The sequence below is a fragment of the Gopherus evgoodei genome, chromosome 1 (genome assembly GCF_007399415.2).
Source record: "Gopherus evgoodei ecotype Sinaloan lineage chromosome 1, rGopEvg1_v1.p, whole genome shotgun sequence".
Lineage (NCBI taxonomy): Eukaryota > Metazoa > Chordata > Testudines > Testudinidae > Gopherus > Gopherus evgoodei.
The window spans coordinates 274,443,963-274,502,445 of record NC_044322.1 but is presented as its reverse complement, the minus strand read 5'-3'; the positions used below and the strand labels follow the sequence as shown (position 1 = coordinate 274,502,445).

The window sequence follows — 58,483 nt, the reverse complement described above, 5'->3', positions numbered from 1 at the left end:
AGCCCGGCATCGCTGGGGACCCCCTCCCTGCCCCTCTGATCTCCGCGCCTGGCCGTGAGGAGCACGCTCCTGACGGTTCAGCTCCTGCGGTCCCGGATCCCACCTCTGTCCCCATCCCTGACCTCGGCCCCGCCCTTGCCCTTGACCCCGTCCCTGTCCCCTCCACTGCCCCTGCTGTTGTTGCCGCCCCTGGGGCTGTCGCCTTCCCTTTTCCGGGGGGTGACCCCCAGAGGGCGGGCTTTACGTTTTGCTGTCCCAACCCCCTCGGGGCTGCACTCTTCCCTCCGCCGCCCCCCGTCGAGCCGGGCCCTGTGGCGGACCTTGTGGCTCCGGCCCATCGGACGCCACGTCGGGGGTCCGCCCCTTGCCTTCCCGTCCCCATGGGCCACGAGGTTGTCCCGGAAGCCCCACTAGTGGGTCACCAGGGGCCAGGGGCCCCACCCCCCCACGCGCTGCGAGAGGAGCTGCGGGAGTTCCTGGAAGACGTCAGGGGCTCCCGCAACAAGGTGGCGCTTGCTCTCCAGCGCTGGGGGGATTTCCATCAGATCCTCCGGGCCGCGAGGGCCCTCATGGGGGAGGGCAAGAGGACCGGGAAGCAGGGTGCCGCGACTTACCAGCGGGTCCGCGGCTTCCGTGACTCCTTGCTCACCTTCGGGGTGGGTCACGGTCTGCTGCGTGGCCCACTGGGGGCCGTGGGCGTCCCTGCCGGCGAGGATCCCCCCCAGCCCTCCTCATGGCGCCCATCATCTTTGCCTCATTGAACACCCGGAGCTGTAGGGTGGGTTTCCGCAGGAGCCAGGTGCTCTCCTTCCTTCGGGAGGGGGGGTACTCTGTGATTTTCCTGCAGGAGACCCACACGGATCCGGCCGCCGAAGCCAGCTGGCGGCTGGAATGGGGGGACGGGGTCTACTTCAGCCACCTTTCCACCCGTAGTGCTGGAGTGGCTACTCTGTTCTCCCCCGACCTACGGCCGGAGGTGCTGGGGGTTGCCGAGGCTGTGCCGGGCCGCCTGCTGCACCTCCGGGTCCGCTTGGAGGGGCTCGTGGTGAACCTCGTAAACGTCTATGCCCCGACATCGGCCCCGGAGCGGTTGCCGTTCTATCAGCAGGCGTCCGCCTTCCTCGGCTCCCTGGATCCTCGTGAGTGCCTGGTCCTGGGTGGGGACTTCAACATCATCCTGGAGGAGCGGGACCGCTCGGGGACCGAGCAGAGCCAGGCCGCCGCGGACGTCCTCCGGGAGATCGTCAACCATCACTCCCTGGTGGACGTCTGGCGCGACCACCACCCGGACGATGTCACCACGTTCACCTATGTCCGGGTAGGAGCCCATCGGTCGTGCCACTCCCGGTTGGACCGCATCTACATGTCGCGATTCCACCTTTCACGGGCCCTGTCCTCCAGCGTCCGGCCGGCCCCTTTTTCTGACCACCACCTCGTCACCGTGACGGCCTCCCTCAGTGCGGAGAGGCCGGGGCCGGCCTACTGGCACTTCGACAACAGCTTACTGGAGGATGCGGGCTTCGTGGCGTCCTTCCGGGAGTTCTGGCTGGCCTGGCGAGGGCAGCGGCGTGCCTTTCCCTCGGCACGGCGCTGGTGGGATGTGGGGAAGGTGCGCGCCCGGCTCTTCTGCCGCGACTACACCCGGGGCGTCAGCCGACGGAGGGATGCGGCGATAGAGCAGTTGGAACGGGAGGTCTTAGAGCTGGAGAGGCGTCTGGCCGCCAGCCCCGAGGATCCATCCCTGTGCGGAGCGTGCCAGGAGAAGCGGGAGGAGCTCCGGGTCCTCGAGGACCATCGGGCTCGGGGCGCCTTTGTTCGCTCCCGCATCCGCCTCCTTCGGGAGATGGATCGCGGCTCCCGCTTCTTCTACGCCCTGGAGAAACGGAGGGGGGCCCGGAAGCACGTCACCTGCCTCCTGGCGGAGGACGGCACCCCCCTCACGGATCCGGCGGAGCTGTGCCAGAGGGCCCGGACCTTCTACGCGCGCCTTTTCTCCCCGGATCCGACCGATCCCGCCGCTCGCAGAGTGCTTTGGGACGAGCTCCCTACGCTCAGCGCGGGCGCCCGGGACCGGCTAGAGCTGCCTCTCTCTCTGGCCGAGTTCTCGGACGCCCTCCGTCGCATGCCCACCAACAAGTCTCCGGGCATGGACGGGCTGACCGTGGAGTTCTACCGCGTGTTCTGGGACGTCCTCGGCCCAGACCTGGCCAGCGTCTGGGCCGAGTCCTTGCAGGGCGGGGTCCTCCCTCTCTCGTGCAGGCGAGCTGTGCTCGCCTTATTGCCGAAGAAGGGGGACCTCCGCGATTTACGGAATTGGCGTCCCGTCTCGCTCCTCAGCACGGACTACAAGATCATCGCCAAGGCCATCTCGCTGCGGCTGGGGTCCGTGCTGGCGGACGTGATCCACCCGGACCAGACCTGCACCGTCCCGGGCCGTAGCATCTTCGATAACCTCTATTTGGTCCGGGATCTCTTAGAGCTTGGGTGCAGGGATGGTCTGTCGTTCGCCCTCCTGTCCCTGGATCAGGAGAAGGCGTTCGACAGGGTGGACCACGGGTACCTCCTGGGCACTCTGCGAGCGTTGGGCTTCGGGTCCCAGTTTGTGGGTTTTCTCCAGGTGCTGTACGCTTCCGCAGAGTGTCTGGTCAGGCTCAACTGGACCCTGACCGAACCGGTCAGCTTCGGGCGGGGAGTGCGGCAGGGGTGCCCCCTCTCGGGCCAGCTGTACGCTCTGGCCATCGAGCCCTTCCTCTGTCTCCTCCGCAGGAGGTTGACGGGGTTGGTGCTTCAGGAGCCGGAGCTGCGGCTGGTCCTGTCGGCGTACGCCGACGATGTGCTCCTCGTGGTCCAGGACCCGGGCGACTTGGCGCGGGTGGAGGCCTGCCAGGCGGTGTACTCGGTGGCCTCCTCCGCCCGGGTCAACTGGGTCAAGAGCTCTGGCCTGGTGGTCGGGGACGGGTGGCAGGCAGGCTCCCTCCCACCCGCGCTCCAGGCCATCCGGTGGAGCGCGGGTCCGCTGCTCTATCTCGGCGTTTACCTTTCCGCCACGCACCCGTCTCCGCCGGAGAACTGGCTCGGTTTGCAGGTCAGGGTGACGGAGCGGCTCCGGAACTGGACAGGACTCCTCCGGTGCCTTTCCCTTCGAGGGAGGGCACTGGTGCTCAACCAACTGGTCCTGTCCATGCTCTGGTACCGACTCAACACCCTGGTCCCGGCCCCGGGTTTCCTGGCCAACCTCCGGACTGTGATTCTGGAGTTCTTTTGGCCAGGACTGCACTGGGTCCCTGCAGGTGTCCTCCACCTGCCCCTGGAGGAGGGGGGGCAGGGCCTGAAGTGCCTGCGCACTCAGGTCCACGTCTTCCGCCTCCAGGCCCTGCAGAGGCTCCTGTTTGGTGCGGGTAGTCCGGCGTGGAGCGTATTGGCGCACGCCTTCCTCCGCCGCTTTCGAGGGCTCCGATACGACCGGCAGCTCTTTTACCTCCATCCGAAAGGTCTTCCGCGAGACCTCTCCGGGCTGCCGGTCTTCTACCAGGACCTCCTCCGGACCTGGAAGCTATTCTCTGCGACCAGGTCCGTGGCGGCCACCGTGGGGGCCGACCTCCTCGCGGAGCCCCTGCTACACAATCCCCAGCTTCGTGTGCAGGTGGCGGAGTCCCCCGCGGTGCGCCGGAGGCTGGTCCTGGCGGGAGCCACCAGGGTCGGAGACCTCCTGGACTACGACCGGGGAGGCTGGCTGGATCCCCTGACGCTCGCTCACCGCATGGGGCTCTCCAGACCTTGCACTCCCCGGCGCGTACTCCAGGAGGTGGAGGCCGCTTTGCCGCCCGCTGCTCGGGCCTATCTCGACCGGGTCCTGCGGGAGGGCACGCCTCGCCCACCCCCCACCCCAAGCCCTCCGGACCTTTTCATCGGGCCCCTGCCCCGTAGGCCCGACCGCCCCCCCCGTCCCTTCTCCGCAAGCCGGCTGCACGACCTGCAGCCGGTACGTTTCCAAACCGCGCCGAGGAAACAGCTCTACGCGCTCGTGCTCCACACCCTTCACCTCCTCACCCTCGTGTCCCGCCCTGATACGAAGTGGCGGGACCTCCTGCCACCTCTGGAGGGTGAGGAGCCCCGGTGGGCCAGCCTCTACTCCACCCTGGTCCCACGGCCCACTGGGGATATCAGTTGGCGGCTCCTCCATGGGGCCGTGAGCACAGGCGTGTACTTGGCGCGGTTTACCCCTCTCCCGGATACCTGCCCCTTCTGCGGCGTGAGGGAGACCCTGGCGCACGTGTACTTAGAGTGCGCCAGGTTGCAGCCCCTACACCGGCTCCTCACAGCCATCCTCTTGCGTTTTTGGTTACACTTTTCCCCTCACCTCCTTCTGTATGCACTCCCTATCCGTGGCCCCACGAAGTCCCGGGACCTCCTGGTCAACCTCCTCCTCGCCCTGGCGAAAAAGGCCATCCACGCGACCAGGGAGGGGAGGTTGGCCGACGGAGACTCCGGTGACTGTGGGGCTTGCTTCCGCTCCATGGTCCGATCACGCATCCGGGCGGAGTTCCTCTGGGCGGCGTCCACTGGCTCCCTTGACGCCTTCGAGGAGCAGTGGGCGCTGTCCGGGGTTCTCTGCTCGGTGTCCCCGTTAGGTTCCCTCCTTCTGACCCTTTGACCTCACTCCTGTCCCTGTTCTTTTATTAGTTGTCCCCCGCACTCAGTGGGTTCTGTGGCCCTGTGGTTCCTCCCCTTAGGCTGGGGGAGGATCCTTTAGCAGTGGGCGGGCTTTGCCTGCCCACTTCCCAGACACCCAATAGATGGCTGGAGCGTTCCCCCGCCCTTCTCTAGCTGCCCTGCTGGCTGGAGCTCCTTCTCCCTTCCTGGGCTGCTGCTGTTGCTGCTGACTGGAGTGCTCCCCTCCTGGCCTGCTGCTACTGCTGCTGACCGAGGGGTGGGGGGGCCCTGTGGGCCAGCCCCCACTCCTCCACCTCCGGAGGGAGAAGCCAGGACCCCACCACCGCCACCACCACCGCTGCTACCACCTGCGTGGGGTCCTTCCTGCCTGGCCACCTGGGTTGTTGGAGGAGGAGCCGCTGCTGCTGGAGCTGTGTTTGCCTGGGGAGCTGCTGGAGCCTGGAGGCGCGTGAGGCCTGAGAGGACCACCGGCTGCTGGGGGAGCGCACAGGAAGACCCTGAAGACCACTGTGGAGGGAGCCCTCAGAAACGGAGTAACTCTTTGACTGTGCTCTAGTGGTGGGGGTGTAGACTGTGTTTGTGGGGGCACAGGGGGCGTGGCGTGGAGCCTGCCCCCTGGTCCATCTTTGCCCCCCCCAACCCCCACCACCACCGTTGCCCCCTCCACCACCCCCACGGACTGCTTACCATCTGCCTCGGTCCCCACCTCTGGGACTCAGCTGCTTGCCTGGCCATCCACGCCCTTTTTCCACCGTTTGGGCCTCCAGCAGCAGCCAGCCACACCTTTAGCCCCTGCACAAGTGCTCGTGGGTGCACGCACCCCCCCAGCCCCCTCCCCAAACTGACCCTTCCCCTCTGTGACAGGCCCCCCAGCCTTTCCCATTGTTGCCTGCCCCATTGCCCCTTGTAGCCTTTTGCCCACCCCCCCAGCTTCAGTTTGTTTGCCTGCCCCGCCCATCCCCCCTTGCAGCCTTGTTCGTCCTGCCTTAGCCCCGCGACCGGCCCCTTGGTCCCTCTGCCCCACTCCCAGCCTTGTTGAGCCCCTTCCCTACTGCCCCTTCGCCCTGTTCGGCCCCCCCCCTCGTGCGCCTGTACCCCTCTAGTGCGCTTGTGCCCCCCCATTTGAGTTTTCCCCTCTGGCACTGCACCCCCCAATTGCTTTTGTATCCCTTCCCTCCCCTAGTGCGGCTAGAGGAGCCGGTTTTCCCTCCCATGCCCGGTGACTGATCCCCGCCCCCGAGTCCTTGCTTGGCCCCTTATCTGCCTCCCCCCATTTTGGCACCCTCCTCCCCTGCCTGCAGCCTAGCGGAGAGGAGTGGTTGCCCTTCTTCCCCTCCCCTCCCCTTCTCCGGTGTTTCCGTCCCTCCCCACTTGCCATGGCGGGGGACGCAGCGGATGGGACCCCTGGGACGACCCCTATCCCCCCCGCCCACCCTGCTCCCTCAACGACCCCCCCACTCTCTACCACTGCCGCTGCTGCCGGACCGCCTGCCACCACTCTCGCTGCGGCGCCGGCGGCAGCGGGTGCAGGGGTGACCTCTGCTGCCGCCACGTCCCTCGCCCCCTCTGCTTCCGGGGGACCCCCTCCAGCTGGCGGGAAGGGCCAGGGCAAGAAGAAGGGAAAGGGCCCCGCTAGGAAACCTAAGCCCTCCATGGCGGAGCCTGTCGCCTCAGCCGCGGCCCCACCACCGGCCGCGGCGCCCCTCCCTGCTGTTCCCTCCACCAGCTCTGCGGGTGCCCCTCCCCCATCCCCCAGGGCATACGCCCAGGTGGCGGCGGCCCCCCCGCCTGCCGCTTCGTCATCTCCCCAGGCTGCCGCCTCCGCTACCATCTATAGCGGCCGGGGCCCCTTCCCCACCTTGACCAGGAAGCACGGCGTCCGTTGCCTCCTGGTGCCCGCCTCGCCCCACGTGGAGACCTACGTGCGGGCGTTGGCGAGGGTGGTGGGGCCCACGGCCATCGTGGCGGCCTCCAAGATGTATGGCAAGGTCGTCTTCTTCCTTGCCTCGGAGGCCGCCGCCCAGGAGGCGGTGGAGAAGGGCCTGGCGGTGGGGGGGGTGTTCGTCCCCCTGGAGCCGCTGGAGGACCTGGGGGTCCGTATTACCCTGACCTCTGTCCCCCCCTTCCTCCCCAGTGCCGCCCTATTGCCTGTCCTCTCAACTCTAGGGAAGCCCATTTCAGTGGTGAGCCCTCTCCCCTTGGGCTGCAAGGACCCCGCCCTCCGTCACGTCTTCTCGTTCCGCCGGCAGGTGCAGCTTCAACTGCCGCCGGCGGCACGTGGCGGAGAGGCGCTCGAGGGGTCCTTCCTGGTCCCCTATCAGGGGGCCCATTACCGGGTGCACTATTCCACGGGGGAGGCCCGGTGCTACCTCTGCCGGGCGACGGGGCACGTCTGGAGGGACTGCCCCTTGGCTCGGCTCGGAGGAGCGCCCGGGACCCCCGAGCCCCGGCAGGGTGCCGGCCCCATCATCGCCGGCACCCCTGACCGCCCGGTGCCCAGGGCCGCCCCTCCTCCTCCTCCATCCATCACTGCTCCCGCTCGGGCTGCAGGGGTACCTCCCTCGGCATGCCCAGACGAGCGGGTGGGCCCTGCCTCCGCTGCCTGCACTCTGGCGGGGCCTGTGGAGGAGGGTGTGGCGGGGGTATTGCCGGGCGTGGGAGAGGGCCCTCCCCAAGGGGTATCTTCCCTTCCTCCCGCTGTCTCACCAGTGCCCCTCCAGGTCCACGACCCACCAACCCTGCCCTCTGACCCGACCTCTGACACCCAGCCCGTGAGTGACGCCATGGAGGGCTGGACCCTGGTCCAGGGTAGGCGGGGCAAGCGGAAGGCTCGAGCTCCGCTCTTACCACCTGATGCGGGAGCCCCCTGTAAGACCAGAAAGGGGGCCACGGATGCCGAGCCTTCCGCCGTGCCCTCGGGGTCGGCCCGTCCGCCAGGTCCGGCCAGGGAAGCCGTGGCCGCACCAGAGGGTTCCACCGTCCCTCCTCTGCAAGCCCCCTCTGTGGCGGCCTCGGATTTGGCCCCCCCTGCTCCATTGCCGCCTGCGCCCCCTGCAACAGTCGGGGCGCTTATTGCCTCCAGCTCCAGCGGGGAGGACCCCGGGGTGGTGGGAGGTGAGCACCCCTCCATATTTGAGGATATCGGGGCCCTGGGTCTGACCCCGGTTACCCAGGGGGAGGATGACCCTCCGCCAGCGGGCCTCGACCTAGCCGTCCTCACCCCAGCTCCCCTCTCCCCGTGTTCCCTCCTCCTGGCCGCTGCATCTGCTCCCGCCTCCGGGGGTCCCCTGGACTCCCTGCCCTGCCTGGCCGTGGTTGGCGCTCCGCTGACGGCCGCCGAGCCCGTTGATGTGATGGCCGGTGCCCCACGGCCGGGAGACGGGCTCACAGAGGTATCCCTCGGTGGTGCGGGGCACCCGAATTCCTTCCCGGGCGGGGGCCCCACCAATGGTGTTACATCTACCGATGCCGTGGCTAGTGGGCCTACCACCGAGCCTGAGCCCGGCATCGCTGGGGACCCCCTCCCCGCCCCTCTGACCTCCGCGCCTGGCCGTGTGGAGCACACTCCTGACGGTTCAGCTCCTGCGGTCCCGGATCCCATCTCTGTCCCTAACCCTGACCTGGGCCCCGCCCTTGCCCTTGACCCCGTCCCTGTCCCCTCCACTGCCCCTGCTGTTATTGCCACCCCTGGGGCTGTCCCCTTCCCTTTTCCGAAGGGTGACCCCCAGAGGGCGGGCTTTACGTTTTGCTGTCCCAACCCCCTCGGGGCTGCACTCTTCCCTCCGCCGCCCCCCGTCGAGCCGGGCTCTGTGGCGGACCTTGTGGCGCCGGCCCATCGGGCGCCACGTCGGGGGTCCGCCCCTTGCCTTCCCGTCCCCATGGGCCACGAGGTTGTCCCAGAAGCCCCGCTAGTGGGTCACAAGGGGCCAGGGGCCCCACCCCCCCACGCGCTGCGAGAGGAGCTGCGGGAGTTCCTGGAAGACGTCAGGGGCTCCCGCAACAAGGTGGCGCTTGCTCTCCAGTGCTGGGGGGATTTCCATCAGATCCTCCGGGCCGCGAGGGCCCTCATGGGGGAGGGCAAGAGGACCGGGAAGCAGGGTGCCGCGACTTACCAGCGGGTCCGCGGCTTCCGTGACTCCTTGCTCACCTTCGGGGTGGGTCACGGTTTGCTGCGCGGCCCACTGGGGGCCGTGGGCGTCCCTGCCGGCGAGGATCCCCCCCAGCCCTCCTCATGGCGCCCATCATCTTTGCCTCATTGAACACCCAGAGCTGTAGGGTGGGTTTCCGCAGGAGCCAGGTGCTCTCCTTCCTTCGGGAGGGGGGGTACTCTGTGATTTTCCTGCAGGAGACCCACACGGATCCGGCCGCCGAAGCCAGCTGGCGGCTGGAGTGGGGGGACGGGGTCTACTTCAGCCACCTTTCCACCCGTAGTGCTGGAGTGGCTACCCTGTTCTCCCCCGACCTACGGCCGGAGGTGCTGGGGGTTGCCGAGGCTGTGCCGGGCCGCCTGCTGCACCTCCGGGTCCGCTTGGAGGGGCTCGTGGTGAACCTCGTGAACGTCTATGCCCCGACATCGGCCCCGGAGCGGTTGCCGTTCTATCAGCAGGCGTCCGCCTTCCTCGGCTCCCTGGATCCTCGTGAGTGCCTGGTCCTGGGTGGGGACTTCAACATCATCCTGGAGGAGCGGGACCGCTCGGGGACCGAGCAGAGCCAGGCCGCCACGGACGTCCTCCGGGAGATCGTCAACCATCACTCCCTGGTGGACGTCTGGCGCGACCACCACCCGGACGATGTCACCACGTTCACCTATGTCCGGGTAGGAGCCCATCGGTCGTGCCACTCCCGGTTGGACCGCATCTACATGTCACGATTCCACCTTTCACGGGCCCTGTCCTCCAGCGTCCGGCCGGCCCCTTTTTCTGACCACCACCTCGTCACCGTGACGGCCTCCCTCAGTGCGGAGAGGCCGGGGCCGGCCTACTGGCACTTCAACAACAGCTTACTGGAGGATGCGGGCTTCGTGGCGTCCTTCCGGGAGTTCTGGCTGGCCTGGCGAGGGCAGCGGCGTGCCTTTCCCTCGGCACGGCGCTGGTGGGATGTGGGGAAGGTGCGCGCCCGGCTCTTCTGCCGCGACTACACCCGGGGCGTCAGCCGACGGAGGGATGCGGCGATAGAGCAGTTGGAACGGGAGGTCTTAGAGCTGGAGAGGCGTCTGGCCGCCAGACCCGAGGATCCATCCCTGTGCGGAGCGTGCCAGGAGAAGCGGGAGGAGCTCCGGGTCCTCGAGGACCATTGGGCTCGGGGCGCCTTTGTTCGCTCCCGCATCCGCCTCCTTCGGGAGATGGATTGCGGCTCCCGCTTCTTCTACTCCCTGGAGAAACGGAGGGGGGCCCAGAAGCATGTCACCTGCCCTCTGGCGGAGGACGGCACCCCCCTCACGGATCCGGTGGAGCTGTGCGAGAGGGCCCGGACCTTCTACGTGCGCCTTTTCTCCCTGGATCCGACCGATCCTGCCGCTCGCAGAGTGCTTTGGGACGAGCTCCCAACGCTCAGCGCGGGTGACCGGGACCGGCTAGAGCTGCCTCTCTCTCTGGCAGAGTTCTCGGATGCCCTCCGTCACATGCCCACCAACAAGTCTCCAGGTATGGACGGGCTGACCGTGGAGTTCTACCGCGTGTTCTGGGACGTCCTCGGCCCAGACCTGGCCAGCGTCTGGGCCGAGTCCTTGCAGGGCGGGGTCCTCCCTCTCTCGTGCAGGCGAGCTGTGCTCGCCTTATTGCCGAAGAAGGGGGACCTCCGCGATTTACGGAATTGGCGTCCCGTCTCGCTCCTCAGCACGGACTACAAAATCATTGCCAAGGTCATCTCGCTGCGGCTGGGGTCCGTGCTGGAGGACGTGATCCACCCAGACCAGACCTACACCGTCCCGGGCCGTAGCATCTTCGATAACGTCTATCTGGTCCGGGATCTCTTAGAGCTTGGGTGCAGGGATGGTCTGTCGTTCGCCCTCCTGTCCCTGGATCAGGAGAAGGCGTTCGACAGGGTGGACCACGGGTACCTCCTGGGCACTCTGCGAGCGTTGGACTTCGGGTCCCAGTTTGTGGGTTTTCTCCAGGTGCTGTACACTTCCACAGAGTGTCTGGTAAGGCTCAACTGGACCCTGACCGAACCGGTCAGCTTTGGGCAGGGAGTGCGGCAGGGGTGCCCCCTCTCGGGCCAGCTGTACGCTCTGGCCATCGAGCCCTTCCTCTGTCTCCTCCGCAGGAGGTTGACGGGGTTGGTGCTTCGGGAGCCGGAGCTGCGGCTGGTCCTGTCGTCGTACGCCGACGATGTGCTCCTCGTGGTCCAGGACCCGGGCGACTTGGCGCGGGTGGAGGCTTGCCAGGCGGTGTACTCGGCGGCCTCCTCTGCCCGGGTCAACTGGGTCAAGAGCTCTGGCCTGGTGGTCGGGGACGGGTGGCAGGCAGGCTCCCTCCCACCCGCGCTCCAGGCCATCCGGTGGAGCGCGGGTCCGCTGCTCTATCTCGGCGTTTACCTTTCCGCCACGCACCCGTCTCCGCCGGAGAACTGGCTCGGTTTGCAGGTCAGGGTGACGGAGCGGCTCCGGAAATGGACAGGACTCCTCCGGTGCCTTTCCCTTCGAGGGAGGGCACTGGTGCTCAACCAACTGGTCCTGTCCATGCTCTGGTACCGACTCAACACCCTGGTCCCAGCCCCGGGTTTCCTGGCCAACCTCCGGACTGTGATTCTGGAGTTCTTTTGGCCAGGACTGCACTGGGTCCCTGCAGGGGTCCTCCACCTACCCCTGGAGGAGGGGGGGCAGGGCCTGAAGTGCCTGTGCACTCAGGTCCAAGTCTTCCGCCTCCAGGCACTGCAGAGGCTCCTTTATGGTGCAGGTAGTCCGGCGTGGAGAGTATTGGCGCACGCCTTCCTGCGCCGCTTCCGAGGGCTCCGATACGACCGGCAGCTCCTTTATCTCGAACCGAGGGGTCTTCCGCGAGACCTCTCCGGGCTGCCGGTCTTCTACCAGGACCTCCTCCGGACCTGGAAGCTGTTCTCTGCGACCAGGTCCATGGCGGCCACCGAGGGGGCCGACCTCCTCGCGGAGCCCCTGCTACACAATCCCCAGCTTCGTGTGCAGGTGGCGGAGTCCCCCGCGGTGCGCCAGAGGCTGGTCCTGGCTGGAGCCACCAGGGTCGGAGACCTCCTGGACTACGACCGGGGAGGCTGGCTGGATCCCCTGACACTCGCTCACCGCATGGGGCTCTCCAGACTTTGCACTCCCCGGCGCGTACTCCAGGAGGTGGAGGCCGCTTTGCCGCCCGCTGCTCGGGCTTACCTCGACCGGGTCCTGTGGGAGGGCACGCCCCGCCCACCCCCCACCACGAACCCTCCGGACCTTTTCATCGGGCCTCTGCCCCGTAGGCCCAACCGGCCCCCCTGTCCCTTCTCCATAAGCCGGCTGCACGACCTGCAGCCGGTCCGTTTCCAAACCGCGCCGAGGAAACAGCTCTACACGCTTGTGCTCCACACCGTTCACTTCCTTACGCTCGTGTCCCGCCCTGATACAAAGTGGCGGGACCTCCTGCCACCTCTGGAGGGTGAGGAGCCCCGGTGGGCCAGCCTCTACTCCACCCTGGTCCCAAGGCCCACTGGGGATATCAGTTGGTGGCTCCTCCATGGGGCCGTGAGCACGGGCGTGTACTTGGCACGGTTTACCCCTATCCCGGACACCTGCCCCTTCTGCGGTGTGAGGGAGACCCTGGCGCATGTTTACTTAGAGTGCGCCAGGTTGCAGCCCCTACACCGGCTCCTCACAGCCATCCTCTTACGTTTCTGGTTACACTTTTCCCCTCACCTCCTTTTGTACGCACTCCCTATCCGTGGCCCCACGAAGTCCCAGGACCTCCTGGTCAACCTCCTCCTCGCCCTGGCGAAAAAGGCCATCCACGCGACCAGGGAGGGGAGGTTGGCCGATGGAGACTCCGGTGACTGTGGGGCTTGCTTCCGCTCCATGGTCCAATCACGCATCCGGGCGTAGTTCCTCTGGGCGGCGTCCACTGGCTCCCTTGACGCCTTCGAGGAGCAGTGGGCACTGTCCGGGGTTCTCTGCTCGGTGTCCCCGTTAGGTTCCCTCCTTCTGACCCTTTGACCTCACTCCTGTCCCTGTTCTTTTATTAGTTGTCCCCAGCACTCAGTGGGTTCTGTGGCCCTGTGGTTCCTCCCCTTAGGCTGGGGGAGGATCCTTTAGCAGTGGGCGGGCTTCGCCCACCCACTTCCCAGACACCCAATAGGTACAATGTCATACAACCTTATACAATTCTTCACCTGACAGAGAGTTTTTAGTGTTTGCCAGACACCTGGCAAATCTTCAGTTCTGTCAGTTTGTTGATGTTTGGCCTCAGTGACTGAGCAGTTGAAACCTTCAGGATTGCAGCAAGGTGTGCATCAGATAGTTGTGTTCAGTATTTTTACTTGTTTATATTAATTGTGGAAAAAATTGATGCTGCCTCCATGGCTGACTCTGCCCGGCAACTAATGATGCTGCCTCCATGGCTGACTCCGCCTGGTGACTAGTGATGCTATCTCTGTCCCTCTTCTCCTGCCAATGGGAGCTGCGGGGGACGGCGCTTGCAGCAGACAGAGCCGGCAGTGTGTCTGCATGGGTCTCTCCTCTGCGAGCCGCAGTGTGGAGGTTCTCAGGCCACAGATGGCTTACGGGACCCCTGTTATAGATGCTTCCCCAAATGCTTTGTGATTTCACTAACTGCCGCTCTGACCAGCTCCATGCTCTTCTAGAACTTTCTACAGCTCATAGGACATCCTTATTAATCCTTCTCACTAGCTCCTAGGCTCTTCTGAGTATGTTTTCATTAAATGTATAATTACAGGGTGTTCTTTCTGTTGGGTATGACTGTTGTATCGTTCTCTGGTTCATTACACACTGTTTATTGTGTGGGTATCAGACCTAATGATCAGTGATTTTAAGGACACTGAGGCAATCCAAGATGGAGTCTGAAAACTGTCATCTTGTGACTCCATCTTGTGATCTTCTGTACACTGTCAGCCTGGTCTGGATGAAACTGAACTGAACAGGTTTTCCCCACCACTGGGCGATCCCCAAGGTTCCATCACCTCAGACTGTTTCCCGCCTTTCTGCAGATCATACCATGTTTTCCCACCATAGTTTCTGTAAAAGAACTGTGATCACAGGCTGATAGGGCAGTCCATCATAGCGACTGTGTGTGCGGTTTTGGGTCTTCATGACACTCGTGCATCAGCGAAGAACACCATTCGTTCCTGGAGTGAAGAGAAAAAAAGACATGTTACCATCTTACACTTCCTGTACCTGGAGAATGTCACCATCCAGAGGGTTCTTGGTCCACTTCTTCTGTCCTGACTTCTATCGAAGGACTCTCCAGTGTTCCTTCTCCAAGGGTTTCAATTACCTACAGAGTAGAGGTCCTGGACTTCACCACTGCCACCAAAGTGCTGGGAATTGAGTGAGAAAGCAATTAGGATTTCTAAGTTGGGGGTCCTATTTCTTGAATGCCAGGGTGGGTTTAGTTTCATTCTTGGGCCTGAGCTTCACGCTTGCAGGGAAGATCTGCTGCGTTACTGGGTTTGTTTGTTATATAGCTATTAGTCATTTACATTTACCCCTTCCCTATCTGTGTAATTCTATCTCCTAATACATTTACCTGTTTGTTTTGAACCTTATCTCTTGTCAGTTATAATTATTGTGCACCACACAAGGGGAGCAGGGAGGAGATCTGCACCAGTCCACCTGTGACAGATACAGCGGAGGGCAAATCTGCTCTTTTGAGAAAAAAGGGGCTTGTTTGTATTCCGACACCTACACCACGTTACACATTCAGAATTATCTTGGCTCCCCTTTGAGATAACCTTTCCAGGTGGCAGAGGGGATATTCAGGGTCTTTATAAAGAAAATATTAAACCCAGATGTATAAATGTGTTGGGTAATTACTTCACCTGTGTGAAATTCACGCTGCAGTTTCAAATGGTTCCAGTATATTTCGCCTCTTGTCCAAAACTGTTCTGTAGCATTGCTGTGCACCTTTAGACTTTCGATGTTTCATCCCAAGGTTGGTTGCATGTCAGTAGCGAGAAGAAATGATTCCTGTGTAGTGTGAAATACTTGGGATCCTTCCAGATGACAAGTACTGTAAAGATCTAAGTAATCCTCACTTAGAGATGTAGTAGCAATTAACCTTTCTTATATATTGGCTCCTTGCTGCATATGTAATTTTTCAAAAAAAATTTGGTGTTGTAGGAAGAAACAGATGAGAGTTGGGAACGCCATGGAAATAGACCCCACTGCAACCTCTTGTTATGCCTCACTCACTGCTTGTGGAAACACACCTGCTGATGATGGGGTGCTTTGGAATTTTCACTTTCCTGTGGCAATGCTTTACCAATGCAACTCTCATCTGGTAAGTTACTTCTTGGCCATGATAGGAGTCAGATAGTTTCCAATTATATTTGCTTCATCCTGCTTGTTACTGTTTCTTTATCTTTCTTTGCTCCTCACCCCAACACACCCTCTAAGCCCAAAGGAAAAGCACTGAAAGGTCAGAATTCACTGGAGAGACTGATCATTTGAGAGTATAGGCTGTTTGTACAATACTTAGGTGATCATTTTTGAGATCTTGGAAAGTGCAACTAATCTACTTATAGGAATTTATTTATAATGTTCCAACATGTTTAACTTGGCTCTATGTGTAAGCTCTGTGATGCATTTGGGACCATAAATAGTTTTCACAAGTTTTGCTTCTTCCCTTTAACACTCAAAACTGCAGTGGAGCACACTTGCTTGTAATCTGACCCCCGCAAAAATGCCTGATACTCTTTCTTGTTTTATACCCACAGACAAGCATCCTAACCCATCTCCTACCCTTCCCAGCCCCTAGCTTCACTCCCTGAAGCCTGCCCAGCTGCAAGCATCCTGTTCTTCCAGTTCCAAGTTCTTCCAGTCTCCAGTTACCCTAAAGCTTGGTTACTTCCTTTGGTTCCCCTTCCCGGAGTTATCTTAAAATCCTACTCCCTTCCCTTTTGATCTGAAGCATAAATAATCAAGTGTGTTCATGCTAGGTGTGAGAACTGGAATGATCCTGATCTCTGAAAAAACAACAACATTACTCCCCTCTCCTGCCTCCTGAGTAATTCACTTTAGGTGTCTGAGTGCCGAGAATATACATGGATTCAGTGGGCAGGGCACTGAAGCAAAGACTATCTAGTCAGTCCTCATTCTCCAGGACCAGTTTAGTTTCTGGATGTTGGGAGTTCAGAGTCTACTGCTGAGTGGATGTGATCTGTGAATGAAACAGTGGAATGTGGGAGAAATGTCAAGTTCTGGTTTTGTTTTGTTAAACGTTGTTTTGTTAAACGTTGTTTTTATCTCATGGTTGTGCCCCTGGACAAGATGGAAACTCCCCTTCCACCACTTTAGGAGTCCAAGCACTGTAGATTTGTTAGGTGCCTGGGAATTGCATCCCAGATGGGTTAATTTAAATGCCATATAACTACCAGTAATAGTGCATTTATAACCAGGCTCCACAGCTGACTATCCACTCCCTTGACAAGGTCTCTGTGTTATGAAATATTCCGTTCTGGTTTTACAAGTGAGGGGAAACATTCGCTTTCTTTAATTCTGTTTATTACAATCAGGCGATATCTGCAGTTACACTTAAGCAGAAGGACACATGCTGTTAAATATAGTAACTAATGATTTCACCACTTCCTTTAAGTACAAGGAAAAACAATCAAGCAGACACTGGTTCATTTACTGCTGAAGAGAGGCTGAGGCACCGTGATGGAACAGGAACGCTGACAAGGAATAGGGGAAGGACTATGGGGAGATTTACACCAATGTCAAACCTGCTAGGCCTCACTCAGCTGACAAAGAGACTCTCCACTGGATTAATTTTAAGGCACTGTTTACATAGTATACAGGCTAGTATGTGTGATACCACTGCCCTCTAGTGGACAGATTAAGTGTTAAACTCTGCTGCTAAGGCCTGTATTTCATTTGAGGTCTGACCTTTGTTTACGACCGTGAAGGGATGGGTGGTCTTATTTGGCCTGATGATGACTATCACCCCATACTTCTGGAAATCTCACCATCCTTGCACATGCCAATCTGGTAACTTCCCTCATGGCTTCTCGGTAGTTAATTGCTCTCACACCTGGAGACTTTCACTCGGTATTTCACAAACAGGGCAACTGGAGAAAGAAGCACCTCTCATATCACTCCAAAAATGATGCCTTCAGGTTGCTGACCAGAGGATGAGATGCTCTGAAAGGGAATACTGCTCCATCGCTCAAGGGATGGAAAGATGGGAGGTGATAGGGAGGTTTGTTCCTTTCTATTCTAGTAGCAGGTGTTGTGATGAGTCTTCCACCCAGAAGTATCTACCTTACAATGTATTACATGGGCTTTTAAGATTATTGCTAATTTACATACATATTGACTGAAGAATCAAACTGAGGCATCTCTAGGTGCAAAGTGCATTAAGATTGGTTGGTTGCCTTTGATATATATGCTTTTATTTTCCTATATGTATTTATGTTCCTATAGTCATGTTGTTAGCTTTTCCTCTTTTTTTCTTTGCTCTCAACTGTGGCTGGAAGTTCAAAATCAGTGATTCAGTGCTGAGTCTTGGTGCTGGTGAGAGGCTTTAGGAGCCCAGAGATGGCACTTCCTCACCAGCCAGCTTCTTTGTAGGCATTGTTCAGACGAGTGCAGATTTCATTGGTCACCTTCTCAAAGGAAGCCTTGCAGTCTCCACCATATTTCTCCTCCATCAGTTGCAAGATAATGTCACAGATTATCTAAAGGAGAAGGAGGGGTGGGAGGGAAAGAAGCAGACTGTGTGAACTCTCTCCATTCTATCTGTGAGTAAGAATTGCTATTTGTCAGTTGGTTCCTCCTAATAAGAAAAAAGTTGCCTGATTCTTTTTGGAGAAGGGAAAGGGACACAGAAACTGCTTTGCAATGTGTGGCATTGAGAACTGGAAATGGGTAATGAAAATGAACTGTGGTGGAAAACCCACTCTACACCATTACCACTGTTTGTTTAAATCTATCCCATATCTGATGGATTGATTTAGGCCACACTTGTATACGTAGTCCTAAGAGCATATGAATTGCTATATAAGATAAATCAGCAGGACATCTAGTCCATTATCCTGTCTGTGACCAGTATTAGGCCATGTCTACACTACCACTTTGGTCAGTATAATTTATGTCACTCGGCTGTGAAAAAATACACCTCTGAGCAACATATGTTAGACCAAGAGATGCACCAGTGTAGACAGTGCTATATCGAGAGAACTTCTCCCTCTCATCTAGCTATTGCTGCCTGTGGAGGTGATTTTACTGTGCTCACAGGAGAGCTCGCTCCCATCAGCATAGAGTGGCTAGATGAGCAATCTTGCAGTGACACAGCTGCATTGGTGCAGCTGTGCCACTGTAAGCTCTCTAGTGTAGACACGGTCCTGATGTTTCAGCATAAGGTGCAAGAAACCATGTACTGAACAATTATGGAATAGCCTGCCCATAAGGCAAGCTTTCTCCTAATCCTTCTCATTTACTAGCTGTCTTATGCTCTGAAACAATAAGGGTCTTTATCTCTTCTTAAGTATATATGTAATGTCATTACAATACTAACCTACTTCCTAGGCAAGTCTTGAGATTTAATTAATGCTACCAGAATGCTTTGAAGGTTAAAAGTTCTATGTACTTTCTATATAGTACTATATTACAAGCCTGGGTAATGTGATGCAAGGGGATGTAGGGATGGGGGAATGGACACTACTGGCAGCACATTTGTCAGTTCTTTCTGCAGCCCCAAATGCATAAGCATCCTCGAAGCTGATTGACACCTGTTCTATCTCACAGGAAAGATGTGCATCCCAGTACATGTTGGTTCATTTGAGAGGAGAAGTCTGCTGACTCACCCTAAAGTTCTTGGGGTCAACCTTGAGCTGCACTGCATGTTTCTTGCCCAGTGGGTTCACTATCCCAAGGAAAGCATCAGTGCTGTCGAGGTGTTGGACCAAGTCATTGATGGTGGTGAGGACCCTCTTGCCATGACTCCTGACCTGATCTGACTGTTCCATCTCTTCGGCTGTGCCCATCCCTTTAAAGTGGGTGAAGTAGGACTTGGTGTCTGGGTGTTCTGTAAACATTCTGCAGGGGTTGGAGAAGAATACAAGACAATTGAGAGACTTTTTTTTTCCTAATGAGCTGAGCACTGAGGCATTGACACTGGTATAGCTTCATGTTCAAGACCTTGTCTCATGTACTTCCTTGACTTCTCTCCCTAACTATAATCATCACTTGCTCCCTTTTCTGTGTCAGCTCTGGCTTTCTCTGGCCTTCTTTCCTAGCAAGTCAAAAGCAGATCCCTGCTAACTCCAGACCACTATCCTGTAGTAATCTGCCATTACCTCTGCTTAGCCACCTCCAGGATTTTTTCTCGTTAATTAAACTTTAAAACTTGCTCAGAATTCTGCCAGCCAGAAACCCAGTGACCACAATGATGCTTGCTAACACTAAATGCTCACAGCCTACCCGTTGTATTCTCCTCCTAGCTAGTTTCACTCATCATTTAACAAAAGTTTGTAACAGAAAATGCCTCTAGAGTGTGAGGCCAGGAGACACATTCATCTTCTGTACCTGGATTAAAATTCTACCTTGTCCAGTTTGCTCACTTAAATAGATGATTTATAAAACAAATAAAAGCTGAAATTCATTGGAAATTAGGAATTCAGTCCCCATCAAGGATGTTGCGAGAGCCTAAGAAGATGTAAACAGAGAATCCAAGTGGTAGGCTCTTCCCCTTATTTAATACACGAGTAGATGGAGGGAACCCCTAGTATAGGATTTGTTAGCCAACTCTTTATTCGGGGAAGGCCCAGACTGCAGTTTGCTGCCCCCCTTCAGATGGGTAAGTGTTAAGTACCACTGGCATCATTCACTCAAAAGATGGTTTAGACTGAAGTCACCTGTGAAGGAAATGAGGCTTCTTTCTATAATCCCATCCAAAGTTTAGTGGCACCTTGGCAAATCATGTAAGAAGAAAATATTTCCCTCGCTGGAACAAACTAATTATTTATTTAGTCTGGCTGTAGAAAGTGCCAAACAAGATTCCCTGGGCAGAAGGGCTTATGGTTTAAAGGGGTACAAGTTAATACACTACAGAGCAATGAAATACAGAGCTGAAGTGGAAGATGGTCATTGTAATTGAAATGCCTCACAGACTAGCAGCTATATACATGCAGTGCAGCTATATACATGAGAAGTGACTCTAAAAATGGCATTGTGTGGTTCTAGTTTTGCGATTCAGTGACTATCATATTTTATAGGTAAAGAGGTTTTTTTTTTATTTTCCCAAAACTTACAGCCCTGCAAGTGTAGCCCAGGATCTGATACTAAAGCCAGGACTCCTGGCTTGGGCATCATCACCAGTAAAAACAAAAAAAAGTCTGCAATCAGATGTTAGTCAGCAATTGTGCAGATAGTGCATAGAAAGGAACTGCAGATGATACTAAACTACTCAAGATAGTTAAGACCAAAGCAGATTGTGAAGAAGTTCAAAAAGATCTCACAAAACTAAGTGATTGGGCAACAAAATGGCAAATGAAATTTAATGTGGTTAAATGTAAAGTAATGCACATTGGAAAAAATAACCCTAACTATACATACAATATGATGGGGGCTAATTTAGCTACAACGAGTCAGGAAAAAGATCTTGGCATCATTGTGGATAGTTCTCTGAAGATGTCCACGCAGTGCGCAGAGGCAGTCAAAAAAGCGAACAGGATGTTAGGAATCATTTAAAAGGGGATAGAGAATAAGACTGAGAATATATTATTGCCCTTATATAAATCCATGGTACGCCCACATCTCTAATACTGTGTACAGATGTGGTATCCTCACCTCAAAAAAAGATATTCTAGCACTAGAAAAGATTCAGAAAAGGGCAACTAAAATGATTAGGGGTTTGGAGAGGGTCCCATACGAGGAAAGATTAAAGAGGCTAGGCATCTTCAGCTTGGAAAAGAGGAGACTAAGGGGGGATATGACAGAGATATATAAAATCATGAGTGATGTGGAGAAAGTGGATAAGGAAAGTAGTATTCCCATAATACAAGAACTAGGGGTCACCAAATAAAATTATTAGGTAGCAGGTTTAAAACAAATAAAAGGAAGTTCTTCTTCACACAGCACACAGTCAACTTGTGGAACTCCTTGCCTGAGGAGGTTGTGAAGGCTGGGACTATAACAATGTTTAAAAGGGAACTGGATAAATTCATAGTGGCTAAGTCCATAAATGGCTATTAGCCAGGAAGGGTAAAGAATGGTGTCCCTAGCCTCTGTTCATCAGAGGATGGAGATGGATGGCAGGAGAGAGATTACTTGATCATTGCCTGTTAGCGTCACTCCCTCTGGGGCACCTGGCATTGGGCACTGTCGGTAGACAGATACTGGGCTAGATGGACCTTTGGTCTGACCTGATATGGCCGTTCTTATGTTCTTAATAGAATCCAGCTCATTCTCCATGAGCTGTGTTGGCTCAGTAGAGCTAACAGTAATAAAAAGTGCTAAATCTTTTACAGTAAATACCACAGGGAACAGATCGGTTGAATGAGACAGCATCATTTTTAAAATTATATCTTTTCTGGCCTTAGTTGTACTTCACAATATTCTAGGATAGAGAGGGAAAGAGCTTTATATACATTTACTGAGGCTAATGCAGGCATTCGGAGTGGTGTCAGAGGAGGAAGGAGTGAGTGAAAGAGACACCAGAAACGGTAAGGAGTTGCACTTGGGCAGATCCATGGTGGGTTTATACGAGTGGGTAAAGGCAGAGATGTAAATGCCAGCTGAGTTATTGGGTGCTTTGAAGATGAAAAGAAGACATTTGAATTTTTGGAAGAAGGAGAGAAGCAAGTGTTAAGATTCTAGAGGAAAAGATCCAAGGAGAATGAGACTAGAAACAAAGCTATTCATTATGTAAAAGGAGGTCAGTAATGAGAGCAATTTCTGTGGAATGAAATAGGTGAAAGCTAGATTGGAAAGGGTCAAGGAGAATTGAAGGAGAATTTTTGAGGACATAGAAGTAAACAACTCATTAAAGGAGTTTAGAGGGACATAGGATCTGGATTCTGTTCCTGGTTCTATCACAGATTAGTATGTGGACTAAGGAAAGTCATCTGCAAATTTGACACCATCAGCTCAGGATTGAACAAAGACTGTGAATGGCTTGCCAATTACAGAACCAGTTTCTCTTCTCTTGGTTTTCACACCTCAACTGCTAGAACAGGGCCTCATCCTCCCTGATTGAACTGACCTCGTTATCTCTAGCTTGTTTGCTAGCACACATATATATACCTGCCCCTGGATATTTCCATTACATGCATCTGAGGAAGTGGGTATTCACCCACGAAAGCTCATGCTCCAAAATGTCTGTTAGTCTATAAGGTACCACAGGATTCTTTGCTGCTTTTACAGATCCAGACTAACACGGCTACCCTCTGATACTTAAGGAAAGTCAGTTAGCTTTCTGTTTTGTCTGTCCCATTGTTAGCTGCTTATGGGACAGAGTGAAGAGGAGTGTCTGGCTAGTTGGCCTTTTCTTTTATACTGTTCATTATTGTATATATCTCAGTTATATCTCTTCTTTTCAAATGAAATCATTCTAGTTTCTTTCATCTTTTCCAGCCCATTTCTCCACACTCCTCTTTTACTTCTCTGAACCTCTTTTGCCTCATCTATTTCCCACTGAGGTGCAGTATCTATACCTAATAACGTTTCAAGGCAAGGAATTGTGCGAAGTGCATCAGAACAAGTTCCTAGCATGTAGTTCTCTCAGTCTTCATTCCTCACCCGTTTGGCTAGCAATGGAATAGGATCTTTCTTTACCTGACCAGGACAGTTGTCCCATTGTCTTCAGCATTGGCATACATCTTCTCCCAGGCCCCACGAGCCCTCTGCACGTCTGCTTCAGAGAATGCCATGTTGAGATTACAGTGCAGTGAGGTGAGAGAGGAGGGATAGGGAGTTGCAGATAGTGTTATTTGTGCTTCTGCTCTCTGTTTCAGAGCTCTCTATATACTGCCCTAGGGATTTAAGGGCTTTTGAATGGGTGCTTTGTTTCCATTTCAGTCAGTCACATTTCTGCAGGTTTTAGTGCTGTCTAATCACCTCTAATCAGGAAAGGAGGTTACCATGTGGAGAGGAAGAGATAGCATTCTCACTGTGAAGGCAGGGGACCACAGTACACAGAGAAGAGGTCTTGCTGCGAAGGGAGGGGAGGAAGAAGAGTAGTTGGGGTTTCAGTGGGCAAGGATGGGGTTTGGGCTGGCCTATCCAATGGCTTTTCAGCCATGGCAGTGTGTCCATTTTATTCCATAAAGACACTCCCACACTGCTGTGGGTATCAGAGTTGTAGAGTAAGTTATATCTTCAACCTCTCACTCAGTATCTTTGTGGCCACTTTTCCAAGTGACAGGCCCAGCACCTTCATGTCTCTGAGTGGAATCCTGAGATTCACCCCATCTTTAGACTGGGTCTCAAGGCTACAGCACACCTGTTACCAACCATGTTTCCTCAGACGGTCCAGTTGGGTTTGGCCCCTGCTATAGACTTCCCTTCAGGAACCATGAACACTAGGTAAACACAGTAACACCCAACAACTTCTTCAAAACAAAGTATTTATTTATCCATAGGAATGTTGAAATCAGGGAGAAAAAGGCCTGCAGGAAGGCATACACCCACATAATGCTTAGCATTTCCCCCCAAACTTAGGGAGCCATAAGAGGAGGGTCAGTGTCTCCCCAGCAGTAACTCTTCCTTTGGACACTCTCAGCTTCAGGGCTCCGGCTTTTAACTCCTTCCTAGCTTTGTTTCCTTTTTCCCACTAGGATTATCACATCACCACCACCACTTGGGGTTACTAGTGAGCCTGCTGAGCAGAGCCTGGTGGGGGAAAACCTGCAAAGGCATTGATACCTGTAGTAAGTATCAGTGATTGGGCTATCTGCAGACCTGCAAAAACCAACCAGAACTGATTTAACTCTTTGCACCCATACAGCAGATAGCATGGTATCAATCAAATACAGAGGTATGCATACTATCAAGGAACAATAGATATCTGCAACGTTCTTCACAGAGTGTCCGTGAGCCTACACTGATCCCTTTCTAGCATATGCCTGACCTACCCACTCCACTCCATAGCATCTGTCACTGTCAGAGCAGTGACCTCTCTGTCATCGGTGATGTAGACAAGATGCTTTTATAGTTCTTTGTGGTTTGATCATTCCATGCTGGCTACTTTTATAAGGAGGGGATTTTTCTCAACTCATCTGTTGCTGAGAACTGGCATCTGAATCAAACTCTACTAATCTGGCCATCAGCGCCAGCTCCCTATCTTGGCCTTTCCCAGCCCAAGCCCTCCAATTTGAGGGATACAGAGTCTCTGTAGTCCTGGTCTGAACATTTTTTTGCCTATGCTGCTTCACCTTTGTGATGGTGTTGGGTCTAAACTTTTGGTGAACTTTAGGGAGCCAAAACACACCCAGACTGGCCGTCTCTGCATAATCCTTTCTGAACCCTTTATCGAACAAAGCACTGACCTGCAAACTACTCATGACACCCCCTTTCTCAAGTAGCCATTAGCCTTTATCTCTATGCATTTACTTGTTAAACTTGCTTTTCCTGTAAAATCTTGATTGATTATGCATGACCATTATCTTTTGTTAATCACTTTGTTTACTTCTGTGTATGAATATTGATGCTCACCCCTAATAAAGGCGCCACACTTATTCTAAAGCTTTTGGGATATTGTGAGCCCGTTGATCAACGCATTGGTGTCTGGTCTCTGACAGAATTGTGTGCCCATACCAACTCCGCACGAACTCGGGTGCTGGAGAGGTGAGTGAGGACTTGCTTTATTACCTAACAATTTGGGGGCTCGTCCGGGATTCCTTCTGGTGCGGTACCTCTGCCCAGTGGTCAGACCACTCATATATGAATTGGCAAGGCGCCACAGGAGATTTCTCCCAGCCAATTCAATATTGAGGGGTCGTGTATTGGACAGCAGGGTAAACGCCAGTTGGAGGGCTCCTGTCAGACACCATGGGTCAAGGGACTAGCGTGCCTCTTGAGAGTCCGTTGGGGATTGTAAATAAGTTATGGAACGAAGGGAAACTCCCAGTACAGACAGGAATGTCTAGGAAGAAATTGTACACACTATGTGTAAGGAATTGGACTGGATATACCGCGGTATTGGCCGACCCGGAGATGAGGTGGCCTTCGTATGGCTCTTTCGAACAGGCTGCCTTAAGAGGAGTAAAGAGCCAGATCGAAAAAGACCATCCGGGACAGTTATGTTACTGGTTTTGTTGGGACACAGCAGCAGAGCTGTGGAAATCTTTAAAAATTATGGCAGTCAGGTACTCTCCCGAGAGTGAACCCCCTCCAGGTTATTTCGATGAAGGGTGTAGACCACGGCGTGTTTTGACTCGTCAGCTGGTCCCCTCTGCACCTGCCCCTATTCCTCCGCAGGGGGACTCTCTCCTTGTAGCAGAGGGGAATCTGCAGGATACCAGATTGGAATTTCTGCAGAAGGATGAGGAGGAAATGGAGGGGCAAACCTCGGGAGGAGTAGTTACTAGGCTAATGTCCAAGCAGGTACGGCAGGGTGCATGCCCCCCCCGAGGATAGCCCAGAGGATGTCTCCGTCAAATCTCTTGCGAGTAATAAATGTATAGTTAGAGAGATGCCTTTACAGGTGCACGATCAACCTTATATGGGCAATGATGGACGGTTACAACATGCTAGTATTGTGGAATATAAAGGATGGCTAGAATGGGACTTGAAAGAGTGGGGACAGTTGTCAGGTCTTTTGGGGAAAATCCCCGAAAGATCATAGAACTTCTAGAAAGATTGTTTTTAAGTTATAATCCTACTATACGGATGTGGATCAGTTGTTAAGTAGAGTTTTGACCGGAGAGGAACGTAGTAGATTGTGGATGGCAGAAAGGACATGGGAAGATAGCAATGCAGTTATCTTACTTGGATGGATAGGCGGGATCTGGCCGCTGGCTGGAATCCCCTAGGCTGGACTCAGCCAAGGCTGACTCAGCTGCGAGCAGATAGAGAGCGATTGTTAGAGAGACTCAAGGAAATGGCTCGCCGCTCGCCTAATCAGGCTAAGTTCATGCAGATTCGGCAGGAATCTGATGAGCCGCCCAGAAAGTTCTGGTCGAGGCTATTGGAGGGGGCCCGAATGTTCACTCAGATGGATCCTGAGAGAGAAGCAGACCACCCTACTCTTATTTCATTTTTTGTGAATCAGTCGGTGCCCCCTGTAAGGGATTACTTCTTAAAGTTTCGCCCTGGTTGGGGAGGTGAGTCAGTCACTTCAGTGTTGGACGTAGCTGATTTTGCCTGGGAGAAGAAAGGGAAAAGTAGTAAAAAGAAAGAGAAAAAGGAAGAATATAAGCTGATGGCTTTAGCTTTTCACGGCGGTGTTCGAGGCAAAGGCCGTGGCCGTGGCAGGGGATTCCAGGGTGCTCGGGGAAGAGGGTCCTGGCGACCCCAGCCATCAGGAAAATTGTTTTCAGTGCGGACAGCCTGGTCACTTTAACGTGAATGCCCCTGGGGACGCCCAGAGGGTCTGGTTGCATCCGCAGATGCTTACACAAGTGAGGAATACACCCCTGCACCACCAGCTCAGCCCATTCCCCAGGCCTGGATCAACTACGGGAAACAGCAGCAGCCGCAGCAAACTCAGCCTCCTCAATGACGGTACCCCGGGGGCGAAGGCAAACAATGTGATGGTCTTATTCCTTAATGTCTTTAGCCGGCTCCTTTCTCACTTTCTCCCCTCCCAGCAAAGAGCCTCGTTTAACCCTTTCAGTCCAGGGACTGCCTGTCTCTTTCCTCATTGATACTGGGGCTATTTTCTCTCTTTTAAATCATGCCCCCTCTCCCTGGCTATCCTCTGAGGTTAAAACTGCGACTGGGGTGGAGGGCAACCCACAGTCTCTGGAACTCACTTTGCCTTTGAATGTTGTTTATGCTGATAAATGTTTTCCTCACCGTTTTCTTTTTTCCCCAGCTTGTCCGATCCCTTTGATGGGCCGGGATTTACTCTGTAAGCTTGAGGCTACTTTAACCTGCACTCCTGAAGGGGTAGGATTATTGATGACAGTGTTAGGAGATTCGGCCCCTACTCAGGGTAATTGGGAAACACCCCCCTCTCTCTCCCCTGACCTCATTGACTTGCCTTCAACCCTCTGGGGAATTTCTGACACTGATGTTGGCCTGCTCCTTTCGGCAGAACCCGTAAGGATTCAGGTGAAGCCTTCCTTAACCCCCCCGTCAGTCACTCAATACCCCCTGTCGCTGGAAGCCCGGGGAGGGCATCCGCCCCATTATCGAGGGATTTCATTGCACAAAAGCTAGTCCGCCCTCAGCGCACTCCCTGTAACACCCCTATCCTGCCTGTCAAAAAGCCTCCTAAAAAGGACGGAGACCTGTTCGTTGGCGCTTTGTACAGGATCTACGAGTTGTTAATCAGTATGTGGTCCCTCTTCATGCAGTAGTTCCTGACCCAGCTATTATCATCAGCCAAATCCCCTGGGATGCTGAGTGGTTCACTGTTATTGACTTAAAATCAGCTTTTTTTCAGCATTCCTGTGCACCCAGACTCTCAGTATCTCTTTGGTTTCACCTGGGAGGGACAAAGTTATGTCTGGCAACGACTTCCTCAAGGCTACAGAGGACAGCACCACGATTTTCAGCCAGTGCCTCCCGCCACGACTTGGAAGGTTTCACCAGTCCGCAGGGATCCACATTGGTCCTATACGTAGATGACATCCTATTAGGTAATCGCGAAGAAGCTGCCCTCCGCATCGATGGTAAGGCACTTTTATTATACCTACACACCAGAGGCCACAAGGTAGACCCTAAAAAGATTCAGTGGGTCTCACAGAAGGTCCGATATCTGGGCTTCCTGTTAACCCCAGAGGGAAGACAGATGGACCCAGCCCGCATAAAGACTATTCAAAACTGCCCCTCTACCGAACACCAAGAAACAACTTCGAGGTTTCTTGGATTAATTGGCTTCTGTCGCCCCTGGTTGCCATCCTGCGGGGAGTTAAGCAAACCGCTCCACCGACTCACTGCTAACCTTGCTCCTGACCCTTTGCAGTGGTCCCCGGACACTATTAAAGCCTTTCAGTTACTCAAGGACAGTGTGGCCTCCTCCATGTCTCTCCGCCCCCCCAATTACAGCAAACCCTTTCACCTTTTTGTCCACGAGATGGGCGGAATTGCTAGTGGTGTCCTTACCCAGCTGAGCGGGCCCCACCATTTCCCGCTTGCTTTTTACTCTCAGCAAATCGACCCTGTCGCTCAGGGAACCCCATCCTGCACCCGGACTCTGGCAGCAGCTGCCCTGCTGATCACAAAGGCAAAGAGCCTAACCCTGGGTCATTTTACCACGGTTTGGACCTCTCATGCCTTGTCAGCCCTTCTGCGTAGGGGCACAACCCAAGTCTTTTCGGCCCATCGTCAGCAACAGCTAGAGGCCAAACTCTTAGAAGACACTAACCTAATTTTTGAAAGGTGTGGACCCCTTAATCCAGCTACCTTGCTTCCTGACTGCCAGTCCTCCAGGATCAGCACGACTGTGTGGAAGTAGTTTCCAGGCATCTTACAGATAAGGGACAACCTGTTTGACGTGCCACTGGACAATCCCGATTGCATCCTCTTCTCGGACGGAAGCTCTTCTATGTTGATGGCAAGCGTTTCACAGGTTATGCTGTCACCTCTGAATGGGACATTCAGAGGCCGCCTCACTGCCAGGCAACTGGGGAGCCCAAGCCGCTCGAACTCTATGCCCTGGCCGAGCTTGCCAGTTGGCCGCTGGTAAGACCGTTACCATTTTTACTGATAGCAAATATGCTTTTGGAGGTTGTGCATTGTCATATCCACCTCTGGAAGTTCGAGGTTTCCAGACAGCTGCGGTAAACCCATTCAGCACCTCCCCCTCATCCACAAGCTTTGGACGCCCTCCAAAAACCCTCTGTCCTGGCTGTAGTTCACTGCTGGGCCCATACTAAAGATAGTAGCCCCGTTACCCGTGGGAATGCCCTGGCTGACGCCTCCGCCAAGAAGGCTGCCACCCTTACCTTTAGCCATGCCCACATTGGCTATTGCAACCTCCTCCTTTACTCCACCGCACCTCGTACCAGTACCCGCTGCTGAACTACCAATCGTGGGAGATCTCGGGGCCACTCTGGTCAAAGGGACCTGGCTTATGCCAGATGGCCGAGCCTGCCTCCCTCGCTCCACATACCCCGTGGCAGTTCGCTGGCACCATGATAAAGGGGGTCACTACGGCACGCACGCCCTCGTGGACACTATCGCTCGCTTTTGGTATGCTCCAGGCATTCAACCCTATTGCCTATCAATAGTGAAGCATGCAGCACATGTTCAGCGTAATGGACCTGCTACGCCTCTTAACAAAATTAAGGGTGGAAGACCTCCGCCTGCTGCTCCATTTCAACATCTTCAATTGACTTTGCAGGATATGCCAAAGGCTCTTTGGGAAAAAGCACCTCCTTGTTTTGGTTTGCCCTCTGACTTCCTGGGTCGAGCTTTTCCTACTGCTAATTGTACTGCTGCCACAGTGGCGAAGATTCTCCTTAGAGACATTGTACCCCGTTTTGGCATCCCTCTTGTGCTCGACTCAGATCGCGGACCTCACTTTACGGTCATGTCCTTGGCCGTTTTAGAACAAGGACTGGGCATTTCACACTCCTTTCATACACCCTATCACCCCCAGTCTAGCGGGAAAGTTGAGCGTATGAATAGGGAACTTAAGTTACATTGGCTAAATACTGTCAGGAAACAGGATTAAAGTGGCCTCACGGTACTTCCCTTGGTCCTGTTTCACTTCGTACTCGCCCAACCCGCGCATTGGGATTAATCCCTTTGAACTGCTCTATGGACACCCCCCTTTTCAAGGTGGGGCACTACCACGGTGCTGATGTTTCACTATTGGGAGGGGATATATGACCGCGTGTCAGTTTCTCTCCCTACAGGCTCGCCTCCATACCCTTTGGAAAGCCTCGCAGTTTTCCCAGGACCGTGCCGCTGGAGGAACAAATCCACCCGTTCCAACCAGGGGACTTCGTCTGGGCCAAAAGTTCGTTCGTGATGACACCTCCAGCCAAGGTTTACTGGACCCCACCAGGTTCTTTTGACAACCCAGACTGCAGTGTTCCTGGAAGGACGCAAATCTTGGATCCACCACTCCCACGTCAAGCAGCCGTAGAGGACCACAGTGACGGACCCAGCAGCTCTTGTCACCACTGAGGACACTGCCTTCGACCAGTGGACCAGCTTACCTCTCTCAGACATTAGACTTAAATGACTCGAAAAAAATGAGAGGACCCTTTATTCTGACAACTGTATGTTTTTTATGCTTTTTTAGTTTATTTCTGTTATGAAGATAATGCTTTATTAGATATTCCCACGAGGTTAAAACTCGTATTTTAGGAAATAGAAGTGATTGCTGGGTATGTACTCAATTTCCAGTAAATGCAGCACAGGGACTCCCCTTCACACCCATTCCCCTAACCACTGCTAATATGACTTGGATGCCACCAACTAGAATAAAAAAATCCAGTCCAACCCAATCTTACATGGGACAAAACAGGGAGTGCCAATTAACAAATATCTCAGGGTAACCAATCAAACAGGATCACTGTGTTTTGTTAAAGAAAAGGGTCAACTTTGTTGGGAACAAGTAAATGCAACAATATTTTAATGGCACCACCTTTAGTTAAAAATCTTGGCTTCAAGCCTTGCGCATCCCACTTATCCCATATGTGGATCCCTCACCCCGATCCAACCTTTTCAACTTTTTCATGGAGGGGCAGGTTTTCAGAGTCAGTTTTTAAAAAGCCCTGCTCAGATCTCGAGGGTGTCCAACTAATTGTTAAAGGATACACAATTGCCTTCTACAACTGCTCAAGCAGTACTACACTGCCCTTTGAGGACAACACTACCACATTGTGCCTCTGCAGTTCACACAACGACCCCTCTGCGTTACCAGGGGGAACAGTGGTACAACGGGTGGTGGGTTACCTCCTACTTTGAGAAATGGAATACCCAAACGCATTATATGGAACATACTGGTGTGTGCGGGCCCCAAGGCTTATTATTTTCTCTCCCCTGATTGGGCGGGGTCATGTTATTTTGGCATGGCTAGCACCGCCTTCTCGCATCTCCCTCACTCCCCCTCATTTTCCCCACGTTCGTAACATCCGTGAACTGCACAGAGATATTAATCTCCGTGATGGTTTGTCCTGGCAGCGGTGGGTGGTCACACTAGCTAAAGGGTGCTATCATCCGTCTACAGGACTATTAGAATCTTGGACCAATGAAACTGCAACCCTATTTGAAAATCAGGCCGGGGAAATGTCCCAGCTGCGCCAGTTAGCTTGCAAAACAGAATGCTTTAGATATGATGTTAGCAGCCCAGGGAGGAACTTGCGCCCTCATAATGAAGAATGCTGTGTTTTTGTGTAAATGACACCTACTCTGACACTTTTCAACGTACCAAACCACCTAAGGGAAATGGCTAAAAACTACTCTCTGGCAGCCACCTATGATTGGTGGGGAGCCTTATGGAATTGGCTGCCCGGACTTGGGTGGGTTAAAACTCTTGGTGGGTGTTGTTGGGGCCATAGTTAGTCCTTATAATACTGTGTTGCTGTATTCAGTGTGTCCCCTCCCTCATAAACTCATGTAAGTCAGTTTATTCTTTTTCCCCCCTTCAGCTAAAAGCCTTACTCTCTTCGAATTGGCCCAGGCTGAAATTGCCAAGCGGCCCCTTGAGATCTTGAAATAGGGTGTAGCTTTTTGATTAATAGTTATCTCAAAGCTACAAATGGAGGAATGTTGGGTCTAAACTTTTGGTGAACTTTAGGGAGCCAAAACACAACCCGACTGGCCGTCTCTGCATAATCCTTTCTGAACCCTTATCGAACAAAGCACTGACCTGCAAACTACTCATGACCCCCCCTTTCTCAAGTAGCCATTAGCCTTTATCTCTATGCATTTACTTGTTAAACTTGCTTTTCCTGTAAAATCTGTAGATTATGCATGAACATTATCTTTTGTTAATCACTTTGTTTACTTCTGTGTATAAATATTGATGCTCACCCCTAATAAAGGCGCCATACTTATTCTAAGCTTTTGGCTATATTGTGAGCCCGTTGATCAACGCATTGGTGTCTGGTCTTCGACAGAATTGTGTGCCATACCAACTCCGCACGAACGCGGGTGCTGGAGAGTTGAGTGAGGACTTGCTTTATTACCTAACAATGGTACCTCCCATAAGGCTTATGGAAATATGCATTTGAATGTATATATATAAAATAACTAGAATGTGTGTTATACTACATACGCCATGTATTCATATCTCTTCAAAGGTTATGATCTATTGAATCCATTAATCCTATTTGTATGCATGTATCATTTTGTATTTGAAGTTATGACTATTGGCTACATACTGTTGATTATAAGTAGCGGTAGTGAGCAGTTGGTCAGTTCCTGAGAAAAGACTATTCTCAGTAAGTGCCCCATCAAGAAACACTTTAAGCAAAATGAACTTGGAGACGCCCATCCACATCTGAGTTTCCCCAGGAATGTGGTTGGCTGGTAAGCAACTCATGTCTGCATGGACAGGTGACTCCAAAAACTCCATCTTGGAGCTGGACTTTGCATGGAAGTGAGGAGAGGGTCTCCACCCACAAGAGAAAGTCTATTTAACCTCCCAGGAGACCCATCTATTTTGTCTTCAGCTGGCTAAAGAGAGAGGCTCTCTATCCCCAGGATACTTAGAAGAAACTGGAACAAGGGCAATGACTGCAAGGGCTGTGAGTGATTGCTGAACCCAGGCTAAAGGACATTAGTCTGTAAAAGGGAGCATTCTAGAACTGGTGAGCATCTTATCTGTATTCAGTTTGATCAGACATAGGTTTATGCATTTTGGTTTATTTTGCTTGGTGACTTACTTTGTTCTGTCTGTTACTACTTGGAACCACTTAAATCCTACTTTCTGTATTTAATTAAAATCACTTTTTACTATTAATTAACTCAGAGTGTGTATTAATACCTGGGGGAGCTTTATACAGGGTTAAAACGGATTTATTTGGGTTTAGACCCCATTAGGAGTTGGACATCTGAGTGTTAAAAGACAGGAACATTTCTCTTAGCTGCTTTCAGGTAAACCTGCAGCTTTGGGGCAAGTAATTCAGACCCAGGGTCTTTGTGGGAGCAGATGGGAGTGTCTGGCTCAGCCAGACAGAGTGCTGGATTCCCAGGCTGCCAGAGGGAAAGCAGGGGCAGAAGTAGTCTTGGCACATCAACTGGCAGCTCCCAAGAGGGTTTCTGTGATCCAACCTGTCACAACCTCCTTGAAGGCTTTTTATGGTGATGACCATCCATATCAGTGGGAGGGTTGTACACAGAGCTCTGGAGTTCTTTGCTGCTGCTGTTTGTTTAATCAGAGAGGGCTACTGCTATCCTAGGCACCACAGTTCACCACAGTCCTGACTTTCCAGCACTTCTGCTGTTCCAGTGCTCAGATCTCTCACTCAACTTTAGTAATTCATCTTAGTCCTGCCTTGTAGGAACACTGCTTTTCCAGGCCTGCCCCTCAATACACTTTCCCCTTACCTTCTAACTCTCCTGTTATTCCAGTCCTTGGTGGCTCCTGAACTGAGCAAATATAGAATTATGTTCTACCATGTTGTAGGTCGGCAGTATGGGCAAACATCTGCTGGAGCCTAGGCTGGGATTACCTGACCCTTTTCATTTATACTTTAGTTCTATCTTTGAAGGCACATCCTTAGAAGTTCAGGCCACCACTGCCTGAGCTCACTGCACCCCCAATGGGCCATGTAATTCTAGCACAATAGGAAATTACAGCATTGAAGATCCAGAGCATACGTGTTTCTTTCCCTTTCCTTACTCTAATCCTGTTGGTTACAGTTATGATCCTCCTACATGGCTCCCTAAGAGGTTTGAAAGAAAAAAAAACCAAAACTGATGAACACAGTTCAGTGCAACCTGCTCAGGGTAAGGGGGAGGACAACTGAGGGAGACAAGTGTCTGACAGAAACCTAACGTGAGGTGGTAGAAAGAGATTGTAGAAAGAGAACAGAGGCTAATTATTCTATTAGTCACTTAGAGCAGAATAGGAACACACGGGGCTTAAGCTGCTGCAGGGTAATTCAGGTTAAAGTCTAAGAGAATTTTTTTAATGAAGAAAAGTTCAGGAAACAAAAACGCTGCAGCAGGAGGTGGAGGAAACAATGTTTCTGGAGCTATTCAAATGAGGGACAAAATCCTGTGTATAAGGGATGATTTAGGGGGAGGAAAGGAACTGATCCTACCATGATAGCAAGCAAGGTATTTCAGCATGTCTGGTGTAATACAGTGACATGGATCTGGCATCATAAACAAAAAGAAATAGTAGTTCCAAACACACAGCCAGCAGCCTTAGTGTAGATGGGTCTAGATACTGCAGTGATGGGTGCATTAGTAATACCAACAGAGACAAAGTAAAAGGTGCTTAACCAAGCAGTGAACCAGGGCACCAGCACTGAGGCTGTTACAGCCCAGGTCTGGGATTCCTTATTTTCACATGTTGCACTTTCCAAGAGTCTTCCTCCATCTCAGGCCTGCTGAAAGGCATCTTCAGTGCCTGCCTGGTAAATTCATGCCAGCTCAATTCATTGGCGGGGGGGTGGGCAAAGGTCACTTCAGCACTACTCCAGACTTGTTCATCTATATCAGCGGATGTCAGCTACCCTGTGAAGTGAAGACCTCCTCTGTCCTGCAAGTGTCTCTGGTGGTATGTGGGTATGGCGTGGAAGGGAGCATGTGTGGAAATTTGTGCACAAGGCAAAGAGAGTTGGTGTATGTAGGAGTGGAGATCCGTGTATGATGTCTGGAGCTGTGTGTAGACAGGAGTTGTGTTTCTGTACAGAGAGGAATGGGGTGTGCTTTGTGCCTGTATGGGGGTACAGATAGGTGGATTTAGAGGCTGTGTGTATATCCACTATATATGCACTGGATATCAGGAGGGGGTGGAAAGGTGTGGGAGTATGCCACATCTAAAGGATGGGAGGGGATACAGTTGTGTTGGGTAAATAATGAGGGAAGGCTCCAGCACACTGTAGATTCTCAAATGACTCCACTGAAAGTGAAAGGCCCTCCTGTTCCCAACTCCAACAAGAGCCGATTGAGGCAGAGCCTAAGAATGGGGACTTCTGTTTTCTTGTACTAAATCCTCAGCAAAATGTCCTGGATTTCAGGAAAGCTCCTGAAGGTTGCGGGGGGAGCAGCTGTGTGTTGGAATTTCTGCACCAAATAGGTCTTTGAAGGTAACTGAAAAACTAGGTCAAGGGAAATTCTGACCAACACAGGCCAGCAAGTAGTCACAAGAAGCTCAAAGGGAGGAGTAACGTTAAGATGACATGAGGTGTTGGGGCCCTCCCATGCCTTAGAACTATAACGTCCTGTCAGGATCTGGGAATGGGAGAATACCAATGTGAAGGGGGCAGTGAGGGTCTTTTAGGGCCAAAATCCTCCCTGATTACGGAAGGTTTTCTTTTTCAAGGTGCTCTGAGAGGGAGAACTCCTAAACAAGAGAATGGCACCTTCATTTTCCTTATGTTAAAGAATTAGACCTGCACAGGCATGGAGGTAGAATTTACTTTCCATTGGAATGTCTTTCATGTCATGAGATGCCCTGTTCTCAGGTTCCTGTATTTTCTTCATACTAGAAGTATTAAGTTTTTCTCTTGGTTAGAACTGGACCACTGTGATCACCTCTAGGGGAGGGGAGGACCCAGGGAGCCGCACTACAATCCCAGATAACTTCTTCCAGCGGGGGCAGGCTACAACAGTGGTTGAGTGCATAAACATTTCGCCTGAAAACTCTACAACAGCTCATCTAGACAGATACCCTTGGGGCACTTACTGTACATACCCATTGCTTTGTAGAGTATATTCCTCTTTTCTTCAGCTTGTCCTGTTCTTCTCTATCCCCTTTTTGTAGGCAGCATGTCTGAGACAAATCTTGGTTCCTAGATAGGGGTCTTTTTCCCCTTCTCCCTCAGGCCTCTGGTTACAGCCTGTGGTCCTTTTAATTTCTAAAGCGTTAGTTTGTATATTATAATTAAGGTTACGATTTAGTCACTGGTATTTTTAGTAAAAGTCACGGACAAATCATGGGCAATAAACAAAAATTCATGACCCATGACCTGTTCATGACTTTCACTATAAATACCCCTGACTCAATCTTGGGGCGGCCGCTGCTGCGAGGTGCACCTCGGGGACTGCTGCTGGCCTCCCAGGGGAGCTGCTGCTGCAGGGCAGAGGGCAACCTGTGGGGGCTGCTTTTGGGAAGGGTGGGGGCAGCGGCACCAGCTGCTGAGGGCTGCCAGAGCAGTGGTTGTTCGGGCGGTCCCTCAAGCCAGCTGCTTGGTCTGTCTTGGGGCCAGTCACACTAGCCGCTGCAGAAGTCACAAAGGTCATGGAAAGTCATGGAATCTGTGACTTCCACAACCTCTGTGACAGATATGGAGCCCTAATTATACTGTCAGCCATGACACCTCCCACAAAGATATTAGACGCTGATGTTCTGAAGAGATTATCACCTCCTCTGCTGAAACATCCTTTGTATCTCTTCAATCCATTCACTATTGTATTTATTGCTTTGGACAAACAATTTTTTATTTTCCTGCACAATTTAAAAAGTCTTTCTAAGGAGAATAGTTGTCTCCCAGCCCAGCTTTACACCTTATTTCCAAATAAAGATCTCACCCCGCACCTGCCTCCCATGGCCAGACTTTAGAATGCCACCTGCCCTTTGTCTTGTCCTAACAAACAGGCTTTTCCCTTATATTGGTCCTGGTTGGAAGTGTTTGCCTGAAGCTGGCTTGGCAAACCTTTGAAGTGACCAGGCTAACCTTTCCTTTGTAATTCCCTCTTCAATTTATATCACTTTGTATTGAATGAGCATCATGGGCAGAACAAAGGCGACTTGCGCTGCTTGTCTCAGGTGCTCTTCAGCTGCCCTCTTAATGATACTAAAATTATCCAAGGGAGCCATCTCTGTTAGTGTTATGGCTCCCCATGGTGGGGAGTGAAAGGTACTACTGTAGGTTTGCCAACTTTCTACTTCAGGGGTCGGCAACCTTTCAGAAGTGGTGTGCCGAGTCTTCATTTATTCACTCTGATTTAAGGCTTCGCCTGCCAGTAATACCTTTTAATGTTTTTAGAAGGTCTCTTTCTATAAGTCTGTAATATAGAACTAAACTATTGTTGTATGTAAAGTAAATAAAGTTTTTGAAATGTTTAAGAAACTTCATTTAAAATTAAATTTAAATGAAGAGCCCCCCAGACTGGTGGCCAGGACCCGGGCAGTGTGAGTGCCACTGAAAATCAGCTCACGTGCTGACTTCGGCACGCGTGCCATAGGTTGCCTACCCCTGTTCTACTTGCACAAAACCAAACACCCTTGCCCTCCCCCCTGCCCTGCCCTTCCTCCAAGGCCCCACCCCTCCTCTGAGGCCCCGCCCTGCTCACTCCATCCTCCCCTACGTCTGTCGTTCTCTCTCCTCACCCTCACTCACTTGCTCATTTTCACTGGGCTGTGGGTTTGGGGTGTGGGAGAGGGTGAGGGACTCCAACTGGGGGTGAGGGCTCCAGGGTGGGGCCAGAAATGAACTCAGGGTGTGGAAGGGGGTTCTGGGCTGAGGCAGTGGGCTGGGATGGGGGAGGGGGTGAGAGATCTGGGGATGAAGGGTTTGGGGTGCAGGAGGGGGCTCCAGTTTGCGGGGTGAAGCTGCGGGGTTTGGAGAATGGGACGGAGCCCTGGGCTGGGGCAGGGTGTTGGGGTGGGGGGGGTTGGGCTGCAGCTAGGGGTGTGGGCTCTGGTGAAGGGCCAGGGCTGAGGGATTTGGGGTTCAGGAGGGGGTTCTGGGCTGGGGTTGAGGGGTTCAGAGTGCAGGAGGGGACTCCAAGCTGGGGAAGGGGGTTGGGGGTCAGGCCTCCAGCTGGGGGTATAGGCTCTGGTATGGGGCTGGGGATGAGGGATTTAGAGTGCAGGAGAGGGGTCTGGGCTGGGATCAAGGAGTCTGGAAGGTGGGAGGGGGATCAGGGCAGGGGGTTGGGGTGTGGAGGGGGGAGGCCTCCAGCTGGGGGTGCAGACTCTGAGGTGAGGCTGGGGGTGAGGGGTTTGGGGTGTTGGAGAGTGCTCTGGGCTGAGACCGAGAGGTTCGGAGCGTGGGAGGGGGATCAGGGTTGGGGCATGGGAGGGGTGCAGGATCTGGGAGGCACTTACCTCTGGAAGCTCCCAGAAGCAGCGGCGTGTCCCCCTCTGGCTCCTATGCAGAGGTGTGGCCAGATGGCTCTGTGTGCTGCCCTGTCTGCAGGCACTGCCCCTGCAGTTCCCATTGGCTGTGGTTCCTGATCAATGGGAGCTGCAGAGCTGGTGTTTGGGGCAGGGGCAGTGTGCAGAGCCCCTGGCTGCCCCTGTATCTAGGAGCCAGAGCAGGAACATGCTGCTGCTTCTGGCAGCTGTGCAGAACCATGGGAGGCAGGAAGCCTGCCTTAGCCCTGATGCACCACCAACTGGACTTTTCACGGCAGTCAGCTGTGCTGACCGGAGCCACTAGGGTCCTTTTTTGACCGGGTGTTCCAGTCAAAAATCAGATACCTGGTAACCCTATACTACTGGGAGGTCAGAAGCAGAGAATCCTGAGACAATGGTATCTCTCAGAGGCTAGACACATTTATGAATAAGAATAACTTCTGCCATTACTCTAGCAAGGATGACACTTAACCATGCTGGTGCTTATCATGTTTTATGGTAGCATTGATCAACTGGGATCAGGAGAATACCTCCCCCCCAATCTATCACAGTATAGAATAAGTGCATTATGGACAGCATATTGCACGTTTCTCTGAAGTAGCATATGTTAATTATTGCCTGAGAAGGGATACTGGACTTCACTGGGCCATTGGCTTGTTCTGGTGTGGCAATTTCTTTGAGTAATGCTATAGGAAGACCAGACAGGCATTCTCCCTGTGGGTCTAACGAGGCATCTAAAGTCAGTTCCCTCACTCCTACGCCAGTAACGGAGTGGGAGCACTGGGAAGGCAGTTAACTTCCTGGGTGATCTCATGGTTAGATAACTGGTTTGCAGTTGGACTCTCCACTGTGGACTCTCCCCTGAGAGGGAAATATCGTCCCTGTTGCTGCCCTCTTCTGGACAATCACAGTAAAGAAACCTATAATTGGTATGACACATACAGAAACTGGCACATTTGGAACTTTCTCTTCTTTTCTGAGAAGGGCTGACTCCAGCTTTTTTGCCGCCCCAAGCAACAAAGCAGCAATAAATAAATAAAATTAAATTAAATTAAAATAAAGCCCCAATCTACAGCACTTTGGCAGCAGCTCAACCGTGCCGCTTTCTTCTTTTGCGGCACTTTGGCGGCGGGTCCTTTACTCCGAGAGGGATTCATGAACCCACTGCCAAATTGCCACCAAAGACCCAGACACGCCGCCCCTTTCCATTGACAGCCCTAAGCACCAGCTTCCTTTGCTGGTGCCTGGAGCTGGCTCTGTTCCTGAAATCCCTCATCCTGACATTTAGAGGGAACTGATATCTACTGAAAGGCAGCCAGCCCCTTGTAGTACCTTGGAGTACGTCTACACTACGGGATTATTCCAATTTTACATAAACCGGTTTTGTAAAACAGATTATATAAAGTCGAGTGCATGTGGCCACACTAAGCACATTAATTTGGTGGTGTGCATCCATGGTCCAAGGCTAGCATCGATTGCTGGAGTGTTGCACTGTGGGTAGCTATTCCGTAGCTATCCCATAGTTCCTGCAGTCTCCCCCACCCCTTGGAATTCTGGGTTGAGATCCCAGTGCCTGATGGGGCAAAAATCATTGTTACGGGTGGTTCTGGGTAAATGTCGTCAGTCATTCCTTCCTCCGGGAAAGCAACGGCAGACAATCATTTCGTGTCCTTTTTCCCTGGATTGCCCTGGCAGACGCCATAGCACGGCAACCATGGAACCCGTTCAGCTTTTTTTTTACTGTCACCGTATGTGTACTGGATGCCGCTGACAGAGGCAATACTGCAGCGCTACACAGCCGCATTCATTTGCCTTTGCATAACAGCAGTGATGGTTATCAGTTGTTCTGTACCGTCTGCTGTGCCATTGTAAATTGGCAATGAGATGATGGTTATCTGTCGTTCTGTACCGTCTGCTGCTGTCATGGGTGCCCCAGTCAATTCCTCCTTTATGGTATCTAAAAATAGAGTCAGTCCTGCCTAGAATATGGGGCAAGTGTACTAGAGAACTAGTGTATCAGAGAACACAGTTGCTCCATATTAGGTCCTGCAGAAATGATGAGCTGCATGCTATTCTAGGGGATGCCCCTGCAACAACCCCACCCGTTGCTTCCCTCCTCCCTAAACCTTCCTGGGCTACCGAGGCAGTGTCCCCCCCATTTGTGTGATGAAGTAATAAAGAATGAAGGAATAAGAAACACTGACTTGTTACTGAGATAAAATGAGGGGGAGGCAGCCTCCAGCTGCTATGATTGTCCAGGCAGGATATTAAGTGGTGTGGGGGAGAGGAGCCCAACATCCCACTGCTATGATAGTCCAGGCAGTACAGAATCTTTTCTTTACACATGAAAGGGAGGGGGCTGATGGAGTTCAGCCCCAAGTGGCTATGATGAGGACGGTTACCAGCCATTCTGTACCATCTACTGGGAATGACAGGGAATCATTCCTATTTTTACCCAGGCGCCCCCGGCCAGCGTCACCTGAGGCCAGCCAGGAGCACTCACAGGTTCATGACCAGGACGGCTATCAGTCCTACTTCACTGTACCATCTGCCACCAGGGAGGGGAAAGAGAGGATGCTACTGTTTAGTGCTGCAGCACCGTGTCTACCAGCAGCATGCAGTATACATAGGGTGACATTTAAAAAAGTCAAGAAACGATTTTTCCCCTCTTCTATCACGGAGGGGGAGAGGTGGTAAATTGACGAGATTGTCTGGGGTGGTTCAGGGTCTATGTGTTTGACCTTACAGGCATTGGGAACTCAGCGAAGAATGCAAATGATTTTCGGGGACTGTGGGATAGCTGGAGTCCTTGGTACCCCCTCCCTCCCTCCATGAGTGTCCATTTGATTCTTTGGTTTTCCGTTACGCGTGTCACGCAGCACTGTGCTGTGGACTCTGTATCACAGCCTGGAGATTTTTTTCAAATGTTTTGTCATTTTGTCTTCTGTAACGGAGCTCTGATAGAACAGATTTGTCTCCCCATACAGCGATCAGATCCAGTATCTCCCGTACGGTCCATGCTGGAGCTCTTTTTGGATTTGGGACTGCATCACCACCCGTGCTGATCAGAGTCCATGCTGGACAAAGAAGAAATGAAATTCAAAAGTTCACGGGGCTTTTCCTGTTTACCTGGCCACTGCATCCGAGCTCAGATTGCTGTCCAGAGCGGTCACAGTGGAGCACTGTGGGATACCGCCCAGAGGCCAATACCATCGATTTGCGGTCGCACTAACCCTAATCCAATATGGTAATATCGATTTTAGCGCTACTCCTCTTGTTGGGGAGGAGTACAGAAACCGATTTAAAGAGCCCTTTATATCGATATAAAGGGCCTCGTTGTGTGGACGGGTACAGCATTAAATCGGTTTAACGCTGCTAAAATCGGTTTAACGTGTAGCGTAGACCAGCCCTTGGATAGCTAACGGAGTCCCCAGTGGTTAAAAGAGAAAAGTGCTGGGAGCCTGGCACTCAAGGGGTGTTAAAACTGAATAGCCAGTAAGTGTGCATTGCTTAATTATAGACACATCCTGTTTGTTACTGACTTCCCTCCCCACCCATCGTGGGTTTCTGAGAAATAAAAACTTTCACTTGCGTTTCTTTATCTAACAACATTTGTGTGAGGAACTTGAACAACGGATCATTTCTGCTGAATGTAAGCCAAGGTTTCCTAACAGTGAGACTTAGTGGATTGTGGAATAGTCTCCTACATCACTTGGGTTATTTGAAACTGGACTGAAAAAATCTTAGGGAGATAAACCACAAGGAGCAATGTAGTATCGGCTAGCAATGGGCTTAAATGACCATGTTTTTTCCCCTCTCTGATTCTCCGCCAGTTGGCAGCAAAGCACCCAGTACATTTTTGATGCTGTTTAGAGTTAACAGAATCAACCCTATGTTACGGGAACTGTCTGCTTTTACTTTCTAGTTGTGATAAATCATGTCTAACCAATTTGGGAAGAGAAAAAGAAAGCTGTTATAAATGCCTTTGGAGTGTCTCCGCCAGAGCCCATTGTGTCAGGCTCCAGGGCACAACACAACAACCTTTGTCTTTTGGAGGGAGGTGGTGGAGGTGAAACAACTTTGGTTAACTGTTTTGACTCCCTTACTAGCTAGATGCAAATATTGGTGGTGGCAACAGCAGCAGTGTTTTTAACTGATGTTCCCAGCCTGGGTAATTTCATGCCATTTGTGTGGGGTTTGCTACAGTGGTAGGCACTGCAAGTCAGTCAGTTTAGTCATGGAAACCTTTGTTCTGCCCGTATGTATTTTAGAGAGTGAAGGAAGGACAGGATCCTGAGGGTCTCTCCATTTTACTTTACTGTCTCTTCCTGAGGCCTTACCCAAGTCAAAATATCACAGATGGGGTGAAGTTGCCCATTTTGTGTACATTTTTTATTTGACATTTTCATGTTCAATTTTATATTTCTGTGTAACTCACCTGTGTAACCTCACCAGCTCACCTGACCTGGGGCACTTGTCATTGGGGCAGGCTGAGGAAGTGTTCAGCAGTTGGGAGAATGAAACCTGGTAAGGCAGTGAAAAAAGGCCACAATCTATCTGTCTGAATGCCACTTTTAATGTGCAGGGGCAGCTAGTAAAATTGAAGCGCTCACTCTAGGGCAGAGGACAGAAATCTAATGTAAAATATCCCAAAATCTAATTCTAATACAATGTATCAATCCAGGTAACAGTTTGTATTTTCACGTGGTAATTTTCACTTCTAAGCGCATAGAAATGTACACTACAGGATCTCGGTAATAGTCAATTAGGCTCTGATTCTACAATGGATCTGTTTAGGCAGAGACTTTGTCCATGCAAAGCCCTATTCAAATAAACTGGTGTAGGGGTCTTCTCACACAGATCAGACAGCAGGATCAAAGCCTCGTAGCTCTTTCTTAGTAACCAGATTAATTAGAGCCAGACTGCTTGTCCTGTGCATAGAGGAGCCTGAGACAGTTTGTCCCTGTACTCACCTAAACACAGACTGCTAGTTCCCCAAAGGGAGTTTGCAGCATTATTATTTTCAGGGCTGTGTGGTACAATCTGACCATTAATATCTATTCAATTAATGATGCCAGTTTGCTTAAATGATGTAGTTAAATTATCACCACACGCTCACAATTTCGTATCTAAAATCCCCAAAATTCATAACATTTTGTAACTGTCCATGTATGATGGTTGAGTTTGTTTTTTGTCTTTCATCCTGTTCAATATACCTATATTTAGTTAGTACTTAAGATATTTAATTTGAGATAATACTTAGTCCTGCCAGGAGTGCAGGGGACTGGTCTAGATGACACTTCGAGATCCCTTCCAGTCCTACGATTCAATTATTGCTTAAACATAATTTCACAGTTGCAAAATATTATGTGTTTACACTTTCTCTGGTCTTTAAAACAATACAATCATATTTTGAATATTTTTCATAATACAGTAAAATCACAGCAAGCAGAATTAAACTTAGTCTTTAGAAAATGATGTCTGACAAGATAATAGCTTAAGAAAATACAGCTGCAAGAAAAATACTGGACTAGAGAGACCATTGGCCTGGTCTGGCAGCAAAAAGGATACCAGGCTAGATGGCGATAAAGCTGATCTAGTGGGATATAGGTAATTATACTGGACTACTTGGGCTACTGTGTTCAGATCCAGTAGTGTAGCACGCAGGATGCTGGACTAGATAGTGCACCATTAGTCTAATCTAGCATGGGAGGGGTCAGAATACTGAACTAGACAAATTGTATTGGTCCAGTCAGGAATGACAGATGGCAGAATATCAGACTAAATAGGTGACTTGCGAAGAGGCAGGATCATCAGACTAGACAGACTATTCGTTTGTTCTAGTGTGGCAGGAAGTGAGTTACTGGACTATATGGTCCACTTGGATATTCTATTGTGACAGCTCATATATTCTCCTAATTGAGCCCTATAGTCCCTTGAATCATTCAAGTCTGATGCTCTTCTTACAAGTCCTAGAACTGTGCTATCTTTACACTGTTAAAAAATCTATCATAAGCGTCTGACTTTCACCGGATGTGACATCAGTACCTGTGGCTTTAAATTCCGTTAGCCCAAATTTAATATCCAGTCTCAGTTGGCGGTTTCTCCCCAGCTCTGTGTTTGGCGTTGGCACAGTACAGGAGCCGAGCATTTTCAGCCCTTCCTCATCTACGTACTTTGCATCCTTCTTTTCTGTGCAATAGAAACTAAAAATCACACTTGTTTGATCTGGTTCTGTGGGAGTGAAAGTATAACTGGCAACCTCATCTACCTCTACCAAATCCCCAATTCCCACCAACTTTTTGAAGAGATCTGTGCAATATACATAATTATCAGCTTTTGAGACTCTCTTTTTCTGTATATCATGGACAGCAATATCAAATGCCTGAGATACCTTTAATCCATATGTCAGAGCGCTGATTCTTGAGGCAACAATTTGTGAATTGTTCCCAAATAAAACGGCTCCCTTTGCAATAGCTGCCTGAGCTTCCAGTGGACACAGGATATGATACCGCCCCCTAAAGGTCTCATAGATCTCCTCCCTCAGGATACTGCTGGAAGCAAAGCCCCCAACCAGTAAAATATATTGGACTTTGGCCATCTCAGGCTTGCTGAGGATTTCCTGCAAGGTGTCAATGGTTTGTCTGACACTGTAGGCAAAAAAGCTCTTCATTTTTTCATATGTAATCATGATGGTCCCATTGCACCACAGAGCTCCCTCCACACCCTTGAAGAAGAGGAGATGTCTTTTTGCTTGCATTCTGCCACTTTTGTTAGGTTGTGGTAGCAATGGATGTAGACCTCATCTTTGCTGGAAGAGCATTTCTGAAGGCCAAAGTTGTACATCATTTGGTGGCATTCCGCTGGGTGATTCTGTGCATATTCCTCCCATACTCCATCTTGGAAGATCTCCTTCAGGAACTCTTTGAAGTTTTCATCCACTGTGTTGCCTCCCCATCCTCCTCCTGATGCCTTATGTAACTCTTTCAGGGAGTGGTTCTCTTGGATTTCATGTACTGTGATGTCTATAGTACCACCTAAGCCCCCCAAAATGAGTGAAATTAGTTAATTTTTAAAATAAGTTATTGCTTTCACTTCAGCTGAATAAAAGGCTGCTTTCTAAAGAGTTCATAATTTTACAAAAGCAAAAAATCTCACAATTGGCAAATGTACTCTGCAAATTGGATACAGAGCTGCCCATTCTTTAGTTTATAATCTTTCCATGCGCAAGGATTCTTAGACTTTGTCTACACTACCACTTTTGTCAGTATAAGTTTTGTCAGTCCAGGGGTGTGAAAAAAACTTCCCCCTGACTGACATAAGTTCACTGGCAAAAGTGCTGGTAGGGACAGCACGATGTCGACAGGAGAGGCTTTTCTGCCAACAGAGCTAACGTCACTGTTGGGGTGGTTATTATGCTGCCAGGAGAGATCTTATGCTGGCAGGAAATGAGTTGGTAGGTCTCAGTCTATACCCAGTGGCCAGGTTATCCCACATCCCAGTTGATGCTAAGTTCCCTTTCTGGTGGAGTCTGCTGAGATGTCAGAACTGAATAGGTGTGAAAACTAACATCTTGTTATAGCCATGTTTTCTGGCCTGAGCTGGGGCACAATGCTGAACATAGGTTGCTGTAGGAAGATTGCACTGCTGCTGTCCATGCTGAATTTGTTCTGCGTGTAACACAAACTTCTGTCTCACCGGGATGTCAGTCTGTCATCAGCACGAAATTCACATGTTATGCCAAAACAACAGCAAGAAAACTAAAGAAGCTGTAATAGCAGCAAAGATCCTGTGGCACCTTGCAGACTGACAGATGTATTGGAGCATGACTTTCATGGGTGGAATACTGTGAAACTGTGTGGCAGCACTCTTGCTCCTGCAGGGGTTATGGATTCAAGCTACACAACAGGAAATGGGTGTGTACGCATTGCTGACGTAGCAGGGCAGTGTACAGTGGAGTGGTGTGGCTCTGATAGCAGCACTTGTACACTCGGATCTGATCAAAGTCAATTGAAGACAACGGAATCCTATTGACTTCAAGGGTTTGGAATCAGGCCCTTAAAGGGCTCTCCTTTCATCCCCTTTCTGCAGTGGTGAGCCAACTAAAAATCCTGTCCAGCTCCTCCTAAAATGGACAGGTCAAATGGTCAGTGCCAGACTTTCTTCGTTATCCCGGTTCCTCTGTACATTTTTCTTAGTCATTTGCTTCTTGTACAGCACTGCAGTTGCACCCTTTTCAGCCAGTGTTTTGAGATCTCCTCAGACAGGTTCTTATGTGATAGCTGGCCACAGGAGCTCCCTGCACCATCAACTTCTCCCCAGATGATGAAGAGATCAAGGATCTCACAGCTGCTTGAAGCGTGGTTATAAGACTGCTGGACAATATTGTAGCAATGCTAATATATTTGGATCCAGGAGCAAATGGGCTAATCCTGGCTCTGCATCAGTTTTTAACAGCGGAGGAGACATCTCGTCCACTTGACCCCAGAGCTGTGGACCAAACTAACTCAATTGCATTGAACTTAGCACACTTTGAAAGAGGACTCCAGAATGTGCTGTAAGTAGAGAGTTAGTGCGCTGCAGGGGTTTGTGTCGTGTACCAGACTTTTTCAATCACGCTAACTCAACTTAGTACAGACTACTCCCCACCCCATATAGACAAAACATCAGTGTGTCTGCTCTTCAGGTAGAAATTAAAGAACCCAGAGCAAGCACAGCCTGGGGGATCAGAATTCAGTATAGAGCTCGTCCCTTGCTCTCTATGAGAGAAGTGTGCCTGCTGAATAGACAAATCTGCAGGTAGCAGAGATTATACTGTTTAAGGGGGAAAGTTACCTCCACAATCAACGACGACATACTGGGTCCCAGGTGACTCTTCAAACTTTTGTCTATCACCACCCTCTGCCACAAACCCTTCTCGTGGGAGCTGCTTGCACCAGACTGAGGCAGCCTCTGGTTCTAAGGCGATGATGAGTTCTCAGAAAACATGTCACTGATAAGTCCTGCCTAAAATCAGAAGAGAAAGTGATAACAGGAGTGGTGATGGGATCCTGACTTCTCACTTGGATGCACCATGAGCACAGTATGTTGGCCAGGTTCTCCTAATCTCAGGAATGTTGGATATCCTATCAGGAATAATGGTCTGTTCCCTAGTCTGTTCTCAGCTGTAACTAAAGGCAGATGAGCCAGAGGAAGGTGGAAACCCCACCCCATGCTCATGGACAATTTATGTGCAGTACTATAACTGCAGCAAAGAGTCCTGTGGCACCTTATAGACTAACAGACATTTTGGAGCATGAGCTTTCGTGGGTGAATACCCACTTCATTGGGCGGTAGTGGAAATTTGCAAGTGTATATATATATATATGCATGCAAGCAAGAAGCCGGCTAGAGATGACGAGGTTAGTTCAATCAGGGAGGATGACCCTCTTCTAGCAGTTGAAGTGTGAAAACCAAGGGAGGAGAAATTGCTTTTGTAGTTGGCTAGCCATTCACAATCTTTGTTTAATCCTGAGATTGGTGTCAAATTTGCAGATGAACTGAAGCTCAGCAGTTTCTCTTTGAAATCTGGTCCTGAAGTTTTTTTGCTGCAGGATGGCTACCTTTAGATCTGTCCATTTATCCTTTTCTGTAGGGACTGTCCAGTTTGGCCAATGTACATAGCAGAGGGGCATATCTGGCATATGATGGCATATTACATTGGTGGACATGCAGGTGTATGAACTGGTGATGGTGTGGCTGATCTGGTTAGGTCTTGTGATGATGTCGCTGGTGTAGATATGTGGGCAGAGTTGGCATCGAGGTTTGTTGCATGGATTGGTTCCTGAGTTAGAGTTACTATGGTGGGGTGTGCAGTTACTGGTGAGAATATGCTTCAGGTTGACAGGTTGTCTGTGGGCGAGGACTGGCCTGCCACCCAAGGCCTGTGAAAGTGTGGGATCATTGTCCAGGATGGGTTGTAGATCCCTGATGATGTGTTGGAGGGGTTTTAGCTGGGGACTGTATGTGATAGCCGGCGGAGTCCTGTTGGTTTCTTTCTTGGGTTTGTCTTGCAGTAGCAGGCTTCTGGGTACACATCTGGCTCTGTTGATCTGTTTCCTTATTTCCTCGTGCAGGTATTGTAATTTTGAGAATGCTTGGTGAAGATTTTGTAGCTGTTGGTCTCTGTCTGAGGGGTTGGAGTAGATGTGGTTATACCTCAGTGCTTGGCTGTAGACAATGGATCGTGCGGTGTGCCCGGGATGGGCCTAACCAGATCAGCCACACCATCACTGGTTCATTCACTTGCACATCCATCAATGTAATACATGCCATCATATGCCAGATATGCCCCTCTGCTACGTACATCGGCCAAACTGGACAGTCCCTACAGCAAAGGATAAATGGACACAAATCAGATATTAGGAATGGCAATATACAAAAACCTGTAGGAGAACACTTCAATCTCCCTGGACACACTATAGCAGATCTAAAGGTAGCCATCCTGCAGCAAAAAAACTTCAGGACTAGACTTGAAAGAGAAACTGCTGAGCTTCAGTTCATCTGCAAATTTGACACCATCAGCTCAGGATTAAACAAAGACTGTGAAGGGCTTGCCAACTACAAAACAGTTTCTTCTCTCTTGGTTTTCACACTTCAGCTGCTAGAAGAGGGCCTCATCCTCCCTGATTGAACTAACCTCCATTATCTCTAGCCTGCTTCTTGCTTGCATATATATACCTGCCTCTGGAGATTTCCACTACATGCATCCGACGAAGTGGATGTTCACCCACGAAAGCTCATGCTCCAATACGTCTGTTAGTCTATAAGGTGCCACAAGACTTTTTGCTGCTTTTACAGATCCAGACTAACATGGCTACCCCTGATACTTAGTACTATAACTGTGTGTGTGCCGGGAGGGGAATTTCTACCTTATTCCAACCAGCATTAGTATATGCAATGACACATGAGGATCCATAGTCCATGTAAGTTCTGTTCCAGCTACTCTCGCTGCAGATGCTATTCTCATTCACAGAAGCCTCTCAGGCAGAGTAATTTTGTCACTTCTCGTAGTAATGTGTAGCAAGCAAAACAGTGCTCTGTACTGTAACACTTCTCCAGCCTAGGCAAGATCTAATCAGGATTCCCCTCTAATTTAGCAGGATAGAGAGGCAGAGAAGCTGTGACCTCCAGGTTGAGAACACCGGACATAGAAAAAAGTCTTCAACCACAGCCTACTCCATGGCAGAGCAAGTTTTAAAATAAGGTTTGTTTAAATGTTGAACGATTCTTTCGCACCGTTGTGCAGTGAAAATTCCAGAGAGAATCTCAGAGGCCATCAGGCTATTACTCACTTTACCTCTTTAGCTGCCAGTCGCATGAACTGCCTGGCAGAAGCATCCCATATGGCTGGAACAGTAATGACCCAGGTGACATCCTCAGTGTCGTAGACAGTTTGGGATGAGGCCTCCAGTATGGTGTTCAGAGCATGGTCCTTCATGTACCGCAGACTTTCTGAGAATACTTTTAGGGCTGGAAACTTCTTTCCATTATCTGCTTCCAGTTCCATATTGGAAGTGATTTTCTAGAAGTGAGAAAAACAATGAATTATTTTTATTTGTATTGTGGTAGCGTAACCCATGGCTGGGTGTGTTGTGGGTTCCCCTCTCTGCTGCCAGCTTGGCCAACACATCGACAATTGAACTGGGGACCTCCAGAGCCAAAAGCACAAGAACAGCTTCTCTGTAACTGGGACTATAACCACTCAGCTTCTGGAGACTGGTGCAGAGGAGGGCCTGTAACACACTCATCAGTGGGGTACAGTAACACCTAGGAGCTGTAGTCATGGATCAGGGTCCCTTTGTGATCAGTACTGTGCAAACAGAACAAAATGATGGTCCCTGCCCCCAAGATGTTACAATCTAGTAGCAGGGAGAATAACTCTGTGGAGCATAGATCACTGCACTCTAAGTCTAGGAGGTGCAGCTGTTCCAAAAGCCCATGACTGCCAGCTGCCTCAAATCTGTGAATGACTTTGTAAGTCAAATATTAATGTGGCTAGTAGAGCAAACTATTTCCCCTCAACCAAACTGTGACGCTGGCAGACCAGGTGCCAGCTCATGCAAAGTCCCCATGTCTCAACTGTACACTGACAAACACATAGCTGAATCAGTCAGTTAAAATAGACTGGTGAAATCCAAGTGTAGAACTCACAGCCAGTTTGGGGTTATGCCCTGCTTCTTGACAGTCTGTTCTGAGGTTGGTACTCATGCTCTTGAATCACCGAAGGCAACTTTACACAAATTTTATACACACTCCACAAATTCCCAAAGACCACTGCAAGAGAACAGCACCTTAACAGCTGCCAGTCAGCCTGAGAGAGAACCAGCATACAATTTATTTCTTAGTGAACACACATTTAATACATACACAAACATTTGCAACCTGTATTATGCATATTTTGAATAACATCATAAACAAAACTGTTAGGCAGTAAACCTGTTGTTGTTCTTTATACAGGCTTCTTCAAGCTGGCCTTACCATGAGGCAAACTGAGGCGACCGCCTCATGTGCCAGACTGGGGTGGGTGGGGGGGTGGGGTGGGGTGGGGCACCACTAGGACCCAGAGTGTAGAAAATTGTGTCTGCTGCTGGTGCATATGTATTCTCTCTGCTCTAGATGCACAGAGATGGTGGAGTGCTGTGCTGAGGAAGTAGGCACAAGAGACATAACAGGCAGGCAGGAAAAGGTGAGTGGGAAAACAGAAAGCAGCAGGAGCCGCAGAGAGAGAGAGGAAGAGGAGCCTCTCTATACAGGGGGAAGGGATAGCTCAGTGGTTTGCGCGTTATCCTGCTAAACCCAGCATTGTGAGTTCATCCTTGAAAGGGCCATTTAGGGATCTGGGGCAAAAGTCTGTCTGGGGATTGGTTCTGCTTGAGCAGGGTGTTAGACTGGATGACCATTGAGGTCCCTTCCAACCCTGATGTTCTATGATACCTCTCTGTGCCCCCAGGAGCCTGGGCTGATTAACACCAGCTTCTCAGGGAGCTTGCTGCTTCCCTAAACCCACTTGAGGGGAAAGCAATCAACTGAAGTCATTAGGCCCTTAAGATGCTGATATCTTCCCTCACTCAGGCCCTGCTACCAGCCTGTTTATTTGTCCCCTTCAACTGAGCATTGAGAGCCACTATAGCTGGCACAGACCAGCAGTCATGAGTGAGAGAAGAAAACCCCTCTGGGGCAGCATTCAGAAAAAGAAAGAAAGCTTTTCTCCCTAAGCAGGAAGGAGCTCTCCTAAGATACAGACACAAATGTTCACAGTAAGCCTTCCAGCCCCAGTAAGGATGAGAGTGGTGAGGAGATGTCTGATCTTCCAGTTAGTCAGAGTGCAGGTGACCTGGCAGCTACTGCAGCATCCAAATCTCCTTCTCAAATGGATGTAACCATGCACATTCCTGAAGAAAAGGGTAGATCAGAGAAGAGTGTGGTAGAGGCTCAAGAAGGAGCTGCTGCTGAGTTTAGTTCCTTAAGTCTAGATGATCCAGGACTGTGGACCCACTTGAGCAGTACCTGAAGGACTTCCTTGTACTGCATGGGCCACAGCAAGTGAAAAACTTCATGTTCTCCAAAAACGATGAAATAGAAGTTTTCATCCAACACATTACAGGTGTGAAATCCACAATGGTGACAAAGTGGAGAGGCCATGGCTTATGTACAAAAACCCAAAATGCTGCATACTGTTTTTGTTGCAAACTCTTCCAGTCATATGTTCCCGCCACATTGGGTTCTACAGGAACAAAGGACTGGAAAAATCTGGCTAGAAATCTGGCATGCCATGAGAAGGCAGCAAATCACCAGAGAGCATTCCATAGGTGGAAAGAGCTTGAGATGAGACTAAGGTTAAAGGCCACCATAGATGATCAGCATCAAGAGAAGACTGCATCAGAGTCTCTTTACTGGCAAAATGTTCTGACACGGCTCACTGCATTGTGAGAATGCTTGCTACCCAAAACCTAGCTCTGTGTGGCACTTCATATCAGCTGTATGTGGAACAATGGAAACTTCCTTCAAATTGTGGAGCTGATGGCTGAGTTTGATACTGTATTCCAGGAACATCTAAGAAGAGTAACCACCCAAGAAATGTACACACACCACTACCTTGGAAAACAATTCAAAATGAGATCATACAAGTAAAACAGAAGATTGTGGCAGATCTGAAGTCAGCAACATATTACTCTGTTATTCTGGACTTAACACCTGACATCAGCCATATGGACAAATGACTTTAATGGTGCATTTTATAACAGCAACAGAACCTAGTGAAAATGTCCTGCAATGGTGACTGTCAGAGAGCATTTTCTAGAATTTATTGACATTGATGATACTACAGAGCTGTATGACAAATGTGCTTCTTAAAAGCTGGAAGATACGGGAATTGCGATAGCTGACATGAGAGGTCAGGGCTACGATAATGGTACCAACATGAGAGGAAAGAACAGAGGAGTGCGGACACAGATCCAAGAGTTAAACCCTCAAGCTTTTTTTGTCCCATGAAGTTCTCATTCATTGAACTTGGTGATCAGATGCAGCATCAGCTTCTAATGAGCTTCTGAATTTTTAATGTAATTCAAAGCATCTATTATTTTTCTCTGCATCGACTCCTCAATGGCAAATTTTGAAGCAAAATCTGGAACATCTTCTCTGATACTGAAACCACTGAGCCATGCGATGGGAAAGTCTAGTGGAGGCGATAAAGCCTATCAAACACCTATTTGGGAAGATAGATGATGCCATAGTTGCCATTATGGAGGATAATGCTATGACAGGAACTGTTTGTGGGAGAACAGTGCAGAGGGAAATGGAATCACCAGAAACATACATAATTCAAATTTCTGTGTGACTTAGTGTTGTGGAATGACATACTGTTTGAAATAATGTTGTAAGCAAGAGACTCTAAGGTGTTGACCTTCCATTGGCCTGCTAAACCCAGGGTTGTCAGTTCAATCCTTGAGGGATCATTTAAGGATCTGAGGCAAAAATCTGTCTGGGGATTGGTCCTGCTTTGAGCAGAGGGTTGGACTAGATGACTTCCTGAGGTCCTTTCCAGCCTTGATATTCCATGATATATCTGGAGCAATGGAACAACTGGACAAAGCAAAGTCATACCTACAGTCTTACTGGTCAGATGAGGGATTTCAAAACATTCTGAAGAGTACACAGCAGTTGCAGAGGAACTTCACACTGAAGCTATTTTCCCATTCAAGAATACCAGAGTCACCGAGAAGACGACATTTTGATTATGAGGCATGGGTTAATCCCATAAGAGACCCCAAACAACAATTCAAAGTTGAATTCTTTAACCAGGTGCTAGGTTGTGCAATACAGTCAGTTGAAGAACTTTTCATGAAGCTCAAGAAACACAGCAGTATATTTGGGATGTTGTGTGATAGTCCAGAACTCCTCACTATACCTGAAAAAGACCTACACCAGCAATGCGGGCACTAGAGACAATTTTGAAACATGATGACACACGTGATATTGATGCTAGTGATTTAGCTATGAACTCAGGGGCGGCTCTGTTTTTGCCAGCCAAGCACAGCAGTCAGGCAGCCTTCAGTGGCATGCCTGCGAGTGGTCCGTTGCCCACGTGGTTTTGGGGTTTCTGTGGGTGGTCTGCCAGTCCACACCTTTGTCGTACCCATCGCTTAATTGCTGCTGAAGCCACAGGACTGGCAGACCTCCTGCAGGCATGCCGCCCTCACCAAGACCGGCACACTGACCCTCACAGCTTGCCGCCCCAGGCACCGCTTACTGCGCTGATGTCATAACATTTCTTCCCAGATCTGGACCTTAGCGTCCAAAATATGGGTGTTAGCATGAAAACCTCCAAGCTTAGTTACCAGCTTGGACCTGGTAATTGCTGCCACCAGCCAGGAATTATACATGCCTAGCTCACTGTGGTCTCCCCAAAACCTTCCCTGGGGGACCCCCAGGCTCAGATGCCTTGAGTCTTACAACAAAGGGAAATAACCCCCTCCCCTTGTTTCCTTGTTACCTCCTCCCAGGCTCCCCTCCCTGGACGACCCTAGGAGATTCCCTGCTTCCAGTCCTGGAAACACAAGTACGAGAGATCTAATCTCTCTTCCCCCTCACCCAGAGGGTATGCAAATCAGGCTTAGTAAATCTAACACAAAGAGATTTTCCCTGACTTCTTCCTCCACCATTCCCTGGTGAGCTGCAGACTCAATTCCCTGGAGTCCCACTAAAGAAAACTCCAACAGGTCTTAAAAAGAAAGCTTTATATAAAAAGAGTGAAAAAGGACATAAAGGATCTCTGTATCAAGGTGACAATATACAGGGTAGATTGCTTAAAAGAAAAATGAATAAACAGCCTTATCCAAAAAGAATACAATTTAACACATTCCAGCAACTACACACATGTAAATACAAAAAACAATATAAACCTATTGTCTTACTATCCTTGTACTTACAACTTGGAAACAGAAGATTAGAAAGCCTGGAGATTCCTGTGGTCACTCTCAAAGCCGAGAAAAGAACAGACCAACAACAAAAGGACTCACACCCAAAACTTCCCTCCACCCAGATTTGAAAAAGTCTTGTTTCCTGATTGGTCCTCTGGTCAGGTGTTTGGTTCCCTGTGTTAACCCTTTACAGGTAAAAGAACATTAACCTTAGCTATCTGTTTATGACAGCTGGTGTCTGGAGTCGCCCCTGGATGAACTGAAAGCCCTTTCAAGATACATTTCAGCAGGATCAAATCCAAAGGCTGTTCTGGAATAGATGTGCACAAATAAGATGACCACCCTCTTTCAAATGCTTTTGTTGCTCTGCGCATACTTCTAACACTTCCTGTAGCAGTTGCCAGTGGAGAATGCAGCTTCTCCAAGCTGAAGTTATAAAAACACTATGCTCACAATGACATAGGAGAGGCTGGTCAGCCTTGCAACCATCTCAATAGAGCATGAGCTGGCCCAGACTGTGGACCTTCAGCAGGAAGCAGTTAAAATCTTTGCAACCAAGAAGGCACGGAAAGCCCACTTTGATTATTCAAACAGACAAAAATGCCAGTGTTTACTATGCAGACAAGAAAAGTTATGTTTGCTGTTCAGGCACTTGAAAGTTAATGTTACTTAAAATTTTTGAACAAGGCATTTTAGTTGTTAGTTCTCCTTTATTGGGGTAGTAGTAGCAGAGCAGTACCATGAGAGGAGTAGAACAGGAAGAAGGCAGAATTGAGACCTTTCAAAGTTTTAGCCCAAGCGAGGGGCATGGGGGCATCATTTGAGCTCCTCGCCTCAGGTGCCAAAACATTGTGAGCCAGCCCTGGGCTTCCCCACTTTGTTGCGTTACTTACATAAAATTCAGTGCCAGGTTTTAACAGACAGTATGCCTTTTTTATACCCTTTTGTATTCGGCACACAAATACATACACATTCATCTAATCTCACAGAGTTAGGGTGACTAGATGTCCTGATTTTATAGGTATAGTCCGATTTTTGGGTCTTTTTTTCTTATATAGGTTCCTGTCCACCCCTGTCCCGATTTTTCACACTTGCTGTCTGGTCACCCTACACAGAGATAATGTCTCAGGCTCTACCATATGGCCTTTTAATGTACATGTTTTGTCACTTGGATTCTGCAAAGCCTGAGGAAAATGCCCTCCTTTCCATTCCCCTCCAAACTCTTGGGACCATTGATTTCCTGAGGATATTCTAAAGCTCCTTACAGCCAGCAGCAGTTCCAGTCTCTGAGCCAACAGTGGACTGTCTGACTTTCTATAAGAAGAGGAATCTATAGCCCATATCTAAGAGGTGCAGGTATTGCGATGCAGCCTTCACAGCAGACACATCTCTTGGTTCTGCATCATTAGCTGCTGAATCCCCAGATTGCCTCCCATATTTATAATCTCTTTCCTTTGATCTCCGTTTCTTGGCTCATTTTCCTATGGTGAATATGTGGAATCTGTAGCACTGCTTGTCCTTAGCAGAAACTTTCCGTATAGCTTCCAAAATAGCTACTGAGCATGTCTAGTAACTGCCTCTCCTCTAGGTGTCACTGAGTCCTTCAACATAAATTGCCCTGCCCTGTTCTCAGCACATGTGCAGAGACACAGGGGATTCAGCTGAAATCCTTGTCTCTCTTCCGGCCCATTCTCGCCCATTCTTCATACTTAAAAAAAAACAACAAAGAATGCTGCAGTATAGGTCTGTTTTCATAATAACTGTTGGTAAGTTTCAGTCATGCTTTCAGAAATGATGTTGAAAATGTCTGTGTCCTGCCTACATTAGCATTTAAATATTTTCAATACTAGCTCAGAAGAGGACCTGCTGCAAGTGTTTCAGTGAAGACTCAATTTCCTAGTACAGACCAGGCTTTAGTTTTAGCTCTTGAGCCACCTTAAGCAATTCTCCTCCCTCCTTAGTCTTCACAGATACTTCTAGGTAGTTTATTAAGTTACATTTAACCTTGTGGCTCTCAACCTTTCCAGGTACTGTACCCCTTTCAGGAGTCTGATTTGTTTTGTGTACTCCCAAGTTTCACCTCACTTAAAATCTACTTGCTTAAAAAACATAAAAATACAAAAGTGTCACAGCCACAATATTACTAAAAATTCTTTACTTTTTCATTTTTACCATAATTATAAAATCAATTGGGATATACATTTGTACTTGCACTCAGGGTATAGCACATAGAGCAGTATAAACAAGTCATTGTCTATATGAAATTTTAGTTTTGTACTGACTTTGCTAGTGCTTTTTATGTAGCCTCTTGTAAAACTAGGCAAATATCTGGATGAGTTGAGGGTACCCCTCTGCGTATTTCCAGCAGGGGTTGAGAACCACTGCTTTAACCAACCTACACATGTTTCTTAATCCTCCCTCATAAATCAGTCCCTCTAGTCCATTAAGCACTAGGATTGCCACCAATCTGGTTTTCATTTGGACAGTGCAGGTTCGGGCTTGTGTGTCTGGGTGCCAGCTTGTGTGTCCGGGGCCATTTGACGAGCCCTGATGGTTTTTTTTTTTTATCTTTGGCAACTCTAAGTGAAGGAAGGAGCCAGCACAGCAGCAACAGCTGCTGCCGCCTTCAGGCTGGGCAGCTAATGGTGGCACAGGGCGTGCAGGGGCTTCAGGATGAGCTGTTGAAGGGGTGGAGTATTGGGGGATGAGACAGGGCAGCGCCTTTGGGGGAAGAGGCAAGGCAGGGGATGGCATGTCAGTGGTCCAGTTACTGGCTCTTAGAAAGCTTACAACCTTATTATGCATGTTCCCTGCTCTTTTCTGAATTGGCTGCTCTTACCTAGAGATTGCATTTACCTTGTTGTACAGCTTCATCTTGAAGTGGTGGAAGTAGTACCATTTGTGAGCTTCGCTGGAGGGGAGCGTGGTGTACTTCATGACGGCATCATAGCCAAACTTCTTAAAGTCACGCTTTTCATTGAAGAGGATGCACGTTGGGGTCTTCACAGTCATGAGCCCGTGCGCCTGTCCCCAGAACACCTGCCGGATTTGATCCGTGCGTGTTGCAAGAGAAAAGCAGTAGCCACTGTAAGACGTGCCAAAATCAATGGCAACAATGAACAAGGACTTGCTTGCCATGATCATAAACTTGAGAGAGAGAGAGAGGGAGACTCCTGTACAGCTTGTTAGAACAGACTACTTAAAGTGAAACCGTTTTATGGTTAACTCTGCAGTATGAAACCCTGCCCCTCCTTTTCCATTGGCCGGGTGGTTACTGCAGAGTTGGTGTGGGGGGTGGGGAGCCAGGGCTCTCTGCATAAATTCTCCAAGCAGGGGTCAGCCTAACTTAATTGCAGTTTTGAGCTACAACAGATCTTGAAAGCACCAACACCCTAGTTGGGGCTTCCTTTCCTGCTTGTTTGTGCAAGCTAGAAAGTGCTTGATACTTGGAGCTCTTCCCCACACTCCTGTGGATCCGCTTCCACTTATCCCTTCTCCCTTCTGTCCCTTCCTGTTTGGAAGAGACATCTGCTATATTAATAGAAGCATGGAACGAAGCACTTTCCGTAAGCCCGGCGGAGCTCGACCAGATGTTTCACAGTGCAAGAAGCTAGGTAACAGAACAACGGTTACAAAAGAGCTACAGGTATGTTGGGTAATGGGAACTCAGAGGGTAATCATATCATGTTTAATAGGAGCTCTAAGTTTCTGTTTCAAAGTACTCATGAAACTTGCATGCAGAGTTCTTCCTGCTATCAGTGTTTGCAGCCAGAGGCTACGTGTTTTTGTTTGCTATTTCTACATTTCCATCCAAGATGAAGAACACATATTTGAAACCAAAATGATAAGTTT

At 50.4% G+C, this 58,483-nt stretch overlaps 2 protein-coding genes across 2 annotated transcripts; both read right to left on the bottom strand.

Annotated features, from left to right (window-relative positions):
• Positions 1–17,041: 17,041 nt before the first annotated feature.
• On the bottom strand, positions 17,042–23,183 carry LOC115643893 (cytoglobin-1-like). The gene is made up of 3 exons (XM_030547904.1): positions 22,625–23,183; positions 18,655–18,886; positions 17,042–17,526 (listed from the first exon to the last, which is right to left on the bottom strand). The coding sequence occupies exons 1-3, from the start codon at positions 22,717–22,719 to the stop codon at positions 17,398–17,400; spliced, it is 456 nt and encodes a 151-aa protein (XP_030403764.1). The 5' UTR covers positions 22,720–23,183; the 3' UTR covers positions 17,042–17,397.
• A 19,288-nt stretch (positions 23,184–42,471) lies between these two features.
• LOC115643856 (heat shock 70 kDa protein 12A-like) lies at positions 42,472–57,836 on the bottom strand. Its single transcript, XM_030547857.1, is given in 6 exon segments — positions 42,472–44,912; positions 44,915–45,208; positions 47,007–47,147; positions 47,150–47,177; positions 49,510–49,734; positions 57,488–57,836. Coding segments are annotated over 6 exon segments (1,728 nt in total). The 5' UTR covers positions 57,776–57,836; the 3' UTR covers positions 42,472–44,160.
• Positions 57,837–58,483: the final 647 nt, after the last annotated feature.

Coding starts and splice junctions, on each gene's coding strand:
- LOC115643893 (XM_030547904.1), bottom strand. CDS start 22,719: ATGGCATTCTCTGAAGCAGACGTGCAGAGGGCTCGTGGGGCCTGGGAG. Junction 18,887..22,624: donor GGGACAACTGTCCTGGTCAG/GTAAAGAAAGAT, acceptor CAACCCCTGCAG/AATGTTTACAGAACACCCAG. Junction 17,527..18,654: donor TTGACCCCAAGAACTTTAGG/GTGAGTCAGCAG, acceptor CTTCTCCTTTAG/ATAATCTGTGACATTATCTT.